Raw genomic sequence first — 72089 nt, 5'->3', positions numbered from 1 at the left:
TTCTTTCCTTAAATATCCATCATGATCTCTAGGCTTTAAGCAGCCAGTGGCCTAAAACCATAACAGGTTCATTTGTGTGCTCTGTTGAAGACAATATGCAAGACATAGGGAAGATTTCAACTTGCAATGTACATTCTTTTGTGGATCTCTTAATACTTCAGAATGAATCTGGGCATCTTATATCCACAAGGATAACAAAGGCAATTCAGAAGCATGTTAACTGTTGCCAAGAGTAGTATGATCTGCCTCTTGTGGAATCAAGATTCAAATAAAAATCCTAGTGTCAGGCAATAGCTCTGTTTATAATATTATCTACAAGACCTATAATGAGGGAGAGGAGTGAGGAGGAGGCCTGAAGCTGTAGGAATTTCATAGACTGTCAAATTTCAAGGTGGAGCAAGATCCATCCACATAAATATTTATGTTAGAGAGACAAAGCTGCAGCAAATTCTCAGCTGATGGGAAGTGTCTTCAGCTGATGTGAATTTTCATGGCTTGTGCTTTCCAGCAGGGCTGTGACAATTCACATCAGCAGAGGAGCTGCTCCTCTATAATTAGCCAAATCCTTGCAACAGGGACTACAGTCACCTTCCCCTCAACCCTGCTTTCCACATACAGTTGCTGTTTAACCACTCACAAAATTGCTGATATCAGAGATCTCAACAGCACACCAAACAGAATATCTGGAACTTGGGCTCCCTGTGAGACAACAGCAGCATTAATTCAGGATCTTTAGTTATATTAGATGATCAAAGATCAGCAGATCAAAGGAGACAGTCTCTTCCACAAAACTCTGGATGCAGGAGTTGGGCTGGGCTTATGGCAGTGGAGGCAGCCCAGGAGGGAGGCAGCTGAGTTCCCCCATGGGAAGAGGAGGGAGCACAATGGGCTGCTTCTGCTTGTGGCCCAGGTCACTCCCATGCATGGCAGGGTTGGTGGAATTGTGTTTTACCCTGAGCATTATATCCAGCAAAGCCACCTGTTAGTACAGACAAAACAGCAGAAGGGTTATTGGGGTGAGGAGGTCTTGGCCAAATGCCCTCCATCATATTTTCCTGGGGGCAGCAGAGTAAAGGACAAGCTTTCCCAGCCTGGCTGCAATGTGTAGGAGCTTGGGTTGATCTGTGTGGCACTGAGCAGGCAGTGTTGGAAGGGTCCCTGGTGGGCTGGCAGCCCTGTCTCATCCACTGCAACCTGTTGGAAAAATTGGCCAGAAGGGGCTTTCCTGGGGCTGCACAGCCCCATCAAATGCCCAGGCAACATCAGAGCTTATCTGGAGAAAGATGCCTAGAGTATTAGAGAAAGTCACAGACAAGGCAAGTATCTAGAAACTGGAAACAAAAAAAGAGCACAACATTTCATTATGTAAAGTGAACATAAAGCCCATTTTGGATGCACATGCAACCCTCACTGTTCTCACCATAGACCAAGGAGTGGCTTTCATTAGGACTGCCTCCGTAGCTCACCTCCAACATCACAAACCTTTCACAAGAGCTTCCCTGCTCCAGGGATGCCCATGCCAAGACCTTGCCTGGCACTGTGGAGAGCCTCTACATGAAATCCCTTAGCTTGACTTCTGGCACGAGCCGGCTGAGGCCCTGGTCTGTCATCACCAGTGGCCTGATTAGACCTTTCAGGCAAGGACCATGGCACCCTGTCCCAGCATTTCCATGATCATCTGTGCTGTGCTGTGCAGGTGAAGGGTATAGCTGGTCACCTCATCCTCCTTGCCAGGCCCCAGGGAAGGAAGTTTCTTCGGGAAATGAGCTCTATTTCAAAGAGACATTACCCCAGAAAAATCACAAGCAAATTACTTTTCCTGAGACTTTTGCAGCACCACTGCCTGCTTGGGCTACCACACCAGCCTGCTCATTGGAACAGCCCAGGCTGATGATTTTTTTGGCAGCTTATACAGAATTTGACTGCTTTTGCTCTGGACTTGACTATATTTCTATTTCAGGTCTGGAGGAGTTGCAGGGTCAGAGAAGACCCAAGGACACGCAGTCCTAAGATAATAGAATTAGTGTTGTGCAACCTAGGTTTATTAAATAGATTACATTTTAATTTTACAAGTAACTTTAGATTAGGTTGATTTAGAGAAATACACCTAGATTTGTGTAAGGAAGCTTGCTTAATCTTAACTTGTATTCAGACTGATAAAAGATAAGACAAATTTAACACTTGATCTTTGTCTTTTCAGGAGAGGTCCAGAAGAAAACAGTTATTCTTGACAATGTTGAGGGAACTGGTTAAAAATACTGGCACAAGCAAATAATAGGTATTCCAGTTTGGTAAAATACAGTACAACATATCTAGGAATGAAAAACCCCAAGTCATGTTTGCCTAATAAGGTGCTCTGTCTGGCAGAGCAGTAGTTCTGGAAGAGATTAGGACTTACTGATAGATAATCAGTTGTAATGAAATTGTAATATGATGTTGAGGTCAATGCTGTTCTTGAATGCAGTCCCCTGCTTGTCACTGAGCAGGACCTCTCTAAGGTTTCCTGCCTCTGCATTTGGCATGTGTGCAGCTGGAATGTGCTGTCCAGTCCTGAACTTCACATTCCAAGAGAGATATAAAAAAAATCAGAGAAATTTCTGCATAGACCAATACTGTCTGAAGGCCTGAACAACCACTTACAGGATATCTTCTTCTCTAAATGGTCTACAAGACCCTCTATAAGGGTTTTGATGTTACAGGTAAAGATACAACAACTTTCTGCATTTAGAGTTGATAGATAGGTTTAAGAAAGAAATAACATTTTCACCAATGAAGCTGATGATTGTCATACATTTGCCATCTCTGGAGAAGGTTCCAGTCAATGTTTCTCTGGAGGATATCCTCAAATTCGACTGTAGATCCTGGAACTGAATCAAGGACTAATTTGAGGGAATTAGGTAAAAACTCAAGCAAATTACATTCATTGTTCTTCCTGGCCTGATGGTTAGAGGCAATCTATAGCTCAGACCTATGCAAATCTGAAATTCAAAGTTTGAATTCTGTATATTTTCATACTGCTCAATGCTCAACATGTTGGTGAATGTTCTGCAGGAGCACAGTTTGTGCCAGTGACTGTAGGCAGCCAATGGACTCCTGGTCCCCCCAGGGGAGATCCAGTGCTTGTGGTGCTGCTGTGTCACAGCTGGTGGCTCTGTGGCTCTCAGTGTGTACCTGAGCAAGAAAACAGACCTTTATGGTGCATTTAAAGCATATCAGCTATAAACTATAGAATCCTATTCCTTATTTGTCTTTGTGAACCCTATTGTAACGTCCAAGCCTGTGCAGTGGAATTGCAGAGGGATAGTGACTGTTAAATATGCAGGAAGCCACCTGTGCTGTGGAGCTGGGATGAAGGGTTGGTTGGAGCCTCACTGCTGAGGGCCAGAAACTGGCATGAGGGTCATCTCCACTCACTGGGAGGAACTCTGCCAACTGTGATTTTTTGATGGGAATCTCACCAGAGAGCAGATCTAGCAGGCAGTGACAGCACCCAGGGCTGGCTGGCAAATGTGGCTGTGTGTGCTGAGCTGCTGCCCCAGCACACAGCACCAGCCATCAGTGCAGCCCCCACTGCCAGTAGCCAAGGAACTCCCACTCCTTTGCTTCATCCCTTGGCAGTGTGGGTTGCATCATGCTCCCATCTCATTTAGCTGGAAACAATGTGATGCTCTAATCTTTGGAGCATCTCACACGTCAGGAGTTGCTGTAAGACAAAGCTGTGTCATTATCACCTGCTTCAACCCAAGGCTGCCAAATCACTGTCTGTTGGTACTTGCAGCCTTGTACATAATAATTTACTTGACAAATTGTAAACAAGCATTTCTTGAGAAGATTGTGTGCAGTTCTGCACAGCACAAACAAGGTCTGGCCGCATTACTATGTCCTTCCTGTGAGACCATGGAAACTCCAGTATGACTGGAAAATGAAATAATGCTGTGCTTATGTGTGTGTGTGTGTGTGTGTACAGACACTCATGCTCACAGGGAGAGCTGTAGATAAAAGGCATATACCCTGCAGATTACATGTACTATATATTACATGTAAACAATGTAATTATGAAGAAATGCAGTATGTTTATACAAACATTTGTAGGCATACACATATATATGTATGTGTGAGTATGAGGAGAGAGTCTACAAGAATGAGGGTACAGCCTCTGCACATATGGCCATCACATTTCACCTTCAGCCTGGTGTGAATGCAGAGCTGCTAAAGGACACCCAGCTGATAGCCCAGGCATGAAAGCTTCTCATTCTGCCCAGTGCAAAGCTGTCAGCAGTCCTGTGAGCTGCCTGATCCTGTCCTTCCTATGCACAGCACCTTAACCTGGATGGACCCATTTCTGGAGTGATGAGACCCCAAGGCTTCCTGGGACTAAAAAACTAACCTTGGGACTAGATTTACACAGCAGTCCAGACATAGGACCTTTCTCCTCTGCAAGGACTATCTCTGCCAGCACTTCAAGCTCACTTTTTAATTATTCCTTTGAGAAGACCAAGGCTTTGAAGAATTTTAGACTGAAGGGCAAAAAACTAAAAATCTGCCAGTCTGTGTGACTGTGTTTAACTCTATTTTGACTTGGAATGCTAATTTAAAAGCAAGCAGCCAAGAGCACAAGGAATTTCTGATTTTCTGTGATGTTACAGGCAAGATGGCTCAGGAATGAGAACAAACCAGATGTCATCAGTATTGCTTGAAACTCTTCTTTCAAAGGGCACAGACATTAAGAGTCTGGTTCAGTGAAGAATGCAAGCTGCTTCTACAGGCTTTTTGCTTCTTTATTCTTTCATTATGGTTCTGTGTTCAAATACAGCAGTATTTCCTTTCCCAGCTCAGACTATTAAATGTTCATAAATATATATATTAATCCCATTCCTTGTTTTGGATTTCTTTAGCAGGGTGCAAGAGTCACTTCTGCAATGCAATTCTATGAAATCCAGGAGTTATTCTTCAAAGGCTTTTGTACTGTGTTTGAAAAAATCCCAACATCTATTACATGTGAACTGCCTCAGGACCCTGTCTTGATTTATTGACTACATGATGGCAATCAAGTTGGTAAAGTTTTACCTCACAAAATAAAAAAATCTCAACTCTTTCATCAGGACCCACCCTAGAAGCAGAATTAAAAATCATGGGTTTGGGGGCCATCTGATGCTTTGCTTTGTATCTTATAGCCACACTACAAATTATGTCCTCCAATCACTTCTTGACTTGTTTAAAGACAGAAAAACAAGGCATACACAGCTGCATGTTTTTAAAAGGCACCTGAGATGGTTTTGTAAGTCCTCCTTGACTTGTTTTAAGAGGTTTGTGTAGTACAAGCTATTTATAACTGTCTCTTGCTGTGTGAGGATGAACACTGCAAGCACAGAGTCTTCTCTGCTAGACCTGTGCCTGCTGCGTAGGTGTACCTGCTGGAGATGTCCTTTTGTCAGGCAGGCATGAGGAGGCAGAGGTATTTTTAGTATTTCTACATATGTATTTTTCTCTTCTAATCCATGAAGGACAGCATTTTAGGACAAGGACTGTGTCATCTAAGGAGTCACAACAGTTGCCTGTAGGACAGTTTGTTGTTTCCAGCCAGCACATGGCTTGCCATCAGTTCTCAGCAGCTCAGACTTCAGCACTTAGTGAACCCTTTGCCCCAGTATTTCACCAGAAATGGTGCTTGCACACACATCCTCCCACTGTCATTTCACAAGACTCAGTTCTAGAGCCAGGGACTCAGCCTTCCTGTTAAAGGTATCACCAAAGTGATATTTCTGTTCTGCTTCCCCTCTGTTTCTTCCAGCTTGGGGCAGGAGTCACCCCACAGCTGCAGCGGGTGTTCATCACAATCCCCCTTTTTTAGCCCTTCCCAGGATGCAGACCAGGTTTGCTTCTTTGCACTTTGGTGCTGTTCTCAAGGCTCTGTTCCCAGGCCAGCTCAGGCTGTGGAGAAGGGCACATCCCTCCCAGCTATGCCATCATCCTGCTCTCTGCAGCCAGGTTGATGCTGGCTGGGCTGACAGTGCACACAAGGTCCACAGGAGGTTTCCTCTCTGGCCCAATGCCCAGTAACTGCCTTACACCAGCTATCCCTTCAGCCACATGTCTCCTACAGCTATTATCCCTCCAGTCCCTGTCTCCTCCAGACATTTTGACTCAGCCCACAAGATCCCTCCAGGGGATGCTAAATCTCCTTGGGTTTTCTGGGTTTGGTTTTCTTTGTTGTTTTGGGTTTTTTGTTTGTTGGGGGGTTTTGTGTGTTTTGTTTGTTTTGGTTTGGTTTGGTTTTGGTTTTGTTTCTCTACTTCTCAGCCTATGTTATTGTGGGTTGAAAATGATCTTTATGATCTTTTACCTCATCTTCTGCTCTGCCTGGTTGGATTTCTTTCCATTTGCTCTTTTGGTGGCCAGGTTGTAATTTGGGGCTTATAAATTCTCTCTCCTCTCCTCTCCTCTCCTCTCCTCTCCTCTCCTCTCCTCTCCTCTCCTCTCCTCTCCTCTCCTCTCCTCTCCTCTCCTCTCCTCTCCTCTCCTCTCCTCTCCTCTCCTCTCCTCTCCTCTCCTCTCCTTGTACCTGTCTTCAAAAATTCTTCATCTGATTTAACCCATTCTTGAAGACAAGGATTTTGTCTGCAAACAAGATTCTGACTATGGCACAGCTTATATCAGAATGTGATTTTTAAAATGACTGCCTTTCCTTGGCACCAGGTGATGTTTTGTAGGACTGAGCTTTCGAATGCAGAGCTTGGAAGGATGAAATATAGCACTAACCTTTAAGGCTTCTCCAGAAACTCAAAACATGGCACTGATCAAATGTCAAGAGCACTGCTCTGAGGTGTTTTATCTCAGTTACATTAATTGAAAACCCAAGCACTTTGCTACATGTGCTACAATCGATGATGGATCACTGGATTAAATCATTATGTAATGATTGTTACTTATGCATTATTCTCCAGTTTTGCCATATGAATACTTTTGAATGACATTTATTTGAAAATATAATGAGGGATATGTGCATGCCTGTAGTATATGGCTTTGGACTCAGCCATTTCAGTGTGTGAACAGAAAAATAGCAAAATTTGATTTAAAAGCACTCTGAAACATTTCTCTTCTGAGAATTAGAAATCAGGGGCCACATTCAGGCCCCTGCTTCAAGAAGCCCTCAAGACCAGAGTGAGAAGCCAGACTCCTTTGGTACTGAGCTATACTGAGCTTTGTAAGGTCAGGGAAGAGATTGTATGACACACTTCTACTCCAGGAAAAATGACCTTGATCAGAAGGTATCTGATTTCCTGAATGTTTATATCAAGTATGAATACATAATCAAGTTACCAGCCCCTGTATGGCCCTGGACTAGCAGATCATGTATGTATATGGTGATCTTAGGCCTGTGCAATTCTTTTGGCTTTAAGAGGCTACTTAGGTGCATGAAGTAAAACAATCCTGTGTTTGTAGTCTTCATGGGAGTTTGGCAGGGCCTTTGTTCCAAAACTGGCTTAATGCAAGTGAGTCCTTGAGCCCTCATGGAAATTGGATCTTGAACTGCTTCTGCATGTGCACACTTTCATACAACTTTTGCTATTGCTGTGGGTAAAAGCTCTGTTCATGCTGGGGGACAGATTCCACCTGGGGCAGTGGCAGGGATTGAAGAAAGTGTTCATAACCATCTTCAAAGTAACATCAGTTGAAAATGAAGCATTTTCTGAATGGGTTTGCTGTTGAAAACTGTGCAAAACTGTATGTTGTACAAATACAGCATCCAGTGGTCAACCCAGACTGCCATGAGCTGTCATGATGTAATTGCCACCCTCCTCTTTTGGGCCCCAATTGGATTTTGCAGGCTCAAACAGCTACATCCAGCAGCTCAAACTACAAGTTGCACTGACTGTACCCTTTCTGCAGCATTGAAGGTCTGGGTGATCTCCTTAGGACCAAAAGGCTGGAAAGGCTTTATCAGGAGTGAGTTGGGTTTACATTAATCATAAAAGATTTCTCAAGAGAGCTTACAAAATCAACTGAATTTCAGTGCATGTGCTTTTATAGCATCCTGATAGTCCTTTAAAGCTCATCTGTACAATACTAGCAATTGTGTATAAATAACTTGATGGTAAAATTGCTACAGCACAGCTTTCAAGGATGGTATCTGAGGAAGGTATTATGCTTGCAATAGGTATCCAGCTGACAGGTCAGCAGAGGAAAGGAAATTTGGAAAAAGTTCCCTACTGCCTTGAAATCAACAAAAAATTCATGTATTCAACCTGTAGCAACACCAGCTCCTCTCAGATGGGTGGCTTCTCCCAGGAGCACAGAGACAAAGAAAGTAAATATCCTTATCCCATAGAAGAAACACAGCAGGCAGCAGTGTGTGTGTGTCTTTAAATACACACGTGTGCATGTGAATATGTTGCAAAGACACAAAAATGTATAATCCATATGTAAATGTAACGGACTTGGAAACACTGGAATCCAGCAAACACTCTAGTAGAGCCTTACCTCCTGCCATTCCTGCATCTGGTAATCTTTATGTATCACCTAGGCTGTTAGAATAAGTTATCCAGCCTGTTTGCTCAGTTCCTCAGAGTAGGAATGAAATCCTTCTCTACTCTTTGAGAGCAAGAGGTGCCTATGACTCTGCAGTTCCTGAAGCACAGCTGGATTTGACAGTAGCAAAAAGCAGTGCTCCTAAAATATTCATGGAAACATTTTGCTTAAAACATTTGAGGCTGGTCAGACTTCTAAAAATAAAAGCAAAACAAAATCCCAAAAGAAAGTGTGGTTTTCTGTTGCCCTTTATGACTGTGTTTTTTCTTCCCCTTCTAACTAGGCAAGAAATACTGGGAGATATCTGTAAATCCCAAGATTAAAACTCTCCTGTAGTCCCCAAGGTTCTGCTTCCATTTGTATGAATTGATCTGATCACAGTGTGTTGTTTGAAAAACCATTCTTGAGATTCATCTTGATCAGTTATGGCTGCTTCTGTGTTTTATGTTGGTCAAATCCTGCTCAGGATGCCATGTACACACCCCTTTCAAATTAATTTTACAGTAGGTTTGGGGAAAGTTTACCTGAGACAATCTTGCCCACAACTTTCTCTTTGCCCCATGAGCAGGGCACTTTCCTGATGCAGGTTAAACCAGCTGGTGCAGATGAGTTTGTAACACACAAACTGCTGCTCCTGCTCCAGGACTTTAGCCAAGCTCTCTTTCAGCTATTGAGATAAGATGGACTAAATCCAGAGGAACTGTGAGTTTTCTTTTATTAGTGATAAAATCTAAGCTGTTGTTAGAAACATCAGGGGTATTTAATAGGCTTAACAGTGGCTCCTAAATTCCTCAGGAGGCCTGTGAATTTGGAGTTCAGATCTGTGAGCTAGGAAGCACTTGGCACCTTATCAGCAGTGAGCTCAGCAGCCTTTGGAGAATGAAAATCACCTTTTTGTTCAACTTCTCCTGGTAGCTTGCCAACCTTCTTGTTACTTGCTAAGTCAACAGTCTCTAGAAAATATTGTCTCTGGTCTAAGCCACAGGATTCAAAACACAGCTTAATAAGTAAGTAGCAAGGCAAGGGGAATTATGTCATATCATAACATCTGCTCAGCAGGCAGAGGCAGCTCAGCTCCTTGGCTGCACAATATCCTAACTGCTCCCTGGGGCTTGCTCAGTGGAGCCATTCCCTTGCAGGCACAGTGTCTTTCTTCCCTCACCATGAAGTTGTTTGACTTCTGGAAAGCACTGGGCAGGCAGGGCCACAAAGTGGTAGTACACAGGAATGGACTGTGGAGAGAAAAATAACATGAGTAGGCAGATGAGCTGCTGGCAAACAATTCCAGAGCTGTGAAATTTCCTTGGCAGGCCTCTCTGAATGGTTGAAGTATTCCCCCAAAGACAGCCTCATCATGACCCTGATGGTTCTGCTCACATGGCTGAAGTTTGCTTAAGCTGCTCTTCTGATAAGGTCATTTTAATAAACACAAATGGTCCATGTGTACAGGTACTACATGGTACCTGTATTAAATGGTATTACTACCATTTAAAGAGACACAAAATAAAATGGTTTTGCACCAGTTACTAGGAACACTGAATTATAATCACAGCTATCATTAGTTTCCCTCCTTCCCTTCAAAAAAATCCCAAATTTATATATATTCTGCTGGCATTCAAGCCCATAAGTGGAGAAGCTGAACAATCAGAGCTGCCAAAGCCATGGTCAAGGCCCAGACAGAGACTCCCATGACGTACACCACAAGGCATGGGAGAAAAAACAAATACAAGGGCAAAGGAAGGGATGTTCCCAAACACTTTGATTGCAATAGAACATTAAATATTTTGCAGTCACCTTGACCAATTGTGGAGTGCTCTCCATTAAACATTCATCATTTGCTATCCCATTGATCACATCAAGTGAATCAGTAAATAGCTGTGATGAAGGTAACATTTATATCTGAAAGCACTGATAATTTTTTTCAAACAAAACTCTGTCTAGCTCTAGAGGAAACACTCTTAAAAACAGTCCTCACTCACAGATCCAAGCAAAACGTGCAAGAAACCAGGACTTGGCTGTTTCTCCAGTCTTAGGAATTTGGGTGATTTGAGATGATTCACTCTTAATTTCAAGCAGCAATGTGAGCTTGCCTGTTCTGCAGCAAAGAGTGTATTGGTGGTGTCATTTCCCTCAAATAGCCCTTTTGGCTGAAATGCAGTTCATGTTCCCTTCAGCATGACAAATAACACACTTCATCTCCCTCTGGAGCCTGGAAACTCTGAGATGAGACTGGCACTGCAATATAAAGAGAGATACTCTGAAAAGAGAGGCAAAATCATTTGAACCAAGTGGAAATAATCACTGGCACTCCTAGCTACAGACAGTCCTTGGATTTCAAGCTGTATTTCAATGTAAAACGGCTTTCCCTCATCATATCCATACAGCACCTCCCACAATGGCATCCTAAACTCCACTGTGGGTTTCTGGCACTGCAATAAAACAAACTTTGAGCTTATAAAAAATACACAATCAGTCACACGTGCTCTTGCATGAGCTATCCCTGCCCTCAGCATAATTTAAATACAGGTGTGGGTCTGTGTATGACTTCAGCTTCAGTCATTAAAAAAATAACACTCTACCCAGAAGAAAACTTTTCTCAACTAATCCTGCATTTCAAAGCCAGACAAGTTGGGGGTGCTTTTTAAAAGATAAAACACACAGGTGGTTTGCCATTTGCTGTGGGTACATAAAAGGAGTATTACACAGATAGCAAAGGAGAAGTGGATGGCTCTGGCAGATGGCATCATGCTCAGGGTTAGCCAAATCCCCTCTCAGACACTGGAGCCCAGATGGCCAAGCAGAAACAATTTCTGCCACAAACCCTTTGCGTGCCTTTGAGACATCTCTGTGCTGGGAGGGGAAGTATGTCAATTCACAACCTTGCTGTGATAAACCAAAACTTGATGTTTGGGAAATATGTTCATTCATAGGCTCCCCTTAGCCCCAAGGCTTTCCTTCCCTCATCTGAGCCTCTGCCTGGCTGGAGTGCTAATCACAGCTCCTGCACGCTCTGAAAGGTGGTTACAAGTAATTTTGAAACTGGGTTTGCAAAATGAGGCAAAAAAACCCTCTTGGTGGGCTTCTGTCCATGTACCTCTAAAATCAGTAAGGTCTTTCTGAGAAGCTGGGAGAGCAAGGACTGGGTGCATGCAGCTGCTAAAGGAACTCAGCGAGGGTGATGGCACTGGTGGAAGTGCTTTGCAAAATGCTTAACACTTCCCATTTGTTTTGACATTGCTCTTTAGCTTATGTCATTTCAAAAAATCTGCTTTGCTCAAACCCAGTGGAGGTCTGAAGCACATGGTTATACAAGGGATTCCCACCACTTCTCTTACAAATGACACCACGGCACATCCAAAGTGTCAAGACCTTGCAACTGACTCCTGCCTGCTCCTTTTCACACTGAGCACAAGTTGCCAAACACTTGTGTCTGCAAACGTGAAGGCACTCTGGGGAATCCCAGCTGGGCCATTGCTCAGGCACAGTGACCTCCCAGCTCTGTGAACCCTCTTGCAGGGCACTGCTGCCATCCATGGCACACACACTGACCAACAGTGAAATAAGGCTTGGGTGGGTTCTAGTGAAGGCTACAGACCTTGCCAAGACCTCTTGGCAATGTATCCTCACACACATTCAGTAACTGCTCAACACATACAGAGGCAGTGCACAGGGACTGGGTGAGGGGAGGAGGAAGATGAGGAAGAGTCAAAAATGGCAGACAGCAGTGGGGCAGGACAGGGAGGGGAGAAATAGGTCTTGACTCAGAGATAAGGAGCAGAAGCATCATGCTGCTTTGTTGGGGGATGAAATAGTAATTACCCTTGATCTACCCTCTTCTTTTGCCTTTCCTGAAACCTGACACTGCCTCATAGCATCCTGTCCTGCTCCAGACTCATTTACAGATACCTTCAGTACCTTGCACAATCCAGTGCTTTGCACAGGCTTTCTCTTTCTCCTTCCTCCCTCCCAGCCACTGGAGTCTGTGGCTGCTCCCTTGTGCCTGCTCTGCCCAGCTGAAGGAGCTGGGATACTGCCACCATCACGCCCACATGTTCTCTTATGATTCCATAAATTCCTGTAAAAATCCAGAAGTCCAGTTCACGGCAATTCTGCCTTTATTGAGAAAGCTCTCAGCTCCAGCACATCCTTCCCCCTTGGAAAACCATTCCTAACATAAATAATTTTCCCTGTGCACACATTTCTGCCAGGAAACCTCTGCCTCCCTGCTGTGCTTTAGGGGCAGTGATGGTGCTCCAGAGGCAGCTTCCCCTGCCTGTCAGGCCAGCTGGGCAGCAGGTGCCATGCTGCAGCCAGCACAGCAGGGCACAGAGGGGGCAGCCTACCCCAGAGCATCCCAACACTCACCACCTCCTTTCAAACCAGAGCAGCCTTCTCCATGCAACACCTGGGGCCTTAGTCTAAAGCCCAGAGCAAAATGGAGCCAGAACTGAGGCCTGAGTGCCAGCTCCTGATCAGCAACTAAATCATCAGGAAGATGCCTGCATGGGTGAGGCCTGGGCAGGCTGTAAAGCATGGGCTGGCAGGAGCCTGGGTCCTTGCAGGCTGTTTGGATGCTGCCTGTGATTTGGCAAGTGGAGAGTTTGGCTGTATGGACAAGCTGAACCATGCCAGGAGGGATCCAGGCCAGAGAACAGGGGTTTTTCTACTTGCATAAATGTAGCCTCAGCATCAGTAAAGTGTTAAGTATTGTCTACAAACTCTCAGAAACAAGAAACACACAAGAGTATCTTCAGTAAAGTGCAGTGGATATGGTATGACTTTATTCTTTTTAACTTTATTGTGGGATTGAGTCAAGGTAGTCTGAATGCTTTCCCAAAAACTCAACAAGTAATGTTCCATACCCAGGTTTTACATTCAGGATTGCTTTGGGACAAGCACCTTCATTCCCATGGAAGAGAATCCTGCATAGCTTCAAGGCAGTGATTTTCCTCACATCATCTGTCAAACCACTGCTGCTGCTCCTCCTTCTGCCATCTCTGCCTCTGCACCTTTCCCATCCATCACACAACCCAGATCTGACTGGCAGACTCTGGCAGATTGTGACAGATTCTGAGTGTCAGACATGTCAAGGTTATATGTAACTTCAAGGTTCAGATCACTGAAACAGTAAAATGCTGAATGAGAAGTTCAAATTAGAGAAGGTGTGCTTTGAAAGGGCATCTCTTGGGATATGAAGTAAAACCCAACTGGATCCCTGCTGATGTGCTGAGCTCAGTATGGAAGGATTTATTGAATATCAGGAGGCACTCAGAAACTCCATGCAGCTAAACCCAGTGCTTGAAACTGATCCCTGACTGAAGCCTGTGCTTGAAACTGATCCCTGACAAGGAACTGGGATTATATTAAGGTTAAATCAACTTTTTTTTCCCATATCACATGGAGACAAATATTCATTCTCACTTAAAAGCTGTCTGCCTACAGTGCAGGAAAAAAATTCTAAAATTGGACTACTGGTGGGAAAATCCCTCTTTGCATTATATTTATTCTGCAATAACAAGCATGTCATACCCTCTTTGAACACAGCTTGCTGTGTCTGAGCAGGGTTGCACATTAAAGAACACTCTTTTATTTCCAGATTCCTCCTCCCTTCCCAGCTGGAACATGCATCATCCTCACCATTTCATCTTGGCTTGGTGAAGGATACCAGGAATGACAATGTGGGAAAGGCTCTGCTGGCTGGGAGATCTGTGGGCACATGGTCCATGCAGCCAGGGCAGGCTCTAGCCAGCCAGAAGCACATCTGGAGAAGGCAGCTCACATCCCTCTGTTTCCTAGCTGGTGTCAGGAGCAGTGTCAGCCTGCAGACAGATGCTGGGAGAGTCAGGAACAAGCCTTGAGCTTGCTTTTGTGCAAGGACATGTATTAAGAAGAGACACCACATTTTATGTTCAAACTACCTCAGTGAGCAGGTGGAGCACAAACCTCAACAGGGTGTTGAGAAACCATGAGTTGTTGTAAAGGAAAAGTATGAAGTATCTCTATCTTGATAAATTAAAACAATATTTAATTTATTCCTATCTTTGGGACTCAAGGCCCAAAAACTTGCATGTAACCCTTATGGACTCTTAACCCTGACTGTGATTTCCCAGGGCTCCAGGAGAGGAGGACCACAGCTCATGGTCAGCCTAAGCAGCAGCCACAAAAGAGCACTGAGTTCCTGTGGTGCCCAGCTGCCTCCATGGTCCTGCCTCCTGTCAGGGCAGGTCAGCCCATGCTGAGCTGGCTGCCCACTCCCACTGACCACGAGCCCACGTCTCAGCACAACACTGCCACCGCACTTTCTGTGTCCTGCAGCACGGGCTGCCTCCAGCTCCTGTTTACTTGTAAGGGAGAGGCTGTTACTACAAAAATAAGAAATTAGTTTCTTCCATGCCATTTCATTGTTCCTGCTCCTGATTCAGTTCCACAGGCTTGTCACCCCTCAGCAGGCATGGCTGTGTCACAGAAACAAAGTCTCTTTGTTTGCTGTGGGTCCCTGGGCCCTCTGGGGACCCATCTCCCACTGGACTGTCTCTAATGCTTTTTCCTGCTGTAAGCTGTGAGGTGGCTCCATTTCATCCTGCTTCCTCAGGGAGTTATCCTGCATAAAAATGCTGTAGCTCTTTTCCTGACAGGTCCTTAAGACATGTTATAACTATTTTTCATATAGATGCAAAGAGGCTGGCAGCATTATATTCAGATGGAGCCATTTGTCACCAGAGGTTAGCAAGGCCGAACATAATTTAATAGCAGAGCAAAATTCTTGTTCTGTTTTTGCTGGAACACCAAAGCTGTGGGTGAGAACATTTCAGGCCTGAGATCCAGACCTTGTCACTTCTGAGTAATGATGGGCACAGCTCTGGGGGCATTGCTAAAAGGGAAGACTGACATATGGTGCTAGCCTGACAATTCTGGGGGTAGCTGTTATTTTCTGAAAACTTTAGCATTTATTTTATTTTATGCTGATTGGGAAAGCTCCGAGCTGAGAGCAGATGGTATTGATTTGCTCAGGGTTATTGCTGGTCGAAACTAAACAATGCAGCACTCCATTCTCCCAGCCAGCTATTAAACTGGATATCATTTATCCATCAGAATTTCACAGGAGTTCAGTTGGGAGTGAAGCCACACTCAGCTGGGCACTATTCACTCACACACAGGGGGTGTTACGGTTCTTCGTTCCTAGAAACCCAAACCAGAAGTGAAAACCCCAGATGCCCTGACCTCAGGCTATTACCAAACACTTCTCTTACTGTTTCAAACCTCTTTTCTCAGTAATATTGTTTCCTCTTTCTCCCTCCCTAGCTTGAGGAGACCAGATGTGGTATTGCAGCAGCTGCTGACCCACTGGCTAGCAGGACACCCCTTCAAGGCACCCCTGAGCTGCTGCAGCTCTGCTGTTGGGGTTGCTGGAAGTGGCTGTGCTTCTCTTTTCTGTATTAAAACATGCCCTGTCATGTTATCATCCAATTCAGCACTCCTGCATCTATTTGAGAGCTGTTTATTTGGTAAAACATAGGCTAAACTTGCTGTGGACACCATCATGGAGATGCATCCCTTGGGCAGTCTTTTCCTCCTTATCTCAGGAAAGGGAGAGTGCACAAGGTACTGTGATAACAGAAACATTTCCCTGGAGCAACTATGGACAAATCCATTGTCTTTCTCAAAGTCTGTATTAAAACTACTGATTCTGAATACTAGGGTCTAGCAGAGTTTGGAGGACCTCAGCTGCTCAGTGTCCCATGTGGCAGGTCTGGGGCAGGCCTGCACAATTCTTGGGGCTGGGGCAAAACAGCACTTTGGAAAGACAAAGTGTCTCTAGGAACATGGAGAGCAGAAGAAACAGAGCCACGAGGCAATATCCATTTACCTCTGCAAAAGAAATTAACTGATTGTGATATCCAGAGGCTTTGTAAGGCCACTTTGCTTTCCCTTTCAGCTTTGGCTGATTTTGCTCCAGTGAATAAAAACATACAAACAGTGAACTCTACTAATACTTAGATGAAGAAAAGCCTAAAGTTAATGTAATGGTTGCCATAATAATTCACACCTAATTACAACTCATTACAAGGCTGTCTTGCTACAAATGTGACAGAGGCCAGTGATTCCCTTAAAATAGTAGAACTAATTCATAGGTTTGGGTAAATAAAAGCTTAACAGCAAACACTGATTTTTTACTTGGGAAAATATTACAATTTTTCAGGGGAAGTTGTATGATTCAGAATAAATTGGAAGTGTGTTCAATTTGAATAAATTCTTTGTATTAGTAATTCAAGAACAGAGATTTCCAAATCCTACAACCAGGACATCTTGAAGTGGCAGGAGCTGTCAGAGTAAGTTTTCAGTGTGAAACTCAAGTCTGTCCCATAGCTATAAGGGTGGCAAGGTGGGTATCAGGGCTGTGCCCCTCTGCACACCCTGTGCACTGAATCAATGAATTCCCTGGGTGGTCCAGGAGCATCCCAGCTTGCAATCAGCACAGATGAGATAGCAAAGCTGCTTTGAGACAAGAGATTGCCTTGAAAACGGGTCTGAACTCCTCAACACATCCATGATTAAGTAATCAACACTCAAGACTTCTCCTGGTGGGAATTTTTGACAGTTCAACATATTCCCCCAGGTAGCTCCTGCTGCAGCTCATCTCCTTTGTATATCTAAATGTGTTGGGGTACTTGTTGCTGATTCCCCAACTTCTGGGACTTAGGGTGGGCTTTTTTAGGGGGCTCCCCTAAAAAAGGGGAGACCCTCTTGGAGCAGTTTTGTGTTAGGAAAGAGAGAAGCATTGGAATTTTTTTGGTCTTAAGGTTTTTGTTTATTATTATTTTATTTAAAGTTTTGTACATTGTTCACACTAGGCTCAGCACACTGGAAAAGCACCTCAAAAATGGCTAACAATTTATTGTTACAAGGTCTTTTAAAGCTAAACTATCCAATTAAGAAGTGACACCTAGATTAGTTCCCCTTTTCTTAATAACTGATCTCCAAAAGCCCACAATGTGGATTTTTTCACTCAATTACAAAATGCCACCCAAACTCATGAAGAAGGAGGAAGAAAAAGCATGAAGAAGAAACTCAGGATGACACCTTGTGCCCTCTATCTTGCTTCCATCCACAACATGCTAAAAATCTCACAACCTAAATTTCTTACCTAAGTGATACACCTGCACTACTCTCTACAATCTACTTCACACTTTTGTGGATTCCAGTCTATCTTGAAGTCTAGGAAACTTTCTCCATGAATGAGGGTCAAAGTCAGTGCTCCCCTGGAGGTCAGGGCACCCCAGAGCAGACAGAGAAATATTTCTGGTGCCCTGGGTTTCCACATAAATGTTTATGTGATGATTCACATAAACATTCAATTCAAATGAAGATGTGATCCATCGTGGATGCCTTGTCCCTGGCATTCTCGTGAGATTCTGCTGCTTTAGTAGTTGCAGAAGGGTTCAAGTTGTACATAGATATGACATTTGCAAGTAGTCAGTACAAACTGTTCCTGCAGATGCAAAAAAGTACTCATGTAGGACAGTGTTTTGTACACAGTTAAGATATTTAAACCAGTTTTGTATGTAGTTGTCACAGACAAAACAGTTCAGAATTGGGATATTTCACTTAATTTAGTCCCAGACCACACAAGCTTCTGATACCTGATTTGGATATTAAGATAAAAAGGAGCACAAACAGCTAGACACTTAATATGAAACTCCAGCCTTCCTCCTTCCCAGTTTCAACTTCTTTATTTTTTCTGCAGTCACAATTGTTCCATCACAACCTCCTGGGAATGGGATGGGTGGAAGCAGAGCATGTGACATTTCTGCTGCCCCTGCAGCTGTTCCTGTTGTGCTGCCCTTTGTGCCACCCTGAGCAATGGCCTCAGCACACTGCACACCATGGCCTGGGTGGCTCTCCCCTCTGTCCCTGCTCTGGCACAGCTCACTCACGGGTCTGTTTTTTCACCAGATGGCTTCCACTTACTTCAGGGCAGGCTGGAATAATTTTTGGCAGGCAGCAAGGCATGGGCTCACCCCAGAGAGGCCAGCCCTGCAAACCAGTGACACATGAAGCCTGGTGACACTTGCCCAGTGCTGCAATATGGTGACAAGGATGGATGGTCACCAGGACAGTGCCACAGCTTGCAGCCAAGCACTTGTACAGCCACTTCAGTGGGGGGACTCCTGTTGGCACAGGACAGCAAAATTTACTTTAAACAAATATTCTCTCAATGAGTATCTCTGCAACATTGGCCTGTGTGAGGAAAGGTTACTAAAATGCCTCTCTAGCCCTCCATGTGAAAGTTGCACAGCTCAGCAAGCCCAGCACATCCCCAAAAGCATGGACATGAGGGTTACCTGCCTAGCAGCAGCAGGCTCACTTCAATTAGAAACTGCAGTAACCATCTTAGAGGTAGAGCCAAATATTATCAGAAATAATTTATTTGTTTATGCTGACAGATGAAGGGGATCTGAAAAGAGGCTGTGTGTCTGTCCATCTCTCAGAGAGCATTGCAAGGAGGAAACCTGCCAGCCTGATGCCTGTGGAGGAGCATTCTTACTTTAGGATGAGTTTCAGGGCTGGTGCTGCCATGTGCATGTGTGTTTGTATAAGAGGGAATCTGCCAAAATTGCAGAATGGATATCAAAGCCCTGCCCACAGTCAGACTGATGTAGCTGCCACCCTCTTTAAAGAGAAATCTGGGACCACTGAAGCTTACATAAAGTGTGTCAAGCAACTTCTCTGTGTAGCTACACTCTGAGCTGGGCAAACAGTCTCCTTGTATAATGTAAGAGCTGTTGGGGCCTGCTCCAGCTGTGTCCATTTTGGGTAAGGATTAAGAGAGGTTTAAGTGAGTAGGGGCAGCCTGCAAAGCTGGGACATTTGAGGGGATTCCATCCTTCTTCCTTCTGCTGGCTGACTTGGGAGTTCTCACACCTGATCCTTTTTCATACCAATGCTGTTGAATATGAAGGTACAATGATTGCTATAATTAAATCATTTCATTGATCTAAATATTCTCTTACAGCTTTTTTTGTATTTATCTAAATTTATAAAGAAAGATGTCAACTCTGGTAGCAGTTATAAAGCCCTCAAATACCCTCAGATATTGCTGTCCAGAATAAGTGCACTGTGAAATCTAAACATTTTTTCCAGAATATGCTTTTAAATGAAGAAAACCATGGCAGCTTCTCAGGGAATACTGTTTGCAGTAGCCAGGCACTTAGTTTTAATGCTGATCCCTAATCCTACTTTGAGTAAATCAAAAGTGGAAATAAAATTGTAGCATTACACAATTGCTAAGGCAGTCAGTTCTGCTGTCAGCAGATGTGATGGCCAAAGATCCCCTTAATCACACACACAGGATGTCTGAGTGATGCATCCCTGGACAAAAGAATAAATATCAATGTGAAAGTGAAACATTGGAAATGTTACATGTAAAACTGAAGTTATGTACTGTTCCAGAGGGTTTGAGTCATAGATACATTTCACTGTAATATTAGATGCTGCAGACTGTGAAAATGTCATCATTAGCACAAGTTGTGCCCCCTCATCAGGCAGAAATAAAATACAGAAGTCAGTTAACCTGCCACATACTGCACTCTTTTTTTACTATTATGGCAATAGTAGCTCCACTGAATTCCTATGTGTAAATTATTTCAGGTACAGATAGGTGAATCAATATATATTTATTTTTAAATGTCTGTATTTAAAATATATTTTATACATATGTTATATGGATCTCATTATTCCAGATAGTTACAAACTTCTACAATCACACCACAAAGATTTCTCAGAGGGACTCACAGATTACTGATGTTTACCCCAGGGTAACTACTGTCACACCATGTGTACCTTTTGTCTGTCAGATACATTAAATTGAGATACACTCTGCCAAGTGATGAGTGTCTGTTTTCCCAAATTCCTTTAAAGATGCTCAACTTTTAACTGTCCCTCTCAGACACCAGATGAAAGCAGCACTCAGACATTTAACAGCTAAGTTTTGCTGCACAACTTGTCCCAAGGCCAGGGTAATGGAGATTCCTTGAGGATGTATGAAGGTGATCTCTGAGAACAGGTTCTTGGCTGGCAGGAATTTCAGCACATAATAAATACCTGGAATATATCCAACTATTTTGGGAGTAGTTGTATAAAATCTAATCTGATTCAGCATTCCTGTGCAAATGCTGATAGATAAAATGGCTCAAGATAATTTTAAATAGAGACTGTCTTCTTCCTTCCCTGTGCACTCCCTTTTTTTCTTATTTTCCTTAAACCTTCTTTTGGCTTTAAAGTCCCCAATCACATTTTCATTGCACATCATTATTTGTGTAAAACCTGGAAACTGAAGGGTTGTTTAAGTTCAGTGTATGCCTACAGATTAGGCTAAAGTCCATGTGAATTACTATATTCCTCTGGAAAGCCTTGGAAGCAGCAAAGGGCAATGTGTGAGTGCAACTTGTGAGGGGCTGCAGCTGTCTGTTCAATTAGTCTGAGACTGCGTTTTTCCAGAGTGAGTTAAGAAGCTGTGAGCTGTGGGCTGCTAGCTGACAAGGCTGTCGTACCACAGCTTCAAGGGATCTGAACCCCTGCATTCACAAAGGAAACAAAGCATTTTCATGGCTGCATGCAAGAAATATCCTGCTATGGAAGAATAATTAACGCTAGTGCAGATGGAGCCCTTATCTCCATCATCTCCAACAAATCTGTAAGAGATTGAGTGTCCAACTTTATGTAAATACTTCTCTGTTTAGTACCTGAGGAGTACAAGGAGTCCAGAATGATTGTACTCCTGTTACAAGGCAGGTGCTGAAAAAGGTCTGGGGCTGATTTTACTTTTTGTCTAATGAGGAGGAGGTTCAGGAGGATCAAGGAGCTGCTGCACATGGTCCATTTAGAGAGGCTGGGATTCTATACCCTGGAGAAGAGAAGGGTCTAAATGATCCATGGCAGAAGAGCAAAAGATAATCAGCTCAAATTGAAATTTAAAAAGGTGTACCAGGTCTGGACATTGATAAAAGTTTCGTCACCATGAAGGAATTCCCAACAATCAAGCATTAGAACAGATTGTCCAGATAGTTCTGGAGCCTCCATCCTCCGAGGATTTCAAGACCCAACTGGATACAGCCCTGAGGGACACAGTCTGATCCCATAGATGACTCTGAGGCCTCCTGAGCTCCCTTCTAACCTGAATTATTCTAAAATGATCAAAATTTTGTGGAGTTCTCATTGCTGTTGCAATTTGTCTCTGTGCCCCATCCCCAGTGGGCCTGGTGCCACAGCATGGATTCTGTGTTTAGGTAGGGACAGGGAGGGTAAGTTCTAATGGCTTTTAGTGGAAGTTCTCTCCAGCATACACTGTTCTCATGCTGACTCACAACTGTCTGTGCATGCCATAACTCATCCATGTGGAGAATTAAGAGGCTCCTGTCTTGCTTTGTTTTACTTATTTCTTCAGCCTTTCTCCCTTCTTTCAGCATAGCATTAGAAAGGTGCTGCTGCTGATTGCTTGGACTCTTGAGAACGCCATTGTGGCCTGGCAAGGTTAGTGGAAGACAGAGAAGGGACACTAAATCCCAGAAGGTTCTGGCAAAGGAAAAAGAGGGCATGTGGAAGACAGTGCCGTACTGTTTTTTCCCATGTACAGAGAATAAATGCAGTGGCAATAACACTGACAGTAACAACATGGTGCCAAGCACACCAGGGACAGGAAATGAAAGTGGATGCTGTTCAGAGCAAGTTCTTTTCACAATGTACACAATCAACACAATTATTGCAGCATGGTCTTAACCAGAATGACTGATGTGATGTAGCTGGTTACTGTGAAGGAGTCTTCTCCAGCTGATGTCAAACAAGGGAAACACCTCTTTAACAAATCTAGCCCACTCCACTGCCTGTAATTGCTCTACAGCAGGAACAGTGGCTGGGACAGCTTTGGAAAATGCTTGCATTCACAGTGTCTTGCACTCACGCCCCTTCTCCCTTCTCTTAGGCTTGAAGCAGCTATACAAGGCAAAATAGTCACCACTGTTAGACTTCTGGGTAGGCAAGGACCACAGCATGAGGACAGGGTGCTGGTGGCAGGAAGAAATATGTTCCCTGATTCCATTGGATGGACTTCACCTAGAGCACTGTTCTTGACCTTGGGTGGGAGCACCAAGCCCAAGCCCAAGGTTCCCTCTACCATGACAGGCCTTACATGAAGGTCAAACTACCTGTGGCACTATGATGACTCGGGATCAAGGCTTGTCACCATGATATTTTCTGAAAAATCCTCTTTGCCCAGGGAGGGAAGAAGAGAAGCTCTGCTCCTGGGAAGCTGAGAAGCCTCAGAGAGGAATGAAAACATTAATTATCTGATTGATGCTCCTGTGTTTGCTGCTTTGGAATGTGGCTTGGACACTGCTTACCAACAGGTGAATGTTTGATTGTTTCCATGTGAATTTTTTTAAATTAATGACCAATCACCATCACCTGTGTCAGACTCTGAGGAGTCAGTCACGAGCTTTCTTTATCATTCTAAAGCCTTCTGATGTATCCTTTCTCTTTCTTCAGTATAGTTCTAGTATGGTATTATTTTAATATAATATCATAAAATAATAAATCAGCCTTCTGAGAACATGGAGTCAAATTCTCATCTCTCACCTCATCCTGGGAATCTCATAAACACCACAAAAGCTTTTATCTAGATTATTTTAAGTGGGATAATTTTTGACAAGTCCTTAGCCATAGACTTAGTATCCTAAATCTTGAACAAACATGCTGCTAACGAGCACCCCCTTTGAGCACTACTGCAGCAAAACCTGACCTCCCTCTTTCAGCACAGCCTCACACAAACCATGTCAATTCTAAATCCCACATTGTCCTTCTCTAGGAGGATGAAGTCTGGGACATCTGTCTTTGAGAATAAGGAAGAACAAAAACTAATCCCCTAAACTTAAACTGGATAAAGAACGGGAATAAGGATAGCAAAAAGAATGGCAAAAACACCCTGAAAGAATAATAGAAAATAGCAGCAAAATGTAGTGCCCATGGCAATGGGCCCTGGCAGCAAAGTGCTGAGTGGGGGCCTTGTCTGAGCTATGGCACAGGTCAGGGAGGAGGAACACCAGTGGAGGGGTCACAGAATGAGGAACACACAGTGACAAAGGCTCCACAAAAATGGTAACTCTCCAGGATGACTACATGGACTTGAAGATTCAAGGGCTAAACAAAATTAAAGGCTTTAAACTGTTCTGAATTCAGAGCCTTGGACAAAGCTGTTGACTAAAAAAAACCCCAGAGGACATTTAAAAAATGGTTACAAATTTGTATGCCTTGACTTCCCAATTTATTAAATGAAAATAATGTTACCTACTCAATATATTTTATAAGCTTCATTCCTTCAATGTTGAAAGGGCTCTAAGATCTTAGGAGGGTAGGCAGATACAGAAGTACAAAAGATATTCTATTTGATTACCATCTTATTGATCAAAATTTCTCATATGCTTGGAAATTCTGCCTGAGCTGAAGTGACTTTTCAAAACCATTCAGCAGTGTTTGACTACATGTGGAAAATAATATGAAGACCTTTGTTCCAATTAAGATGAAGAGATGGGAAATTTATTCAGAATGCTGGATTAATATTCTAACTTAAAGAAAAACACAACAAAATTGTAAGGCTCTGTAAGATAGCAAAAACAATAAAAAAACCTTACAGAGTAGAAATTCTTCTCATCTCAAATCTCTCTGGAATTCTGATCTGGCTACAATAGGAGATATTAAAATGTAAAATCTCAGTTCTAGGAATAATAGCCTATTTAAAAATCTGTGTGAAGTACACAAAAAGACATTTACCAAGGACTCTATGTAATCAACCTTCATTAAAGAGAAGTATGTTTTCAAAACCTAGCTGCACTGATGGCTTTAACAAAATCTTCCAACAATTTTGTGATGTCCCACCCTTAGGAGGAAGGGAGCACCCAAGATCCATAAATGCTTATGACTGACAGGAACAACAAAAGTCAAAGGGTCTGCAAAAACTCAGAAAGTTTTATTAGTAAATTACACATTTTGCATGGAAATTGCTATGTTAGCCCCTGGCCTCTTACATCAGTACACAGCTGTGGGTTTTGTATAAAGGGGTAAGATGAAAGGGAAGAAAGAGATGAATTAAAGAGGAAGACACAGAAAGAAAGAAGAGGAAGGGAAGGAGGGAAGGAAGGAAGGAAGGAAGGAAGGAAGGAAGGAAGGAAGGAAGGAAGGAAGGAAGGAAGGAAGGAAGGAAGGAAGGAAGGAAGGAAGGAAGGAAGGAAGGAAGGAAGGAAGGAAGGAAGGAAGGAAGGAAGGAAGGAAGGAAGGAAGGAAGGAAGGAAGGAAGGAAGGAAGGAAGGAAGGAAGGAAGGAAGGAAGGAAGGAAGGAAGGAAGGAAAAAGAAAGAAGGAAAAAAGGAAAGGAAGAAAGGGATCACTACTCCTGGATCCAGTGCTGATGCAGCTGAGGGGTGTCAAGGGTCCTGGGAGAACTTCAGGCTTGGGGGGTACCTTTCATAGACAATTTTCCCCATCCTGAAGACAGATTCTTGCTCTCTATGCAAATTAGTTGTTATGTACAGCCCTTCTTCCAGACCCTTCTGGAAATGGGTCAGAGGATTTGGGGGTCTTGGGTGCTCTTGTTCCCCCCCACCAGTCCATGCCCACTGCTTGATCTTATTCCTGTGCTTGCACTGGACTGAGTTGTGCTTATCCCCAGGAATCAGAACAAGGATATTTGTCCCTCCAAAGTGCAGCCCTACCTTCTCATGGCTCCCTTCTCCAGCCACATTCTGTCCTTTCTCACAGCATGTTCTTATTACCAACAAGCCTTGGTAACCCACCTGCAATCCTGGGCTGGCTCCACAGCCATCCAGCTATCAGTGTTTGAGATACCACATTAGTCCCTTATCTTCTGGCCTTCTACACATCTGTACATGACAATATAGTGATTTTCACACTCTTCATTTTGTAATGCAAAAGCCTTCTGATAATGGGATAAATAATCAGTGATTGATACTTGTAAAGTAAAAATACAGTCAACTGAATAACAGAATATATATTTCATCTTGTCCACTGTCTAGTCCATAGAAGATAAGATTATACTGCTCCTCCTGATAGTGTTTTTAATACTGAGAGACCCAGTCCTGGTGAGCTTAATCAGATTAAACATGACAGGCTTGATATTGATTTGATATTCAGTCACAATAACATAACATACAGCAGTTTTATTCACTATTTGGAAATCTGATTTTATCCAATGTTTTAAAAGAATTTTATTAATGACACAGGTCTTTATTGATCTTTGAAGGATTTAATTGTTATGATTTAACTAAACTGGACATGGATCAGAAAAAAAAGGCATTTTGAAGTTGTGCTAATGAAGTCTCTTGCTTCTGTTGAATCAGAGTTCACACCTGATTATCTATTTTACTTAAAGCAGAAGAGAAGAAAATTTCAGCTTAAATTTACCTATTTCTGTAATCATTACACCTGTTTTACATTGATTTTGGTATGTTTATGTCCATTTTATATCAACATAACAGGGAATGAAACAAGGCCCATGTGATTTGATTCTTAATTCACACAGCCAAGTTGTAAATAATCAACATGTATGAGGTGGGTAAAAGCTTATACTCTAGCATAAAAATTAGGGCATCTTTACTTACATCATTGCCACTGACTGCCAGGCAGTCATGCAGACTGGAGCAGCAGAAGATTAAAGCACTTCAGTTGTGCTGCTTCTGTGTTAACTGATAGGTGTTGCTCAGAAAATGCTAAATGTAGTCCAGGTTTCCCCTAGGCACTCATAATTAAGCATATTAAATCTAAGCAGGAATTCACTGTGTTTTTCTAAATAACTCAGCTGAAGACCAGAAATTTCACCAAAGTCTTCTATACATTAATAAATCACAGCAGCATTTGCAGAAATATTCACAGGAGTATTGGTACCTCTTGCCTCCTTATGACAAATGTACAGACTCAAAAAGTACACAGGAACGTCTGTGTAGAGAGGGGGTTCAGCATGTGTTGCTTGTACAGATTTGTCCCACCATCAGGAGCTCACCTCCTGAACCAGAACTGCTCTGAATTACTTTCATCTGAACTCAACAATTAGAGGAAATAGTGACTGCAGAAATTGCTGAAAGGAATTTACATGGCTTGCAGTGCCCTTCAAGGGGGACACCTGCAGTTGCAATCTACATTTGCTCCTCTGATGGATCTTTCAATCAGCTCACTTGGAGAGTCATAAATAAGAGTCATGAAGAGGTTCTGCCCGTGCAGAGTAAAAGGGGAACAAGGGATTCATGTACCACACTCTAGATACATTTAGATAGGTATAACAAATATATGAACAAACACTCTAGATACCTTTCTTCACTGTTGGCATAGCCTGCAGGATCTTCCATAATCTCATTTGTGGTGGCAGGAACCACTGGTGCCTGGCTTCCCAACACCTGCATTATCTGAGCAACAATGCTGCATTATCTGAGCAAAAATGCTGCATCATCTGAGCAGGTGTTTGGGGAATTTTCTGACTTAACAAGTAGGAAAGAGTGAGTATCTAAAAATAACACATCTCATGAATACATAGAATACATATAGACTTTAAAGAGTTTCTTATTGGAAAGAGAAGCTAAAATAAAACCTCAACTTGTTTGTTTCCGACTCTTTTTTTTTTTTTTGGCTAGAGCATGCTCGGGATTCCAGATAACCCCAAAGGTATGGATGACCCAGCTTTATTTATTGCTCTGTCACTAAAGCCCTAAAGCCCTGCAACCACTGTCTCCAAAGATTCCAGATTCCACCAGAATCAGGCATGATTTGCCCTGACTGAAGCCATGTTGGCTGTCTCAGATCACCTCCTTGTCTTGTGTGTGCCTGAACATTGCTTCCATGAGGATCTGGTCCAGGACCTTCCCAGGCGCAAAGATGAGCTCACTATAGCTCCTGGGTCTTGTTTTCTTCCCTTTTTAAAAATCAAGAGCAATGTTCCCCTTTTTCCAGTCACCAGGGAGTTTGCCTGACCACCATGGCTTTTCAAACACACTTCCTTTGCCTCATTCTTTACCAGCAAGGTTCCCTGGGCTGTTCTGCCTCGAGAAGGAGCAAAGGAGAACTGTCTTCTCCTTGGAAGAGGATTGAGGCAAGTGCCTCCTGACAAATCTAGACTCATCCAGTATGATCAGATCACACATGCCCTACGTACCTGAAGAGTTTAGGGAGCACCTCATAGCTGCCTTCCAGTGCCTGAGAAGGCTGCAGCTGAATATAAGGGTGGGGAGCAATTACTAGGAGGATAATTAAGCACAGGAAAAAATTCTCTAGAGACACTGGGGAACCTGTGTTCTTGGAAATTTTCAAGACCTGACACAACAAAGTCCTGAAAAATACTGTCTGAAATCTTCACTGACCCGCTTTGAGCAGCAGGCCAGACTCAAGCTAGAGCTCTTTCAAGGGCTGTTCCAACCTGGACAGCTCTGTGAATTATCACATGGTTTAAGTAGCTTGAGATTCAACAGGAAATGGTTGAAAAAGAAACCAAATCAGGATTTGCCAAGACTTCAGCTCACCGTTTTCCCTTAGTGCATCTCTTCTCTTACCAGCTAAAAATAACATTATATTTTTAGAGACTACCACTCTATTAAGGAATATCCTCTGACTCCCAGGTCTGAATCTGGAGCCATACCACCTCCAGACTGCATCTGGAACTCTCAGAGTGATGTGGATATATGGAACTTCATAGCTGCCCTCCTTGCCCTAACTGTGCCTTGCATGTCACATTAAATAACCCCAGCTCTAGGGAAGCTGATGTGACAGAAGAGATGCTGAATGGGGTAACACAGCCAGAACACCACTGTGCTGTGGGTGACTCAACACAAGAATTGGGACACAATTCCTCTGTGGATTTCCTGATCTGGTGGAACCCCATAAAACCTGTCTGTAGCCATGACTCAGGAAGGGCACAGAAGATGACTCCAGCACCATTTGCACAAACAGAGATGTCTGACTATTTCTTCTATGTGTACATTCTCTGCTGTTATCTTCAGCCTTTAATTTCACTCCCACTCTTCTCCATTGCTTCATGCTAGTTTGTGGTCACCAATTGTTGCGGTGTTGTGAGGATCCCCAGGACGAGGTGAGAGATGAGAATTGACTCCAAGTTCTCAGAAGGCTGATTTATTATTAAATTACATTACATTACATTATATTATATTATGTTATGTTATAAAGATATACTAAAATTATACTAAAGAAAGAGAAAGAATACATCAGGAAGTTAGACAAGAATGATAATAAAAAACCCGTGACAGATTCAGAGAGTCCAACACAGCTGGACTGGGATTGGTCATTAGGTAAAAACAATTCACATGGAACCAATCAAAGATGCACCTGTTGGTAAGCAACCTCCAAAGCACATTCCAAGCAATCAGATAATTATGGTTTACATTTCTTTTCTGAGGCTTCTCAGCGTCTCAGGAGAAAAATCCTGGTGAAGGGATTTTTCATAAAATATGACAGTGACACTAGTTAGTTGACCTTCACTGTCCTCTGACTATTTGCCTTTGTGAGGAAAAGTTTTGGCTCTTTAGTATTTCAGCATCAAATAGAACACTGTTGCTTTAACTACACAGTCAGACATTTCCCCCTCAAATTTCCAGAGTTGGATTTCCATTCTCTGTGTAAAAAGACCTTTGGGATTAGTAAATATTGCACAACATTTATCAGTTAGTTGTTTTTTAAATCTCAAAACTCTTCTAAAGTTAAATCTTTTGATTGGAATAAAAGAGCAGATCTTTGTGACTATATATATCTATATATATATATATATATATATTTATATATATATGTATCTAATATATCCAGGTGACTGGATAATACACAGACACTAATAAAGGGACACAGAAATAAATCCTCTTAACAGAAATATGCATTAATTTTCACTACTATGACCGGTTTATAGAGAGAGGACATTACTATTTACATTACTATGTAAAACATTGGAGGAGGTATCTGTACAGGAAAAATAAATCAGATAACTTCTGATTCCCCAGCAAGAAGAAACTCCTGCCAGCAGCAGTAAAATAGATGCATTAAACAGAAAGAAAAAGTGAATGGAAAATGAAAACATAAGGAAGGCACTGGTTCAATATTGTAAAATTAACAAGGGCTATGGAAAAGTTCACATTTTATCTGACACCAAGGATTTGACACAACCTATTTATCTCAGTGAGTTCACTGGCCCACATATTTCCCCAAATATTTGTGGAATGATTATTAATTGCTATGTGATAAGATAAATGCCAGCTTTTTTTTTTCCTTGAAGATTATCTCATAGTCCTGTTTAAGAAGTAATACTTAGATATGACTATTGTTTTATCCCAATTTCAGTACTGTTTTGACACAAAAATCATACCTCTAAAAATAAGCCATCTAAAATCTCACTTCTGTTTCCACTATCTTTGAGAGCTCAGGATCAAATTTCAGAGAGAGAAATATAAAAAATACCTTGCTAAGATATCTTAGCAAGGTATGCTAAGTCTTAGTTACTAGGCTAAGCCCAGAGAAAGGACAAGCTAAAAACAACTGTGAATTTCAGGGGTGTGTTCCAATACTTGGTTCATTTCTTGAGAAAACTGAGGAAGAAATTAGATTACAGTCAGGAACTGAAGTCAGAGAGCTTGGGAAATCTTGGGGGGAAAGAGGAAATGCTGTGTGCAGGGGCCATGCTGTAATTCAGTTCATTGCAACTTATCACATTGGCAAACACTCCAAATGTCACCACAGGGAAAGGGCAAAGCCAGAACCTACAGGTATCTGTTAGGTAGGTGCAATCCAAATCAAATAGCTCAAACTGGGAGCCCATGTTGATTCCTGATGCAGCACAAGCTGTCACACAGAATGCCTGCCCTCTCCCTCCCTAATAGGCACACAGGCAGCTCTTCCTTCTACTCCTCAGCCTCATAATTTAAGAAAATATGGGAGTTTTTTTTAAATTTATGCATCAGTCTGATCTGTACTGAAATTGAGGTATAAAGTTCATTCCTGTCTCGTCCTGCCACAGTAGGCTCCAAAATACAGTTTCCATTTCATGTTTAATTACAAAGCCCTAAATAAAAATTAGGACAACTGTGAGTAAAGTTGTAGAGTTTTTCATGGGCCTTGGGTCTTCAAAGAGACAAGAGCAGCTGTTGGTTGTAGTAAAGTCATTTATTGCATGAATACATCAGTCTTGAAGGCAAGGAGTTCAGAGTATTAAAGTCCATGCTAAAAGATTTCTGGCACAAAGTCCTGAGCAGAAGCAGCAGCAGCAGCCCACACACCTTTTTCTTCTTTCTTCCTCTTCTTCTTTTCCCAAGATCTCTGTGGACTGATTTACAGGAATTGCAGTCTCTGGAGCACTGGACACTCTTCTAGAGCACTGCCCTAGAAAAAATACAGGGATTTTATTCATAAATCATCCAATCAGCTAAAAGCAAGATTCTAAAACATTCTTCCTAAACCTATCCTGGCTTGATTCTAATGTGTGAAAGTAACGTCAATTCTTACACAAAATCTTCACATATAATTTTATCTATTTACACAAATGCTTCTAGCTGCTTCATCTAGAAATGCAAACAATGTTCTGCTATGTTTTCATTATGTCTAATGAACTAATTTTGTGAAAGGTAACACTACTGTGAAAAACACGTTCACTTTCCTGTGAAAATGTAAAAAGTTTAATAAATGACAGTAGGAGACAAAGGAGCACAGAGCAAAGGTTATTACAGCTGGGTGCATCTGGGCACTCAGCCAAAAGCACACTGTTATCTTTGGGGATACCCCTAAAACACCTTTTCATTACATCAGCCTCTTGCATATTCATAGACCCTTATGCATAGTAAACTTCCTTCCCAAACGAGTTTACATGTTCCAAGAATTGTTTAGCATGGCTCCTCCTTGGATCCGCCTTTTAGAGCGTGTGTATTCCTTGGCTGTGGTTTTAGTCCATTCTTATCACCTCCAATTTTTGGGCTTGGTCCACACTGTGTTCAGACAGTGAATGCTGATAGTTGACATATCAGCAGGTATCTTCTTCATATGTTCATTGGATGTTATCCCATCCAAGCAGGCATTATCCCACACAAGCATACTTATATCAGCTATTTCACTACTATGTCTAAGCTTAATTAACAAGACAAATAAAAACTATATCTTTACAATCAAGTTACTTTAACATTACACATATAAAATGCATTTTAATATTTGCAAAAAGCCAGTATTATAATCTGCATCTATAACACTACTGACCTTTAAACTAGGCTCTAGGGGACTTTTACTAGCTAACACAGTCTCTTAAGGCATTTAAGATATATTTCTACTAACTTAAAACTAAAACTTACACTTCTATTTCATATCTATGTGGCTTAACAGATTTCAGCCTCTCTAGAGGTTCTAATTCAAACCCTGCGTTCCTTTCTCTCTCTGAGGGACTTCTATTTCATGCATTCCAACATAGAGTAGAATTCAATAGAAAGAAAAAGAGCTAAATCCAAATGTACCACTCACAGAAAACTCTGTGCAGCATAGCAGGTGCCTTGTTTAGCCCAGGGAGCCCTCGATGCCTGTCGGTGCCTCTGTGTATGCTCGACTGCTCCAGCACCTGCCTCTCCTCAGCCCCTTGCTCTGCTTACATCCACAGCACATTTCTAGGCCATTCTCCTTGCACACTAATGGGATTAAGCTCTTCACAAAATGCTGCTGAAATCTTTTCCCATGTGGACAGCGGGAGCAGAAACTCTCCCAGGTGTTTAAGCAGCAGCCCCAGAGCAGAGGGCGGTGCAGGGGCTCGCGCTCTGCGCCCCAGCCCCGGTGCCTGAGGCTGCTGCCAGCCAGGCTGTGCTCTGTGGGCAGCATTGAGGGTGCACTGGCTCTGCAAAAAGGCCAAGAAGAAACCTACACCTCATCTACATTGTAAGGATTGCAGGGCAGTGCTCTAGGAGAGTGTCCACTGCTCCGGTGACTCTGCATTTCCTGTAAATCAGTCCACTGAGAGCTTGGGAACCACAGTGACCTGCACAGTGCAAATATTGTGTAAGACCACTTTACAAAAGCCCAGCAACTTTTTTTCAGAGATTATTTATGTTTGAGACATCAAAGAGAAAGACCTCCAGCTCTGAAAATTAGTTTACTTAGACACAACTTTATCATTTTTGCACTTACTCACCAAACACACCAATTTTAATCCTGCTCAATTCAACAGACTGCTAACATCTTAAATTTAAGCACCCAAGGCAGTTTTTGCCTGTTATCAGCTCAGGCTGATATTCTAAAGACAAATATTTTCCCTTCATTTTTACCTTAAGAAGCAACAAAATACAAACCTATAAATTTCCGTGAGGATGTCCCTGTTTTTAAAGGTATTTTCTAGACAATTGTATTTCAAGCTCTGCACAGAAGGAGCCCAAGGATTGGCTCAGTCCAGCAGCAATTTACATGCAGCAGCTCTGAAGGAGCAGAAATGCTCCTGCATCTGTGTGCTGGGATTGCTCACCTGCAGCTGGGATGACTTAGCAGAACAGCACTGCATCCTTATGCAGCATCACAGCCCCAGCCACGTTACAAACACCCTTGCTGACTGAAATGGTCTTGATTTGCCTCCCAGTCAAACTGCAATCTGTGGTGTACTGTTATGAGAATGGACAATGCTTGGGGCTCTGTCCAATCCCTATCAATTTATATTCACTCTCCCCAGGAACAACAGGAGCAAGGTATTTCCCTGATAAACCTCACAGTTCCTTTTCAAAAAGGACACCAGGGGGAAAAATCACATTTCTTTAAAATTATAGTGCAAAAACTTTTATAACCTTGTGATATTTTTTGTTCAGAACACTTTCTGTATAGTAGAGCTTGCCCTCTGTACAATTCTTTTAGGGAGCATAATGAAATTATTCAATTTCTTTTTCCCCTTCTCTTTAAAGACACAGTGCACAAGATCCTGAGTGTACTAAAGTCAGTGGCAGCTCACTAGAATGCCACTGCATTTTACAGGATCAGGCTGAACTAGAAAGTGTTTGAGCAGAGAAAAACACAGTTCAAGGCTGAAGTTCATGTGAGGACAGTGGCTGATGTCACAAACTGTGAAACCGTCACTCCTCTAACTGATGGGTTGTAGCAAAATGCCCACTGTCTGTCCCTCTACTGCTTTTTACAAATGTGTTGGTTTACCTTAAGTTTGCTTCAGGTGTTCTCCTACAAAGCCAGCATGAATATTACAGAAACTGGGCAATCAGTAAATATGTATAATCTTCCATGCTGTCTACTCCTCAAAAAAAGAAACTCTGGATAATTGGTATTTCTAGGGAGTTCCATTTTTTGGTTTTGGTTTTGGTTTTTTTTTTCTTCACAGAAGGCACAAATCAAATGAAGAAAATAGAACTTTCAGCTTGCTAGAATGAAAATGGAGACCTGAATCATTAGAAAGTCATCTTCTGTATTTGTAAATTGGACAGGTGGCATTTGATCCTCAGACATAACTGTGGCAGCACGGTTGAACTTCACATGTGCTGCAGAAGTGTTGAAACCTTGTATTTTCACCTGGACACACAACTGTGTGTCTGTCCCACAGTCCAATACACACTGTGTATTGTGAAATACAAAACAAAAGTCAATCAGTTTAGCTCCAGGTCTCTGATCCCTCCATCACATAAAGCTCAATTTTGCCCTGCAGACACTGTGGTTGCTGTTGTATCTGTGTTAGTGCAAGGGCTCTCACACATCAGGTGATAAACAAATACACAACTAGAAATGGTCTCAGCTCCAGAGGATTCAGCATTTACTCCAGAGCAGTAAACATTGATTAAATTATAAACTTAACTCTAGACAAACAGCAGTAAAATCTTCACACTGTGACAGAATATCACAAATTCTACATTGGCCAAACACTGCTGAAGAAACAATTTAGAAGTATATCTGAATTCAGAAATAAATGTATTGGAAATATTTCATTATTTTTCCTATAAAAGACAGAGGCATTCATTATAATGAACTCTACTTTATTTGACCAAGCTGATACTCACCACTGTAATGAAGTGGAGGATAGCTGGTTTGGGAGGCAGAGAAAATACTTTGTGCTGATTTGATTCAAAAGGAAAAGAAACTCAGCTCTTTGGATGTTTGGGAATCTCAGTGTGTGGACAAAGTACAGGTGATTGAGCCTAATATTCCTGTCAGCTCCCTTCCTGCACTGCATCCCACACTCCACAGCCATCACTTGACCAGCTGCAGAGGCTTATTTTAGTTGCACATTGTGTCAGGGACACACTCAGTGCAGCTCAGAGGTTACAATTACAAAGTTTATTGGCTCAGGTACAGCGCTGCACAAACCACATTACACAGTGCTTGGTGTCAGTTCAGGAAGTGGTTTTGCCACTTTTATATGACCTGGGATATAAAGAACCAGCTTTATTAACCCAAGCCAGTTCCATACAATTGCATATCTGAGCCACAGAACAAAACCAAGAAAATCCAGAAATGCAAGACTTGCACTGTTAACTTCATAAAGCCACACTGGATTCAGCAAGCTGCTGCTCAGGAGGGTGCTCCTTGATCCAAGCTGATGCTGGACAGATGCACTCAAACACCCACGAGCAACATTCACTTGTCACCCAGCTCCTGAGGAGACCCCAGCATGGACAAAAGAGACAGCAGGTCCACCTGTGCTGGATCCACAGGGCCAATTCAGAACCAGCAAGGCATGTTTGTAACAGCAGTTTTCAGCATGTCCTGTGGCATTTCATCCATCTGTGTGACAGCAATTTCAAGCTATCTCAGCTTTACAACACTCTGAGCAATGAAGGGACTGAACTTCTGTTACTCTTTGAAGAAGATGCAAACACCTCAGTACTGGTTATGCAATGCACACCAAGAAATAACAATTTATGTGGTGTGATACAAAGCCATCCCCATAATCTAAAATTTGCCTCTTCCAAAAGTCAAGGCAAGAAGTCTCACAGCATGTCTGGACGTCTACTAATCCAAGTGCCAGCAGAAACACAGGCATGGCCTTCCAGAGAACTGACCTAGGGGCCAGATGTAGTTCTTAAGAAGTTACAAAGAAAAGAGAAAAGCTGACTTGCAGTGAGTCACACCCAGAAGCAAAAAAATGGACAAATATGTGAAGGCCAGAAATATTTATTCACTTCTATGGAAAATAAAATACTTCTCTGTGATTCCTTGTGATTGAGATACTATTTAACAGGACTATTGATGGACATGGTTTAGCAAAGAGAATTAAATTCTCGAGCACATTAAAATCTGTTTAGATGATTTTAACCAATTATGCACTGATTTATTCTGGAGTCCCAGCCAGGTATCCAAGGTGAAAGAACACTATGAGAACACAACTAGATGTTGCAGAATGGTGTAGGATGGGAAGCTTTAGAAAGGATAAAAGGAGTTTAGCCTTGGAGGAAGAAAGGATCCACAGGTTCCACTCTGTTTTCCTCACAGCTTCACAGCAAAGAGCTGTATGCAGCAAGGTGGCAAGTGACAGATATCTGATAAATTCCAGCTGCACCAGCCTGGCCATCAGGCACCAAGGGACCTGCCTGCAAAAATTGTAAGTTTAAACACTAGTAACTAAAGCACAAAGAAGCACATTTAAAATTCTGCCCTTTTGCAGCATATATGAAAAGAAAAACAACAGCATTAAGAAACAATGTTGACATTCAATCTGTCAATGTGCCTTGGAATTATCACCCAAATAAAGGGAGCACAGGGGATTTGTTCAGGCTCAGAAGTGACAACCAAAACAACCAGAAACACTAGAGAGGAAAATTCATGCCCTGTATATAATTATGGTGTGTGCAGAAATTCCAGTCACAGCAATCCTCTATGCAGTGGTGACAGGACTCTCACTGATAGATTAAATAAATATCAAGTTTTGCAGTAGTGATTGAAGAAAGGATATAGTGTAATATCCATCTTAATTTGACTGTCCTTGCATACTCCCTAAGACATCAGCCTGAGGACATATTTACAGGATAGCTCTCCTCCTGATACAGCACCACATTATGGACTTTATATACATTAAATGCTGAGTGCACAATTCTGCTACACAGAGCGTCATTTATTATCAGAAATCCCTGGTGAACAAAATACATCCCTGGATTAATATGAATTTATTACAGTGACCATTAGAGCTTTGTTTATTAAAAATATCTCAACAAGTACCTCTAAAAATCTCTCACATGCTAAAGGAAAATGTTGGAAGATAACTGTTGGAGAACCTCACTTCTCTCTGTAGGCAAATGGTATCAGAAACAATTTAGCTGAGCTCACATTTAAATTGAAGAACATCATTTCTTGGTGTGGCTCCTTCTGGAGGGAGAAGTTAATTATTTGTAATAATATATATTACAAATCCTGATTTCAACAAGCCAGTTGAACACTTCAAAGCCAGTTTTACAGAAAATAGAGGACAGATACAGCACAGAAATCAAATATTTAAGTTTCCCAGGATTATTTCTCTTTCAACATTGTGACAGTACTCCCACCACCTACAGCTGCAAGAGTTGTATTTAATTTTTTCCAAACTTAAAATATGTTCTCCTCACCAGTCAATAGTGATTTAGCATAGTTCTGTTTAGCATAGTACCATTTTCTATTAATACTCTGAAATGCCCTAACTTTACAATATTTCATTATAGATACAGCTTAAGATATGTTCATAGGAGCTAAATTAAACCATTATTCAAGATCTGGCACAATGTAAGGTGCCAGAAAGAGCCAGCAGGAGGGGGAACAAGATGCTGACAAAAATTCTGTCTGAGCAAATTATCATTAATTATTCCATTGAAGGCTTGAAGATATATCAGCAGAATTCTGTAGTGAGAAATGCCATTTAAAAACAAAACAAAAAAACCTGTAGTATTTTCTGACTTTTCCAGTTTCTGCTAAGGTTTAGATAAAGACTGATTTGATAAAATAAGTTTTGCTTTTTACTAATCAGGTTTATATTACAGCAGAATTTTAAAAAATAAATTAGGCTTTGTCCCTTGCAGCAGAGAGATTTCACCATGAAAAAGATAAGGACAGATAACACAGATAAAGGATGTGTTAAGGGGCAAAGTCCTGACGTTGCACCATAGAAGAAAATTTTGTGACAAAACATGGGAGATTTGCATATAAAGATAATTTCAAATTATCACATGACCGTGCTGTCACATTGATAGAACACTCCACAAAAGGAAGCCTCAGAAGGAACTAAGGAAGGTTTAAGTCCAGACAATTTCAGAAAAATATTTTTTTATTTAAGGGGGATGTGAAAAAGGTAGAGCAGCTTTCTAAATTACCAAGCACTTTTAGATCAGTCTTGCCAGTGGAAGACAGCAGACTGAGTTGTCTATGCAGCAACAAACAAGCAGAGATAAAAGGGGAAGGGCTGCAGAGAAGCCTCAGAAAGAAAATGGAAATTAAATTTTTTTTTGCTCTAATGGGGAAGTTATGGTAAGAAGATAACTTTGTGTCCATGAGACTGAACAAAAGCAAGCAGAACATCTAAGACAAGAATTAGTTGCAAGTTCATGATGCCAATAGCAATACAGCAATTACCATTGCTAATTTTATATTTTGGTGAAAAACAGCACTCAAACAAGATGGCAGAGGGAAGTGCACATGAAACTCCTGATATATGGAGTCTCTTAACGTTTCCAACATCTTCACAGACCTTTCCCTGTTCTAGGGATACCCTTCCCTCCTGAGAAAGCAAATGAAAGTACTTTTTCAGAATCACAGAATGGGTAGAGCTGGAAGGGACCACGGTGGGTGTCTGGTCCAACCTCCTTGCTCAGGCAGGGTCAGCCTAGAGCTGGCCCATGGCACAGGGTTGTGACTGGATGGTTCCTGAATATCTCCAGCAAGGGAAACCCCACAGCCTCTCTGGGCAAGGTATATATATTTTTATATATTTATATATAAAAAACTGGTGCTTTTCTCTCATGGAATGGCATAAAACAAGAGCATGCTGAGGTCAACAGGGACTCACAAAGGTAATCAAATTAATGTGGCTCTCAGGGATGTCATGGATACACCAGGATCTATAAAGAATGATGTCAGAAATAACCAAGATCTCATTCCTAACCTTATTCATTGCAATTTTTTGAGACATCCTTATTTCTACCAAAATCTGACTGGTGAAACTCAATGTGTCTGAATCATATTAATAAACAGTAGTTATACAATTTTTGGATTTTGTTTATGATCAAACAACCTAAGTTTTAATTCACCAGTGGTTTTACAAAAAAGGCTAACCATGCAGTTTTTTGTTGGTTTTTTTTGGGTTTTTGGTTTTTTTTTTTTTTTTTATGCAGTAGGGTAGCATTGTTAGTAGTTATTTTTCCATATGCCTGATTAGCAGAGTGAGACAACAATCTTCCAGTTGTGGACGAGCCATGGCTGTGACAGGAACTGGATTTGCTGCTTTGGAGCAGCAAATACAGAGTGTTATATACTACCAAGTATTATATAGTGTTATATACTACTACAAGTGTAATGTACTGCCAAGTGTTATAGTGTTATACACTACCAAGTGTAATAGAGTGTTATAGATTACTACAAGTGTAATATACTACCAAGTGCTCTATACAACCAAGTACTAATACTACCAAGAGTGTTCTCTCATCTCAGAACAATCCAAGGACTCACAGAATCCATTAGGTTGGAAAAGACCTTTGAGATATCAAGCCCACCCTCTGACTGAACACCACTGTGCCAACCAGACTGTGAAAAACGCCAATCACTTGTTTTATAAAATTTTAAAAGTTTAATGATAATAAAATGGTTGTAAAAATAGTAATACAATTAGAGTAATAATAATTTGGACAATTTGGATTAGGACAATATGAGATAATAGAAACAAAGACTTACTGACGTCCAGGTACCTTCTTCTGGGCAGCATAAGCCCAAAAAAGGACACCTATTAACAAAGGATTAACCCTTAAAAACAATAACCTGTTGCATATTCATACATCACATACATGATGCATAAATTCCATTCAAACAAAGGATTCTGTCAGGTCAGTGTCAGCTTCTTCTTCTTAATCCTAACGGCGTCGTCCTGTCTGAGCGAGGTGGGTAAAAGTTCGTTTCTTCTGATAAGACAGCAATAAATTCTCTTTCTCTGAAAGATTTCGGTGTGGCTCCTATCTCGCTGCGACTCCTTTCTTTAAAAAAAAAAGTATCTTACATGGCATAGTTTCTATTTTAACATTTTGTTATAACCTAAAACTATATTTAACACACTCCTTAAGAAAATTAATACAGCATAACTTTCTAGCATAACACATATAATATTCATTTTAATATTTGCAAAAAAGTCAATCATAAAATACACATTTTTTCACACAGACCATGGCACTGAGTGCCACATCCAGCCTTTCCTCGAGCTCCTCCAGGGATGGTGACTCCAGCAGCTCCTGGGCAGCCCGTTCCGATGTCTGATCACCTTTCTGTGAATAATTCTCCCCAGTGCCCGAGCTGAGCCTGCCCAGGGCAGACTGAGGCCATTCCCTGGGGGAAGGACCCGAGCTCCAGCGGGCTACAAGGCCCTGTCGGGGCCGGGGGGGAGATGAAGCCACCCGAGCCTCCTCTTCCTCCTCTATGCGAATGCCAGATAAATACGGTTCGAAAACCTCAAGTATTTCCTCCAGTGAGAATACCAGTTAAAGTTATAATGAGTGTAAAAGAAAGCTTTTGGAAAGCAGGTGTAACTTTATATGTAATCCCCGATCAACAGCAACTGTAAAGAATGCTCGGAAGTATTTCTGTCAGAAAGTGTCATGCTCTTCCACGGAGGCAGCCGGTGCCGAACGTGGGCAGTGGGGGTGGACGGAGATCGGGCTGCTGGGGAAGGCCGGCAGGTCCTTCCCCACACGGGCATCAGCCCCTGGCGCTGGTAAAAGGGACTGCAGGGCGCAGCGGCTGCCCCGGAGCTCGGCCCGGCCCGGAGCGGGTGCTGGTGCTGGTGCGGGCGGGAGTTCCCCCCGGGCCTGGGTTGGTGCCGGTGCCGGTGCCGCCTCTCCTTTCCCGGAACCGCGGCTGCCGAGAACCGAAACCGGGGCCGCTCCGCGCATGCGCGCCGCCCCCGCCCGCCTCGGCCCCGCCGCCCGCTCTGCCGAGCGCGCGCCGCTTGCTACAGGCAGAGGGCGCTCGCCGGCCGTGCGGTGACGTCACCGGGCGGGCCCCGCCCAAACCAAATGAAAGAGAACGTGCGGCGCGGGACGCTTCTCGCCCGCCCCTCCCCCTGCACCGGCCAGCGGCGGGACCAATCGGAGCCCCCGCCGCGCCCGGGCCCCTCCCCCTTTGCCGTGACGTCAGGGAACCGCCTTCGGTGGCAGAGCGGTCCAACCAATCAGCGTCCCCGCGCGCGCCCGCCCAGGCCGCGATCCCGTGTTTCCGCCCCGCCCCCTCTCTCCGTGCTCCCCCCGCTCAAAACGCCAGCGGTGGCGGCGGAGCCCGGTTCTGTCCGTGCGGGCGGCGGCACCTCCCGGGGCTCGGCGACATGGAGTGCGCTGCGGCGGGAGCCGAGTTCAACATCCTCCTCGCCACCGACTCCTACAAGGTGGGCACGGACAGCCGGGCGGGAGAGAGGGGGTCACCTCTGCGGACACCGGACCCGCCGGTGCGCGCCGTCCGCGGGACGCCGAGCCAGGCCGGTCCCGCCGCCACCGGCCCCCTGCCCTCCTGGCCGGGGTTGGGAGATCCCGCGGGGCGCCAGTGAGGGTGCCCGGCCTCACCCGGGCGGTGCGGGGGGAACGGCGCAGGCCTGGCCGGGGCTGCCCCTCTCGCCCCCGGCAGCCCCGAGCCGCTGCCCGCGGGGTGCCGGGGGCCGCGCAGCCGGGGGCGCAGCGGCGGCGCCAGAAAAGAAAGTGAAAGCGGGCGGGGTGGGCGCCGCCATCCCGCCGCCTCTGGGCGCGGGGGGCGGCCATGGCGGGCACGCGGGAGGCGGGGACCGCCCGGCCCCGAGCATCGTCCGGCCCCTGCCGGGCTGCCCGCCCCCCGCCCTGGCCGGGGTCGCGGAGGGCGCGCACGGCGCTGCCGCGGGGCAGCCGCTCCTTCCCTCTCCCGCGCCGCGTCCCTCCCGCCGTGCTCCGCTCCGCCGCTCCTGCCCGCGGTCGTGCGCCTGGCGGCGATGCAGCGCGCCCCGGGAACCGGCTGGCGCAAAATCCGTGTTCGCTAGCCCTGTGCTCAGCTCCCGGGCACTGCGGTGTCACATTCGCTCGGCGAGGTAGAGGTTAGAGCGGAGAGGCGCACGCACGGCCCTCCCTTCGTTTCCTGGAAATAGCGGGGCTGACAGCGGTGACAAAGTGCAGGCGCCCCGGGCCGGAGCTCTCTGCCCCGGCAGCGCCTGCCGTGCCTCGCCGCCCGTGTGCCCGGGCCGGAGCTCTCTGCCCCGGCAGCGCCTGCCGTGCCTCGCCGCCCGTGTGCCCGGGCCGGAGCCGCCGCTGCTCCTGCCCCTGTGCCGCGCTCATGGGAGCGCTCAGCATCCAGGTGCTGGGCGCAGCCCCCGTGTGACTCCCCCGCCGGGCTGGACACGGGTGCCCGGCCTCTCCGGGGCTGCAGGGATCACTTATTTCCTTCAGGAACTGCGTTGCAATGTCCACGAGGTTGTTGTAAACAAAACTACAGTAACAGTCCTGGTTGTCGTTGTAAAGCATTTATTGTGTTTTAGCTCTTTGAGCGTTGGGATGCTGGGACGAGTTTTCAGGGATGAGGGTACTTCTGGATAGAGGAATTGAAAAAGCAAAAGCTATGTTGTGACTAGCTCTTGTTACTGAGTAACTACCAAAGTACGAACCTCAGCAGTTGCTGACTTGTGGTGATATTATTATTACTATTATTTTCATTTTTGTTGTTATTACTATAAGTTACATCAAGACATAAAGAAAGTTAACAGCTATTGTTGCTGTTTGTGGGAACGAGTTTTGGGAGATGCTGATAAATCTTGGAGGACCTCAATCAGGGCATCCTGAGTCTGCAACTGAGGGCTTGCAAAGCTGCTTCCATTCTGAGTGTAATCTGACTACAGTGCTCTTTATGAACCAGGTTTAGGTGTTTGTTATCTAACTTATTCAGATATGGAAGATGCACTTTTTTCCATGTCTGAAACTAATCGCATTAAATACTGCAGGCCTGGATTAGAACAGTATCTACTTCAAATCTAATTTGCACACTACTTTTTCTAAATGCTCTGGGTGTGCTCCAGGATTGCTGGCAGTTCAGCACACTGGAGTGACATAAAACCAGTTTGCTTCTGTTGTGTTTGCTGTTTCATAGTATAGATGACTTGGTTACATTCCAGGAGTGGTAGAAATCTTAAAGAGGTCAAATAAAGGCCTGAGGTGTTTTCTGGGTTTTTTTCCCAGTTTAAAACCAAATTTGGATGAGGTTTTCTGTGGCAGCTTAGGAGCATTTTGTATTATATTTAGAACAGTTGCCCCCCTCCGTTGCTTTGTTAGGACTATTCAAATTGTCTGTCTTTCCATATGCTTTTTTCCAAATCTTAGGAATTGCAGTGTCTCTGAACAATGCTTAAACAAGTAGCTGCTCTTATCTTGTTAGGTAATATGAGCAAACATCACTTATCTTCTCCCTGGATGATACTGTCGTTTCCCAATCAATGAAACTCACTTAGTGAGAGCACTTTCAGTAAAACTGCACTAAAATATCTGGTAGTTTGCAATGTCAAGCTTTTTACAGGAGTTACCAAACACTCCTATTAGCAATTAAAACAACTGAGAGTTGATTGGGGAATTTTTTCTTTTTCTTTTGTTTAGATAGTTCTGCTGTATCCACAACTGTAGCATCTGTTTGTGTATGCAGAACTGTCTGTACATAACATTTAGACTGAGAAAAAACATGGATCAGCTCAGAAGTTTACATGGTGATCTAATTGCAGTAGATGCCAGTCCATACAAGCTAATGCTGGTGACAAAAATCACGTAGAAATAAACACCTGTATGGTATTTAAACAATACAGGTTTAAATACCATAAACACCATATGGTATGCAGACCATAGTGAGTGGTACCACCCCAGCTTAGGCAGTTGTCCATCAATAAAAAAGTTGTGGCATCTCAGGGTCATGTCTGTCACAACTTGTTAGTTTTAGTACTAGCTCCAGTGTCTGAGTTCTCTGTTGCTGCAGTTGGAAATTTGGGGTGAAAACACAACTCATTACTGTTTTAGTGCCTATACAATTTCAGAAACAAAGTAATTCAATAGGCAAAGATTTGTCTGTTGAGAGCCTATCCAGCCTCCCCTCCTTCTACACCATTTTCCTGTCTGCATGTGCATCATAGGACATTTCCTCTTAAACAGTAGAGATTATTAAATACTCAGTTTCAAAATCTTTCAAGTGTTTTTGAAAAACTGCTGAGTATCATGCTGATTGCTAGTAAAGTGAATATTCCTAGACAGGAGTAGTTCCCAGTAGGTGAGAATGCACTGGTTCCAGTACCGAGCTTCTATTATACACTGGAGCTTACTCAATTGTACAAGTGCTCCAGGATTTTGAGGCTTGGCTTCAAATTATACAGTTTATCTCTAAACACAATAACAAGATAAATGTTTTTACATCACTTAGATTCTTCTTCCTGTGTACTTTGTTCTGTATTCTTAAGCTTTTACAAATCCCCCAAAAGTATAATTGCTCCTGTATGCTGGGAATTATATGCCATCCCCTCAGAGTCTGGGCGTGGGCATTTGGTATAGTGTGTGTGCAACATGCTGATAAGTAACAGCAGTCCTTTTAATTCTTCTAATCATGAGACTCTCAAGAGATTCATCAATGCAGTGTTATCTGGGGAACCTCAATGTCTTAATGTGCACTAGAGCAATGGCATTTCTATTAGTGAAGTTTTCTACTGGTGATTTGGTATTACTGAAAACGGGAAGTATTTGAAGTTAAAATCCTTGTTGATAGAAAACTGCAAGTGAGGGGGTATCAGCTGGCTCCTTGAAAATCACTGTGTGTTGTGTGATGTCTTAGTCTTGTGTCTGCAGCAAGACACAATTTATATAGCTCCATCTATACAGCTAGCTATACAATAACATTATACAACCACATTATACAATATTCTATAGCAGTCTTACCCCTCTGAGCCAGCGGGGTTCTGTTACTGTCTGCCCTTCCCCATGAAAGGATCCATGCCCTCAGTGCCTCATTTGTCTGACATTGCTGACACACCTCCTCTGCATTTTCTTTCTCTCTGATTCCCAGTGCTCTGTTTAGCCTATATTTGTTTATTTCTGTACAGGCCAGAAATATTCCAGAGTATAGGTAGTCTGAAACGGTGTTGAGAGGATCAGCTTGGCAGAGCTGTGCTGTTCAGTGGGAAGACAGCCGTGACTGGCACGGACCAGGCCTGGGTTGGATGGACCATGAGCTGCAAGTGGGGAAAGGCTATTGACTGAACCTTGTTTGCTGCAGTAATAATTGCTTATTTTGCTTTTGCCAATGAGATCTGTTACTGTTGCTTGGCATGTTTCGTAATTAAGCTGATAGTTATAATAAGCTGCCGTGCAATTACTTCTTAGGAGGAGCTGACTTGCTATCTAGACTGTAAATTAGATCTATTTCAGAATTAATTTCTTTCTGGGTGCTTCATGGAAACCCAAAATGTATGTTTAAATTCTGTATCCCTTACATGTTGAATTTTAAGTATTTGTCACTTCAGATGACTTTTTACTCTGTGTGGATGTAGGAGAGCACTGAGTTCTGAAGCCCTTCACGTGAGTGTGTGTTTATTCTAGGCTCTGACAGCCTGTATATTCTTTATTTAGAAGACTAGAGGTATGTGAGGAAGAAACATGAGTACTCTTTAGCCTGCTGGATTTGACTAGTACTTAATGACTGCAAAATATTCTTTACAACAGCCCATATTTTTTTTTCTTAATTACAATCTTGTGGTGGGAGTGTGAGTGTTATCTCCTGTAATTCTGCCAGTGGAAAGCATCGGAAGCGTCTGGCTCGACACTCCTTGTAAGACACAATCTTCACACTCTCTAGATTCCTTATTTTCCAAGTTTTGATTTGCAGTCACACGGTCCTGCTACAAACCCCAAGACACCATTGCTCAAAAGGAGCACTGCAACTGTACAGTATTCAGATAATCTTTAAATTAATGGGAAGCAGCCCTTCTAGAACCAGTGCAGCTTTCATTGTTGAAAGGTAAATGTTTTTCCTTTTTCATTAAGGAGCAGGAAACTTACCACAGTGTGTGTGGTAGTACAGCAGACTAGTGACAAATGTGTAGAAAGTAAACATAAGGCATTTTGTCATCTCTTTTGTGATAGTCTTGGATGTAAAACTGCTGGCTTGACTGAGGTAATTTTCTTCCTAGTAGCTGGTATGAGGCTATGTTTTGGATTTGTGCTGAAAACAATGCTTATAATTCAGGGATATTTTTGATTTTGCTGAGTAGTGCCTGCACAGAGTCAAGGCCTTTTCTGCTTCATACACCATCCCACCAGCAAGAAGCTGGGAGGGGACACCAGGACAGCTGACCCCAGCTGACCCAAGGGATATTCCATACCACATGACATCATGCTTAGTGAATAAAGCTGGGCAAAGAAGGAGTAAAGGGGGAATATTTGGAGTAGTGGCATTTGTCTTCCCCAGTAAATGCTACACAGGCTGGAGCCCTGCTTTTCTGGGAATGCCTGAACACCTGCCTGCCCGTGGGAAGTGATGAATGAATTCCCTGTTCTGCTTTGCTTACATGCAGAGAAGTTTTGCTTTCCCTATAAGACTGTCTTTATCCCAACCCATGAGTTTTCCACTTTTATCCTTTGGATTCTCTCTCCTGTCCCACTGGCAGGAATGAGTGAGTGACATTTGAGGCTTGGTTGCCAGTTAGGGTTAAACCACAGCAAAAACCATGAAAGTCTTTAGTGGTAAAGCAATCAACTGCAAATTGTGGCTGTTTTTAAGCACTGTGTTTTGTCTGAGAAATTTAGAACACTTTTAGTTCTAGTGCTTACACTTGACCTTGTGTTTTAAATAAATGTGGACCTGGTCATGTACAGCAGCTCTGCTATAATGTGCAGCTTCCATAGGAATTCAGTTGTTTGCATGTGCTTTCCTTATTTTTCATAGTACTGACTGGTCTCTTAACTTCTTTTTTCTCACCTCTGGTCATCTTATTTTTCAGTACACATATAAGAAATGATGGATGAACTCAAATATGGAGACATTAGAAGTGGTACAAAGTCATCATTCAGTCATAACCTCCATTAGCTTATCTCTCTCATCTCATAAGAGCTGATCTCTCCCAATATTCTCACTTTGGTTCTTGAACATTGTCTCATTCCTGTGCATTTTAATAAGGGGTCTGGAGCCTCTCTAAGGCTTTTTTTTTCCCCTATGGTAATCTGAAGCTCATGTAATCAAAATAGTAAGATTCTACTTGACTCTTAGATTACTTTTTTTAACTCACTTAAGAATGTCTTGCACTTTACCTGCTGTTGTTGGATGCCCTTTCTCTTGAATTATTAAAGCTTGATTCTTCTGGCATTTCCTCTCTTGTTCAAATAAATTTATCATTTAACCATACTGGCTTTTGGTTTGGTTTTCATTTCCACTGTCACAGTGTGCATTCCTTCTGTGATTGCTTGAATGCTACCAAAGCATCCCTGTGGAATATAACTGTTAGTCACAGTTGTGTTGGGTTTTTTCCTGAAGAGGCTCACAATGCCTTATCACTGCTGTAAATTACCTCATCTCAGTGAGGTACATCTGATAGAGCAGTGCCTTTGCTCCTAAGTCCTGGTTCATCTCCTTATTGTTGCTAATAATGCTGTTTTCCATGTAGATTGTTGGCAGACTTTGCTTTTCGCTGCTCTGTTGGCTAAATCTCCTAAAGGTTTAGGTAAAGCAGTATTGCATCCATGGCCTCTTTCCATAATGTTTGTAAATAATATGTAATACCACAATTCATGGAGGTCTAGGGGTGCTTTGCAGAAGTCTCCCTGGTGTAAATACCAGCAGTACCACTGCACTAAAATTGTCTAACTCAGCAAGGCATACTGGGGGTGAGGATCCCCAAATGTCTCTTGCAGATCAGGGCTTGCAGTGCAGTGACCAGCCTGTGCTTTGGCCCCTGTGCTGCAGACCTGCAGTGTCCTGGCCAAGTGGCCCCGGGTCCAGGCCATGCTACCTCTGCCTTACCTGCCACCTGTCCCTCTGAGTCCTCGTGGTTGTGGCTGTGTGGCACCATGGGTGCAGTGGCCAGGTTGTTCTGTACCCATTTAGCACTAAGGATTTTTCAAAATAGCTGCAGAAAGTTCAAATATTGTCTTACTTGAACTGGTATCATCTTATCACGTGAGAGTTACAGTGCAGGCAAGATCCTGCTGGGTAAATGTTTGGGGGTTTGCTTTCTGCACTGTGGACAGGGCTTGGAAGCATCTTTCTGATGGTTCATGTTGGCATCTGACCTAGGGGGGCATCAGGAATTACCACCAGTGGAGATTTTGGCCACACCTGACTTCTCATGTCCTATCAGTTTTTCCCATGTTTTCAAATGGTTGAATTACATTAGGCTTAAATAATGTTTTAAAGTGAGTTTGTCATGATATCCTGTACAACAAAACTTGTAGATTGTAAGAATATTTATATTTTTATGTCAAATATCTATCTAGCATAGAAAAATGCAGCATTTACCTCAGTCATCCCTAGTTTATGATGAATACCCATTAATTCCTTTTTCTTAAAATGTAACTCTTAATGTTCGGGGTGGTTTTTTGATGATCTAAATGCAATTTGTGGTTTATGTTTTTTCCCTCAAAAAACTTGATTTAATTAAATAGATGTAGTCCTTGTTGAAAGTATTCTTTGTGCAGAATATACCTTTATTTGCATTAAATTAAACAAGGAGCTATCACAACTGGAATAAAAGTGCTCTATTTCAGTCATAGTACATAATCTTGTAGGTAGTAGTGCCAAAGCTGTTTGTCATATGTTTTATAGACAAAACCTAAACCACAGCCTTTGAACTAAACATCAAAAGGCCTTTGAAGATACTTGGGAGAGTTGTTTTCTTGTAAGGGTCTCTTAATCCCAGTAGAGGCTTTTGTTTGCTTTTCTGTTTGTTGGTTAGGGTTTTTTTCTTCCTGAAGAAAAGGGATTTCCTACTGACTTTATAGTCACCCCTGCTTATCAAGAGCTCGTCTATGCAAGTCCTGCTTCTGTCATCCCCTAACTGAAAGCACAGAGTTCTCAATACTGCCTTAATCTCTTAAGTCACATAAAATTTAATATCAAATATTGTACATTGCTTTTGGTTGTTCTTTCTACTCTCCTTTAGGACACAGAAAGATGCAAGTCTTCATCAGACAACAAGGATCAGGCATTTTTGAAGCATAGTTTTCATTGTCCAAGTGCCTTATAGTGTTGTGTCAGTTTTTTTCTCGTTGGTTGGTTTTTGTTTTCAATTGCATTCTTTGTGTCTTCTGTGAACTGTTCGCACTCCTAGACCTTGACCTTTTTTTCCACACTTTTTTTTTACCACCAGGCATTTTACTACATGCCAAGCCTCCTGACCACCACTGTGGCAGATAGGTACTATTTCCCCATGTAGAAACCCAGAAATGACAGCTAGTACAATCAGCTGCTGTGACATTTTGTGGGCAGTCTGAATCTGCCCTCCTTGAGTTTAAAACCATCACTCCTTGTCCTGTTGCTACAGGCCCTGCTAAAAAGTGTGTCCACATCTTATTTATAAGCCCCCTTCAAGTAGCCAGTGGTTGGGAAGTGTGGTACTTTTAAGATTGTGATTGTGCCTTTAAATATTGAGTAGTATTTTAAAGGGTGTCTCAGCTTTGTAGGTAAAACTAACAACTTTGTGGAATGACAAATGAAGTATCATTAAAATTACAGCTGTAAGGTTTGCTCAGATGTAAATATTTTAATTGCTAGGGACGTGTATTTTCACTGTTTAAATAGATTTTAATGTGTGAAGAATATAATGGAATACCATACATGTGACTTGCAAAGTTAGTTCCTTATCTCTTTCAAGTACTTACAGCAACTTAATTGATAAAATTATATTTCTGTCGAACACGAAACTTTCATATATGTTTTAATCCCTAGAAGTAACTATCTACTGGACACTAGCTAGTATGTATTTTCAGGTTAAGATCTAATCTTACATCAGAAAAGATAGCTAAACCTGTGATGCAATGTTTGAGAAACCTGAGTGGGGTTGAAACTGTCAGCAAGGAAGTCAGGAGGAGCTGTGTCCCGAGGTATGCAATATAAAGGATAAATCTGTTAGCATTTCAGCCTGATTTCAACTCTAAAGTTTTGCTTTGCAGCCAGAGCACTGTTTTGTGATCATTCTTCAAAGCAGAGCTAGAATAAGTCCCTAAAAGAATGTACTTAAATGCAATAAGGAAAGGTGGCACCAGCTCAGTGGGTGCAGTGTGCACCCTAAGTTAATTTGGGCCTGTAACCATTTTGACAAAGAGAAACATTTAGCAGGAGGAGATGCCTTTGAACTGTCAAAGTCGAATGTATTTTCCAGATGTGAGCAGAAGATCACACAGAAATCTGTGCAATGTAGGTGTTGGCTTCAATAACTTGCCCATAGTTAGTAAGTTGTATAAACTTATCAAAAGATCTCTGAGTGTCCTGTCTTGTGCAGGTATAGTTTTCATTGTTTGAACTATTGTGATGAGAACAGCAGCATTGCATTGCTTTGCTTTGCTCTCGAGCTTGCCACAAGGAATTGAGATATTCATGTGGAAAATTGGTCCTGGGACATGTGCTGTGTACACTTGCAGCTGCTGAGCTGTGTCAAGCCTTTACTCTGAAGTCACAAACTCAAAAGTCCAGTACCAGTTGTAAAAATGAGCAAAATTTTTCATGAGGTTGCTGTAACTTATCTTGGTGGCACCAGTGCAAAGGGGAGGAGTTCCCACTCTGTGTCTTTACAGTGCATGGACATTCTAAGGATTTGTTACAGGATCTTTTTCTCAGAGTGCATTTAATACAATTTAATACACAATATGTATGTGTTCATATACCCACTAATTAGAAAGACATGGCGCCTATTTTTGTCTGCTCCATAGTAAAGAAGAGAAGATGGTGTGTGTGTGTTTTCTTTTGTGCAGGGATTTCGTTTTCCTTTAAATGTGGTGATATCATGCAGAGAGTTTTCTTTGAGCTGGCAGTGTGATGTACTTCTTGGAAGTTCTGTACAGAACTAGAAAAGGGCATGTTATAATTTGTGAAGTGAGACATTTATTAATAGCTAGAACTAAATCTAAAAGCTAGTTTTTGTCTTTGGGTCTAACATTGCTACTCTTAGGCATTCTGCTTTTGAGTGGCTGTGGAATTGTAACAGAATAGGTTTGTGCTCCATTAAATGCCTGTGGTGCCATGCTTTGTTTGAAGGCAGGGCAGAAAACGTGCAGTGACAAGCTTGGGTTTTATTTGATTGGCCTTGTAAACCTCATACAAGCAAAGACAATGGAATGATCTTTAAATTGACCTTTCTTGAGTGTTTCCTTGCAGCATTGGAAACACAACCATAACAGCCTTGTGCTGGTATAGGAGAACCAGAAATTCAGTTGAGTAGCTCATTGTCCAATCTGAGTCAAATACTCAATTTAAATGACATTTGAGAGGAGAAGGGAAACTGTCCTTTTAAAATCCTTTAACATACAGTTTTAGGAATACAGGTAAAGCAACCTTCAAATATTTTTCTTTGAGGCTGTTGGAGATATATTTAAAAAATCAGGACAAGAAGGGAGAAACAGTAAAACTATCCCTTTTCCAATTCCTTGTGGCATTAGAAACAGAAAATTTTAAGGTTATTTTGAGTAAGTAACAGCAAGAAACATATAATGAATTAATACTCTAACCTGTAAATATGGGAGTTTGAAAAATATTCAGACAGGAGTTTCCAACCGTTTGAATTTTGTTCTGATGCACAGTGGTGCTTTCTCAGTTGTAGGAACAGTTTTTCCTTATTGAATGTATAGACTTGTTCACAGACTTCCCATCATAATTTAAGAAAACTCTTGATACCTTCAACTTTGGGGATACTTTACCTTGATTTGTGTATTCTGTAATTTAAACATTGATAGTACCAAGTTTCTGTCATTGTGTATTCTTTTTGTTCAGTATGGAATTAAGGATTTTGCATGGAGTTTGCTTTTTACACATTAGGAGATGAAATTGTACAGGTTTAAGGTTTTAAGTGTTTATTAGAGCGTACTTGTTTCAAATGCTGTTATTACTCAAAGTAAATTTCTGGCTAAATTTATTATCAGGAGCTCTGAAAAGCTGTAATAGTTGAATTCAGCTCAGCATTATGTGTTTTATGACCAGTTTCCATGTAATATAGGCAGCAACTTCTCATGCTTCCTTTATGTGAACTTTTTCAAATTTTGAAAAAAAAGCCCATTTAGCAAACTTTGTAGGGAGGCACAAACCTCAGGTAGATTTTAGCAGCTTTACTGACAGTAACAGGTTTGTGAACTGGCTTTGGTTGTAACCAGAGTTTGAGAGACCCACTCTGCTCACTGGGAATGGGACACATGGGTAAAGGCCATTGCCACTGCCTTCTTCAGTCAGGGTGGCTTTATCTGAGCTATGGGATGGTGGGGGGGCTGCAAAACTGAACTCAGATACAAGCAGGTGTTTGGTAGAGGCATGGAATTTTGTGCTTGCTGTAGCTATTAGGCTTGGTGTGCTGGAGCAAAAACTGACCTGGCACATTGGCACTCAGTGCTGCTCCTGAATCCTAGCCAGTCTTTCCCAGTTAATCAAAGCCAGGTCACCAGGGGAGGGGAAGAGTAACCTCGGGAAAGAAGACTTGATAAAGAAGCAAGGAGTAACAGAGGGAAGACAGTCCTTGGAACTGAAAATTGAAAAAGGTTAAAAGCCTGGAAATTCTGTAAATACTTGTGTAGAATGTGAATGGATAAATAATCACAGTTCAGAAGAGCTGGGAGTTATATTTAATGTACAAATATGATTTCTCTTGTGCTTTGTAGTGATGTTTTGAGTTCTTACTGAATTTTTTCTTGATGTAGGTTACACACTACAAGCAATATCCACCGAACACAAGCAAAGTATATTCCTACTTTGAATGTCGTGAAAAGAAGACTGAAAATTCCAAATTAAAGAAACTGAAATATGAAGAAACAGTTTTTTATGGCTTGCAGTACATTCTGAATAAATATTTAAAAGGTAATTGTCTTAAATTCCAGTAAAACCTTTTCTCTAATTAAATGTCTAACTTTTTTTCAAGCTTGTAGTCTTACAGTTGAAACAATTTCAGGTTATCCTGATACACCACAAGTAGTGACATGCATAATATCTTATTTATGTGATTGTGAAAAAAGCTATCCACCCTCATAAATTGGTATTAACTTCTTAATCCAGACACCTCTCTACTCTACACCTCACCTTATTTATGCCAGTGGTGTATTAAAACTGAAAAGGTGTTCCTGCTCCAACTTCAGGGGGCAAAATTGAAATGAATGGAAAGAGACCAAAGCTGTGCATAGAGTCACAAGCAGAGAGAAGATTTGATGGAAAATACTCTTTGCATTTTGAACATTAACTTCAGTTCTGTATTTGCTGGTTTGTTTACTGTGTAAACCAATAATGGTTTTAAATTTCCTTAAATTAAATTTTAATTTTCCTTAAATTTTGGATGTCCCTCACCTTAGATCATTGAGTATGGCAGCTACATGTGAAAATGGTTTCTGTACTGATAATTTTAAGAGTAACATCTGAAAATTCTTTGGTGAACTTTAAGATCTTTTTTGCTTTTTTGCCTTATGTACAAATATCACCTGTTCTGACCTGAGTGCATGTTGCCTTCTGCCAAGCTTTAAAGGAAAACTTTAGTTAAATGTCTTACATGTTTTTGTCTTGATCCAATCAACATCTCTGCCAATTCCACCCAAGACTGAAATTCCATAATAATCAAAACACTTGATCATTTTGTTTTTGCCTTTAGCAATCTGAGGGTTGTTCTCTAAGGTAGATGACTGCCCTACAGCAGCAGCATGCTAATTCAAATAATGTGGTGAGTGTGCTGGTTCCTAGCACAAGTGGTCAGTCAAAGGTTGGTTGCAAAGTCTCTCCATGGGGATTCCCCCTGGAATGGCACAGCCTAACCCTTGTGCTAGATATGTCCTTGCTGCATGTACCAGCTTGCACAATCAACACATTCCTCTGTGAAAAGCACTGCTGTTCAACCTCTTGACTGGTTTTTGACTGTCATAAAAGAGGAACAATCTCAAAATTTTCCTGAGTCATCTGCAAACCACAAGTGTATTTTACCCTCATGGTTTCTTGAGCATTCTAATCTGTATAATAAGTTAAAGTTTGATTTAAACATTCTGCATTTGACGTTTCCTTCATATCTTTGTTGAAGGCAAAGTAACTTTGCTGTGCCTGAACCTTTTTGTTATTTATTTTATCAGTTGATGAATATTGCAAGTTTCTAAGCTTTAATCTGTTTCTGAAACTCCAGGTAAAGTGGTGACCAAAGAGAAAATCAAGGAAGCCAAAGAAGTATATAGGGAGCATTTTCAAGATGATGTCTTCAATGAAAAGGGATGGAACTATATTCTAGAGGTAAAAAAATTTGCTAAAATAGTTGGAGATCATTGTGAAGGATTTCTGAATCAACAGTAGAATAAATATGGCAGTCTCTCCTTTTAATCTTGATAGTAAAGACTGGATAAATTTAGCTTTTCATGTTTAGAGTAGAGGGAGTAGCAGCTGTCAAAGAATAATCATATAATTGTAATTCCTTAGAGAAAAGTAATTTCCATCCTTTCCGATGCCAAACGCGGCTTTGCAGGTAATGAGGATTTATGGCTGCCGTCAGCCAGCTCCTGTGAGTGAGTGGGGGCTCCTTGGCAGCTCTCCATGTGTGATGCAGCACTCAGTGCTTGCCTGCATCATTTACATTTCTCTCTCTAACTAGTCATTACAGTGTTTAATGCAGAAAGCATTGCAACTTCTTGGCTGTATAAATAGCTGGAGAAAATACACATTTGTTCAGTTGTTTTATAAATTTTTCAGAGATATGAGTGTGGATTTTATTATAAAATACAAGGCTTGAGCACTTCTGACACAAAACCTTTCAACTTTAGTCTTTTCACAATTATCCTTTTCCCCTTTTGTTTAAAAAGTGTTAGGCTTCAAGTAATTGCAGACATCTCTTCTCTGTAAAAGCAGCAGATTCAGACTAATAGCATTTATCAGAGATGTACTAATCTCTGCAGAGTAATTAAATGCTTAGTTACATTGTGGGTTTTGGTGAGTGAATATTTTTGGCATTTGAAAGCCCCTTTTTTAGTCCTCTGCATTTATATTTCCCTGGATACCCTAATTGTATGTACTTTTATGGTGGCATCTCTTTGTTAATGTATCTGGGTGTTACCCTGCCACTGGGGTGGACCATAGGTGGGCAAGAGAAGAGTGATTTTCAATTAAGTGTTGCAAATGGCAACAAGGTAAATAAACCCACAGTTTTCTAAGAGGGAGTTATGGAGAGGTTTGTGGAGGACTTGCATCCAATTCAACTAACTACAAATGTGAATTCAATCCATATTTGTGTTTAAGCTACATTATACATTGTGAACTGCTTTCATCTGTGTTAAAGTAAGCTTGATCCCTCCTTGGATAAACAGAATTAATACACTTTTAATTTTGCATGTCTGTCCTCACTGATTTGTAATGTGGCTTGACTAAGTCCATTCAACTTTTGTTCTAGTCAAAATAAACATTCCTGGATACCTTCTGTGTATGTTTATGCCTTTGTCAAACTTTCTTATTAAAATTGTGTGTGTGTGTATTTATATATACAAGAACCCAAATATGGTTTTCATGTCTTGATCTCATATGCTGGTGGCTCTCAAACTGGAAGGGTATGTACTCTTTGAGTCTGTGTGTGCCCTTTATGCACAGAATTCCTGCTCCCAGAATTCTAGTGTTTGTTCACACACCTGCCACTGTTCCTCCCTAGCTCAGTTCCTCAGGTGAGGTAGGGAAAGTGGAGGGTGCAGTGGCTGTGGGAGGGAAGTGCCAGGATGGATTTGAAATGTACACCCATCAGTTTGGACTTGAGAGTAAATGAATGGGTAAATACTGATAGGGTGAAGGGCTGGCAGAAAGAAAGGGATTTCCTGGAGAACAGTGGGCTGGTGTAAAGGCTGGAAGTTGGCAGGAATCAGTGATGAGTGATAGAGACAGAAGTCCTAAACTGTACAAGTCAAGTCTATCCAAAACTTTTGCAAAGGGCAATAATACAGAGCCATGGCATGATACCATTTTTTCCATGGGCAAAATCAACACCTACAGCAACTTTGAAATCTTTTTATTCTTTTTTTCACTTAACTATACTTTTGCCTTTATTGAATTGTGAATAAACTATTTTGAGCCTTTTTGAAGGCTTTGTTGTCTTTTGTTAATCCATTATCTTCAAATCTGACAACTAGACCCTGTGTGGTATATAAACACAGTTTGCTTCACGTTATTACATTTTTGAATAAACTTTTAAACTGTAAGGTAGAAGAGATTTCTGATGTCTGTTGAGTGCTGGAGAATGTTTTGGTGCTACTTATGAATCTGTAATTTCTCTGAATTGATGCAATTTTTGTTGCCTTTAACAGGATATCTCATGGGAAGCTTTCTGTCAAAATATATTACCATCCAAAACATTTTCAGTATTGCCAGTACAGCTTGCAGAGCTCTTTCTGAAAGTTATAATTAGTCCTTTAGAGTTGCTATTTGCAACTCTACTCTTTTTCAAAGGGTATATTTTACACAATGTTTAGTCCTTTGAGGATAAAAGACTGACAAAGGAATTACATTCCAATGGAAGACTTCATGTTTAAGAAGTTTCAGTAATTAAGATGAAAATATTCTCTAAAATAGTTATTAAATGGATCCTGCTGTAATAAATGAACAAAGCACACATTCATACTAAGCAAAACTAGTGGGTTTTAAAAAAATATGAATAGCAGCTAAACTTTTTTTAGCTTACTACATGTCAAAGCATTGAAGAAAATGAGTAGTGAGTATTTCTCATTCTGTGGGTAAAACTTAGGTATTTAATGCTTAAGTTCTCTACCCCTGGGCTCTATTTGCCCAAGGAATACAACTGATAACCATATTTTGTTTTGATAAAGAGACTGAGTTTTAAGTTACATGATTTTTGTCCTTTTTAAAAAATATGGATTTTTAAAATTTATTTCGACTGGTGGGTTTATTTTTAGAGTTGAAAGAAATTAAGAAGAAAGCTCTTATTTACTCCTAGCCTTCTGTTCATTGTGGTTAAATCAAAGAGCTGTAGGTCCTAATCTTTCCTGTTGTCTAACAACATTTCTGTCCCTTACACAGAAATATGATGGCCATCTTCCCATAGAAATAAAGGCTGTTCCTGAGGGCTCTGTAATTCCCAGAGGAAATGTTCTTTTCACAGTAGAAAACATAGATCCAGAGTGCTACTGGCTCACAAACTGGATTGAGGTAAGTTGGAAATTTAACACCATTTTTCTAAGTAAATATTAGTGCACTTAAAGCTTGAATCCTGTATTGTTTTACGGGAAATCTTTGGCAACTTTCATTTTCTATTTTAGTTCTTTTCTGTAGTCATCTTACACAGACCTTTCTCCCCCACCTGGCAAAGGATCATAATTACAAAAATAATAGTACAGGAAATTCACAGCAGTACTTTTATCCATAAAAAAGGAGGATGGGGGGAACTGTGTGTCAGTAGTTAGCTAGTGATAACTCCTGGGAAGGTCAATACCTTGCCTACCTTATAAAGGCTAATTACTTAAGCCCTAAAGCAAACTGTTGGAGGCATCAGTACTTTCTGAACAGGGAATGAAAATAAATAGACCTTTTTGTGCCTGAATGAATGCCAGCTTGGCATTGTCAAGCTCTAAACAAATATGCAACTAATATTATGATGGATTTTGTTTTAGACAATTCTTGTGCAGTCATGGTACCCAATCACAGTGGCTACAAACTCTAGAGAGCAGAAAAAGATTTTGGCCAAATATTTGCTGGAGACTTCTGGCAGCTTGGAAGGACTGGAATATAAACTGCATGACTTTGGCTACAGAGGAGTTTCTTCACAAGAGGTAAAACTGCTTGTCTAACAATTGGAAAAGTCTGATTGTTCCTAGCTGTGAGGAGTTGTAGATGTGTCTGTTAACCCCTGTGGCCCTGCTCTGCCCTGAAATGGTGAATGCACAGAGCACTGTGTTTGGGCTAAGTGTGGAGGGGGAGGTCTGGCACAGGGGTGGATACAATGTCTGAGCTGTGAGCACTGGACTGGGAGAGGTTTTCTCTGTATTCCCAGTGTAAGTGAATGAAGGGAATATTAGTGAAGTGGGAATTGAGTCAAGGTCTTGCTGTTACAAACCAGTGCTGGGTGGTGACTGGAGGCTTCTGTATCTGGCATGGAAACTGACAGTTGCATCTTCTTCAGACTGCAGGAATAGGAGCTTCAGCTCACTTGGTGAACTTCAAAGGAACAGACACTGTAGCAGGAATTGCATTAATTAAAAAGTACTATGGTACAAAAGATCCAGTTCCAGGATATTCTGTTCCAGCTGCTGAACACAGGTAAGATACTAGTCTAAGCTTTTGTAATATTGGCTTAACAAAATGTGATTATTTTCTTACCCCTCTTTGTATCCAGAAATATATCATACAGTATTAGCCATGACTGATCCAGCTGTTGAAGCTGCAGTTCTGTACTGATGCCTCTGTATGTTCTAGGGGCACATAAGTAGCATGCTTGTTCTTAGCTATAAATGTATTTTAAATGTTTTTAACTTTAACCTTCTTATCAGTTCTTTTTAGAGTAAGCTTGAAGGTTTATAGTCTATAGATATTGAGAATTCACACTATGAAGTTCAAATTTTGTTTTAAATATTATTTAAATATTATATTGTCAATATAAATTGACAAACTCTGTCAGTTATACATGTGAGTTACAGTTCTGGACTCTCACTGTTCATGTTCTCCCTCCAGAAGAGGCAGTTGCTCTCAAGCTTCTCATCAGTGTAACTTGTAATGGTGAATCCTTGCTATATCACTAAGAATGGTGAATGAGTTTTTAAGAGTAAGGAAATTGGCCTCCAACATTTGGGAGTGAGAGCTCTTACTTTATTCAAATCCATGTCCTGTACAGGGTTGGGAGTGAATGCAAATCCTTGAATTTCGGTTGCATGTCTACGCACTGAAATGAGAATATAAAACAAGGTTGGTTTTGTGTTTCACAGTGAGCACAAAACCCAGTTAAATATTTACTATTGATTTGAAATAGTTGTTATTCACTTAGGATTGCCAGAAAGGCTTACATGAATAGCCCTTCTAGGGTAGTGATCATCTTTAAAGCAGCACTGCTTCATAGAACTTCTGTACCATTGCTGTAGTGCCACTCTAGAACTCCTGCCTGACCAACAGATGTGACAGTTTTTGTCTGAAATATCTGATGATCAAAACTACTATAAATTTTTTTGTAATGAAAGCAAAAACAAATACATGGAGTCAAGATCAAGTGTCTTTTGCCCAGGATATTAAAGTGGTGGCATTAGAGCAGAGACTAAACTGCCCTACCTCAAGTTTGCACTGCAGTCACCCTCTCCCAGTTAATACACAGAAAGAGTCTCATACAAGAGACCCAAATTTTTACAGAATTGTTTTACTGTTCCACAACCTCCGATACAGGGTGGTGTTGTGAGCATGGTGCTTGCCCTGGCATGTCAGTAGGGCTCTTCTGAGACTGCACCAACCTCTGTGAAATAAAGTTTGTTTGTCTCCCTCCTACCATGATCTGGGGCTTGGCCACACAGCAGATAATGCTGGAATTTTAAGGTAAAAATTCAATGCCCACTGACTCTTATGTTGTGCATAAGAGCATTTTTAGGTCTTTGCACACAAGTTACTAAAGCCACTAATGTCAGCTGGTCTGAGCAGCTACTGCAGATCAACTGCATTCAGTAATTTACTACTGCTCTCAGCAGCTCTGTTTTATGTGCTCTCCTGTGGCCTTGTACCAAGGGTAGTGCTCTGAGGTTCCTCTAGAGGACTGTTTGTATAAGTGAGAATATTTGTTTTATATCACTATTAAAAAAGAGAAACAGAATTCTGTTTCTCTTTTTAGCTTTCTCTAACACATGATGATGAGGTGCTTCATTCTTGACTTTGCATTTTGTAGCATGAAGTTGTCAGAGCAGATGTTCTGTTCTTGCATCTGTAGTTCCCTAACTGAATGAATGTAGTTCCCTAGTCTGAATGAAGCCTGTTTATTTAGCACATAGTGTCTTTATAATCCATGCAACACAGACCTGATAAGCACATAGTTTCTGCTGTCATGTAATCATACTGCTTATCATTGCCTTGAACAGTTACTGGTAGGAAATGCAGAATGACATGTAAATGCAATTCTAATATGAATTTTTCAATTGCCTTTGCAGTACCATAACAGCTTGGGGGAAAGATCATGAAAAAGATGCTTTTGAGCACATAGTAACACAGTTTTCTTCAGTGCCTGTATCTGTGGTTAGTGACAGCTATGACATTTACAATGCTTGTGAAAAAATATGGGGTGATGACCTAAGGCATATAATTGAAGCCCGAAGTCCAGAGGCACCACTTATTATTAGACCAGATTCTGGGAATCCCCTTGACACTGTTCTAAAGGTAATCCTTCCTTGAAGCCATTTCTATACAAGATTGGGAGGGCAATTGTTTGGTTTTTTGTAATGACTGGCTAGCAAACATATAGGGCTCTAACTTGGTATGCATTGTATATATTTGATGCTGGCTAATTTGGACCTATGAAATATGTAAATGTTTACTTCACCTCAGTGTATATATATCTGGAAACTCTTTTGCAGTCCAAATAGTTTCATATTTTTCATCAATCCCATTCTTTCATATGGTTCTTGAAGCTTTTTGCAAGTTACCAGTTTTGCTGATGTAGTGATGTTGGAATGCTTTTATAAAGAGAAACTTTTATCACTTAACAAGTGCAATGGGAAGTCACTTCAGTGCTAGTAAATGCCAGGCCAATAACAATTCTTACTACTAAGTTTAGGTATCTTGGCATCCCACGTTAATGTAATTCATGATTTTGTGCTATAAATACATGTGTAGCCCTCTTCTCTCTTTAATAAGATGTGCATTTAAGTCAGTGGCACTGAGTCCACATGGAAAAATGCTTCTTGCCTTATTGCTCTTTAGAAAGCATAATGATTGTTTCAGTTTCATAATAAAAACTGTTGATACCTCTGAATTTGAGTAACTGCCAGCACTGTCCAAGTAAGAAGGTTGGGGCAATGTTAGTTACATTAGTACTCTATCAAATTAGATCTACACAGATTTAACACTTTTTTTTTTCTTCTGGGATAAGTGGCATATTACAAATAGGAACTCTGAATGATCTTTATCAGAGCTGATAAGAAAACCTCCGAGCTGAAGTGTTTAATTTTAAATATCTGTGCCTTACAAAATCATAAAAAACTGAAAGGCTCATCCACCATCTTAAGGGAAGGCAAAAGAAGGGCAGGATCTTCAGCTGACTCATTTAATAACAAAAATCACATCAAGCAAAGAGAGAAAGGCTGGAAGCATGGTTCTGATTAGCTCTTGGGTGCAACTTCTTAAAGACCATATTGTCTATGACTGCTTTAAGGGCTTCCACCACAATGGCTGGCATGCTTTTTCTGTGTGTGGATAGATTTAGAGCATGTTTATGTGGGTATATTTATGGACTTACTTTAATTTTTTAGAAAAAGCATGACTCAAATGTGGAAATTGTTTTTCTATTGGAATGGCAGGTTTTTATTTTAATTTTGAACTATCTTCTTTCCACTTTTCAATAGGTCTTGGAGATTTTGGGGAAGAGGTTTCCCATTACAGAGAATTCAAAAGGCTATAAGTTGTTGCCACCGTATCTCAGAGTTATTCAAGGGGATGGTGTGGATATCAACACATTGCAAGAGGTAGGAGATCCTGTTCATGTGTCAGGGTGACACTGATGAGATTGATATTTAATCTGGACTCTGTTACAACTAGTCAGATGTTGCAGCAGAGACTGCTGACCCCACCCCTGCCCTTCATTCCAGGCACTGGCAGTGATATCATAATGCATAAAACAAATTCATTAATACTCCACAGGAAATTAAGATGCATAAAAAACCCTAAAAGGCATTTTCTAATCCCCCTGTTGTAAGCCTTCTCTTTCCACTGTCTCTCCTTTTGTTTGCTTTCATCATGCTTGTCAAGTCTCATTGAGATCAAAATGTGGCAGTGTTTGGTCATTTCATTGATGTCTAAGGCACACTGCATGATCACTGTGCTGCAGCAGTAGTAATTAACTGCTTTGGCTCATTAGTTATGTATCTGAAGTCTGCTTGTCCTCACATATTGAAGGTGTAGTTTTGAAGGAAACTTTTTAAAACCTGGGGTAAGGAAAGCAAGTTCCTTGATTGAGCAAGTAGTGGACTAAGGATTAGTTGAGAAGCCTGGAAGTATGTGTAAAAGGTTAGGCTATAGTCTGAGTCAAAACTGCAATTTTACCAAAACATAAATTATTTAGTAAATTCTGCATGCTTGAAGTAAGTCATAAATTCACCACTATTGACTAGAGGTAGATATGGGGTAATGCAATATGGTTATAAAGGTACAAACTGCAGTAGCTACAGATGACAAAGGGCATGGAAGAGAAAGAGGATTTGACTTTGTCTGGTTTGTCCTGAGTCTTCATCTCCAGCTGTATTAGAGTTCAAACCCAGAAATAAGTTGAATTAAGTTAAGATTAATTTTACTTGAATTTATTGACACTTGTGTTAGCTTTCTAGACTGACACATCTTTAGGTTCTTCTCAACAAAGCTGACTTTTGCTGTTTCTAAAAATGATGAGCAAGGGAGGTATCAGTTTTGGGTTTTAGTTAGTCTGAAGCCATCTGCATGTCTAATGTGGACCCATAATGTGAACCTCAATGACAGAACTGAGATTTGTCACTCAGATCCCTAGGGAGCAGTTAATACTGAGATTGTAATCTGATAGACCAAATGGAGTGCAGTCATGCTCTGCAGGTTTTTCCCCCTCCAATGGCCTTTAAAGTAAATTCTATTCTATTTTTTTGTCCCACGTGGCTTTTTGAGAATGTACAACTATGCTAATATGCTTAACATAACACAAGCATGAGAAGTTAATAGTTGGAAACAGAGTGTAATCATTAGATAGCAGGGGAAGACACTCTGTTAAAGAGAGCAAAATCCACACAGAAGAAAAATATTTCTGCTTATTCTGACCAATGATCTAACAGGGCTCATGGCTGTGTTAGGCAAGTGTGTTATGGCTGAGATTTTCATGAGTTGTGAGAGGACAGAAACTGGACTATTCTTTCTTGTAAGGAACCCTGGTTGCTTTTTCTAAGTTATACTGGACAAAATACAAGGATGTCATATAGCATCAATTCTAATTAAATATTAAAGCAAGTAGTTTAAAATCTTTGCACTAGAGGGAAAAATGCTCTGCTCTCCAAGTTCTAAATAGAGCAGTAAAACAATTGCAACAGCTAATGGGAGAGAATGGGAGGCAGAATAAGCAATCCTTTGTTCAGGTGATCTGCCTGTTTATTTTCTTTATGAGGCTGTAATTGATTATGAAACAGCTACCTGTAACATGTAATAAAAGAGAGCAGAAGATCCAGTTCCCCAAGACATACAGAAGAAACAGATCACTGCTGCCCAGTGGCTGTTCCTCATGTCATTGAACCACTAGTCATTAAAACAATTTAGACCCCAAGTGTAGCAGCAAATTAACTCAGCCAAAAGGGGATCACTTTTGTGGTTTAGTGAATTAAATTGTACCCCAGTAAGGGGCTAATACTTGCCAGCACTATACAGAAGAAAACAAACTTGTTTTGAGCTGGGAGAAATGGGCAGGAAGGAAAGTGGCATTTTTCATTTGACAGCAGCAAATTAGGTTGGAGCAAAATGACCATGATTTTGCAACCTAATTTTAGTTTTATTTAAATATTGTGAATCTCTTCATCCTTTTATGTCAGCAAACCCCAGATTTTACCATGCTGACTTTTAGAAGATTGTGTAATAGCATAACATTTTTAAAAATCCCTAAAACAACAACCAAAACCCAAAATAAAACAACCCACCAAAACCAAACCAACACTGAAGTATAATTGATTCTTTTCCAAAAGGAGTTCACATGAACAAATACAAATGTATCACTGTGGCCATCTTTTTTCACCCTCTTTTTTCTCTTGTAGCCTGTGCAAGATTTTTATTCCAAGTATTCTGTATCAGCTTTCAATTCTAGGCATGATTTATTGTTACAGATCAGATGAAAGGGAATGGGTACAGTAGGAAAGTCTAAAATGGGTAATGACCAATAATCTGATTTAGCTCTCCAAAGTAGCTGAAACAACAATATAGAAAACAACTCAGAGTATAAACTGGATTTTAAAATTCTTTGTTTTAATAGGGGATGCTGGTAGAACAGGTAAGGAAACTTTTTTGACTTACTTTGCATTTTCACTTTTAAAAATCATTCCAATCTGCTAACTCCACACTTTCAAAGGATTTTCTTTGAACATTCAATTTCCAGATGTCTTTAAATTTTTATACAAAATTAATCCTCTAATCTGGAGTCACAGTTCATGTATTAATTATGCTCATAATGCTCAGAGGAAGCTGGTGAAAACCTTGACACATGAATTGTTCTCCCTGTATAGGTTTGAAAGTATGAAGCAAAAAATTCTTCTGTATTGTTTTCCTTTGGGGGAGGCTTCAGTTGTTTCAGATCTCTCCCTTTTCTTCCCTACTACCACTGCTGTTTGCCATCTCTTCTCCATACCTAAGGAAGAAATAATAATATCTGGCCTTGGCTGTGGGTCACTGGTACAGTCAGAGCTGTCTTTCAGCTTAGATTGATCTTTGTCTGGTGAGGAGGGGAAGGGAAATCCAGCCTGAGTAAGGAAGTCCCTTGAGAGAATGGGAATAGAAGCTAGTTCTTCACCCAGAGTAAGTGAGGAGTTGTGCCTGTAGCACGAGGTGAACAAACCATGTGTAACTGAGAGCAGGAACAGGAGCTGCAAGGGGGCTCACGTTTCTTCTCACCCAGGCACGAGGGTTAAGCAGCCATGCCCAGCTCTGCTGTTCTTGCACTAACATCTGTTAACCTGCAGGTATCAATTAACATGAAGCCTCAGCACCACGTGCCTTGGTGTAGGATGTTGTTTGTACAGGTAATTGTTACCTTGCAGCTGTGTTCAAGTGAGTGCAGTGTCACTCCTGCCCTTTGCAGCTGCACATTGAGGTGGGCAGAGCACCCTGGCTCAGGCTTGGCCAGCAGCTCACATGGCTTCAGGCTTGCTCAGGGTCAGGACAGAACCATGGGGAGCTTACCTGTATTTACTCTTTAAAAGACAGCACTGATAAGTAGAGTCCATATCCAGGCCCAGTTAAATCTCATTTCTTATGGCACCACTGGGCATTGTTCTCAAGTAGAAGGTGTACAAAATACCATTTCTTAGCCTTCCTTTGTCAGCTGTAGTTACTTTTGAGGTACTTAAAGGAGAATTTAATTAATTTCAATTGTTTATCTTCCTGAGTGCCTCTTTTAACTGCTTCCAGGAGAGACTAATTACCTGAAAACAAACATAACTTTTGCTCTTGTTCACTGAGAGTGTATGATGTCTACTGCTAAAATCCACAGGACTGTCATGTATTTAAGAGGGCACTTGTTCAGGATATAAAGCTTACAGAGGGTTCTCTTAAGTAGAAGTCATGGTGGTAGAGCTTGACATTAATTTTGCTTGACTTGCCAAGTGAGGCTGGGTAAGTTGGTACCATTGGAATGATGGAAACTCACTGATAAGATTTCTCCTGGGGAAATCTGTGTCAGGAGTGTAGTGGGAGGGTGTTCCCAGCATGTCTTGGGAAGGTGATGGCCCTGCTGTCCAGGTGTCCTGTTGAGTGGCCCTGTCAGGCATTCAGACTGAGAGTACCTGTGAAGATAGTCTGCATGTGACTAAGTGCATAAGCAAAATACTAGTGTGCTCTTTTGTTTACACTACCAGTTTGTTACAGTCTGAAATTGAAATTGTGTTTTCCATTTTTTTTCTCCCCTTCTATGAGCCTTAGCTGTCCCTTAAAAAAGCTGCTTGACATCAGCAGCTCCTGAAACAGTCCTGTTCAGTGTTATGCTGGCATTTCTTCTTGATGCAGGACACTAAGATTGCCCAAAATATTACCAGATTTCTGACTATGCTGATTTTTGAAACTCTGCATTTTTCCCCATAGATTATGTTCTTCCATTCCGCTTTTCATCTTCCTGTTTTTCTGGATGGATGGTACTTTGCTGTCTCACCCACTCTGGTTTTCTCACCTGCTTTTGATAGTGAAATGTTAGAAGAAGAGAGTTTGAACTCCTGTTTTGGGGCTATAGGCATCATTTCAGGCTGTCATAAGAGTAACGGGTCAGGGAAACAAATCTTGGCCCTTTATGAGCATGACTAAATGAGCACCCATTACTCCAGGCTAGAGGATGTCACATTTGTCAGGGTAGAATCAGGGTGGAGGGAAGTGGTACAGTAACTTTTACCTCCACTCTTGATAGAGTGCAGTTCACATTGATCTGTACCTGCTGGAGAGGGTGGCAAAGCAAACTCTGTGAGCAGTTTTATGTAGTCTCATTTCCCATCTTTGTCTAGAGTAACATCAGCAAGTTCAATGAGATTTTCAAGAGAATTGCTCTGTTCAAGTCATTGCTCAGAGAGGGTAATAACTTTCTGGAGTAGAGCAGGATGGCTGCATTCTCTCAGGATACAGCCTCTGCTTCCAGGTCTTTCCGTAATTCTGAGAAGTTGGAAGGCTCTGAAATACTCCCAAGAAGTCTTTTATTTTCTGTAGAGCTCTGTTTCTCTGGGCATTGCATCACTGTGCCACCTTAGTTTGGGAAGTGTATGGCCTGGTAATTGTGCTACAGCAAAAGCTTTCCAGTTCCACACTGGAGCTGTAAATAAAAATGCTAACAGTGTCCCAGGTATTGACCAAATTATTACATACATCTCCTGGAAACTGAATGTTAGTTGGCTTAATTGTCTGTAAAAGCATCTTGCTTAAGTAGTATAATTTTATGGGAAAATGGCACGGCCTAAAAGTATACTCCATCATAATTTTCTCTTTTTTTTATTAGATTGTGGAGGGAATGAAGAAGAATAAATGGAGTATTGAGAATATTGCCTTTGGATCTGGTGGAGCTTTGTTGCAGAAACTAACCAGAGACCTCTTAAACTGTTCCTTCAAATGTAGTTACGTGGTGACCAACGGCCTTGGGGTATGTCTGTGTACAGCTTCTACCCCTCTGCTTTCTGGAGAGGCCTCCCCATTTGAAAACCTGTTTGATTTCCTGTTCTGTTACCACCATCTGCATTAGGTCCCACAAAGCCCTTTCCTCCTAAAAAAATCCTCTTCATTTTAGATAAATGTCTTCAAAGATCCTGTAGCCGATCCCAACAAAAGGTCAAAGAAAGGACGGCTGTCGTTGCATAGGACACCTGCTGGGGAGTATGTGACACTGGAGGAAGGCAAGGGAGATCTTGAAGAGTATGGACAGGTATGAATTTTCAAAATCTATACCATCATTCTTCATGCAAAAACACACTGAGATAAAGCAGGTTATAACTTAATTTCAGAATTTATTTCTGCTCTGTCATTTTGTTCAATTCCCATCTTATTACCTCAAAAATTACCTCAGTACCAAATTTGGGAACAGCAGAATGTTAGAATGACAGTAGAATGTTCAGGCTTTACAATTACAGATCTTTGTCTTTTTTTTGTCTTCAGAAACATGAGACCATTACCACTTCTCCTCAAAACTAAAGTCTCGTTGTTGCCTAATATAGACTGGCCAGGTAGTTTTGTTTGGCCAATATTGCACAATTTGAGTAGTGACTCTTGGTGGAGGTGGAACAGCTGTAACTGCTTTAGCAAGAGTGTAACTTCAGTTACACCTGGAACTAAAATGTGTTTTACTTCCCCACTGAGATTTTTTTTTAAAATGATTCCTTCAGGAATTAATGCTTTGTACACAGAGTAATTCCACAGTTTTTAAAGATTCAGGAATTCAGTTTCCCTGTGAATTCTTTACAATTGTAAAATGGAATGCTATTTCCATGAAATAAGCACAAACTTTATGCCAATCTCAGGCTTTCAGTTTGATATGTCTTGTGTTTCAGCATCCAACAGCAAATCATTAAACTGCATGTTGAGTCTCTTCCCAAGTTAAGAGGACTGAAAATAAGTTGTCAAATTGCACTTCTGCTCTTAGAAGTTGAAAGTTTTCTGGTGTACAGAAGCTGGTTTTGTACCACTAGGCAGAGGGTACTTACCAGGCACACTGCTTTACATAACTGTAAGCCTAAAACTTACATCTCTGAGAAATTTCAAGATTAAAAAAATCTGATTTGCACACACTGAAGAGACTATGCCCTGGACACAAAGATATTATATATATTTGTAACTTTTCTATGCACATATTCCTGTACATATGTTAATTATGAACATTCATATATATGTAGAGAGGGAAGGACCTAATGGTGAGAAATCTCTTCAACACAAACTGCAAGACTTTGGCTCTGAAATTAGGCAATATGTTGTCCCTTCATTTTTGACAGGTCAAATTATTCATTAAAATGTTTTGGTCCCAGGAAATCAGAGAGGGTCATTGGTGTGGTACCAGTTCTGGGGCTCCCTAGAAATGCCAGGGAAATGTCCCCTTCTGTGGGCCCATTTCTCTAAAGGTCCTTGCAGTAGGTCACCAAATGCAGGGACTGCTCAGTGTTGCTGCTGTGCTGACTTTTGTTATGCTTGTTGCCCTTGCAGTGTGCTGTGTGCCAGCCTCTCCTGATATGCTGTTTTACAAAATATATGAATAAAAGGCACAGTGAAGAAATACTTTTTTTTCTAGAGGTAGAAAATACTTCATTTAAACCTCTGTAATTGAATTGTATTTGACTGGTTGGTTGCATGTTACCTTTCTTACAGACTGCCCTAGCAAGGTGTATTTGGTGTGTATTTTGCTTTGGCCAGGTGTAGATACCACACTCAAGGGACTAGGGAGCACAAAGCTGCTGTCTGTGCACAGGATGACCCAAGCCCTTTCTTCTGTGTAACCATTAGTGAAAGGTGTCAGAAAAGGCTGTAAAGATTCAGTATCTTGACAGTCTAAAGTTCCAGCCTTATCAGGCTGGGTTTGTGTGCTTGCTTTGGAGTTTGTGTAACCTGTGTTTGCCAAATCACTCTTGCTAAAACAGCGGTGTTTCTTGCAGGACCTGCTTCACACTGTATTTAAGAATGGAAAGGTAACGAAGTCATATTCGTTTGATGAAGTCAGACAGAATGCCAGGCTGAAGAACAGTGAATTACAATCAGCATCTCACTGAGTTCCATTCCATGTCTGTGTACGTGTGTGTAACTAGTTCGTACTGCATAGCTACTGGTTTATTGTACAGATTTGTGTGTTTGTGTTTTATGACATTGTAGCCAAATTATTTGTTGGTTTATGGACATACTGCCCTATCTTTTGCCAGTCTTTAGAAGATGAAATCAGGAAATGGTACTTACCTTGTAAAACATATTTAATGCTGAAGTGTGCTTTTTAGGGCCCTTTGCCAGTAGTGATTCAATCTGGTATTGATCTTTTCACAAATGAGACAGAGCTGCGAAACTTTTTTATATATAACAGAATATCACAAAATGGATTTACATAAAATTATCATGATTGCTTTATGTTTATATTTAACTTGTATTTTTGTACAAACAAGATTGTGTAAAATATATTTAAAGTTTCAATAATTAAGTCTTTCCAACTTTTCATAATTTTTATGAGCACAGACTTTCAAGAAAATATTCAGTGGGGGGGGAATCCATTGCCTTTTGTCCATTAATCAGCAAATAAAACATGGCCTTAAAAGTTTGTTGTGACATTGTTCCATTTGACAACTAAATCAGGACTCGTATCTCCTTAAGATCCCATAGAGTTGCTGACCTCACCATTTCTTGTAATTGTCTGTATTAGTAAATCTGCATTAAACAAAATTACTGTTCTTTCTAGAAGGTTTAGGTATTACTGACCTTGCTGGCACAGTAAGGTATGTAAGTGAAATGCCAAATTTGAAAGGATTCTCTACTGCAACTTAACTTGCCAAGTCTATCCCACTTGGTATATGCACCTCAATATTTTAAGAGTAAAGTTTTTAAGAGATCTCCTCTTCCACTATAGAATATATGTGTAAAATACTGAAATACGGAAGCGGTGTATTTTAAAGTAATTACACTTCTGGGTTTATTTTTCATATACTGTAAGTGACATGAATTTAAAGCAAAATACTGGACTGGGTAGTGCACTTTTTTACTTTTTTGTATTTTTTTCATTGATTTGCCTTTTGTCAGACTGGATGTTAAATTGTAAAAATGTTTAACTATTTTTGTTAACAACTTTAATAAAACTATGCTAGCCAAACTCCTACATGAATGGCAGACCTGTTTCCCCTTCTCACCCCATCTGTTTGGGGTGAGGAGGGGCTTTTATTTTGCAGAGGGTAACTGTAAAACAATGTGTTTGAGAGATACTTTTGAACTGTCTGCACTTGATTGTATTTGCTCTCTGCATATGCTTGGTATAAGTATCTGCTGGAAAATGAAACTGTTGAGGATTTTATTTGAGAAGCTATGTAGTAACCTCTGAAATATTTGATAGTACTGTAGGATGGCTCTCACTAGAAAAGTACCTCCCTTAAAGACAAAAAAACAACAGCAAAAGCAAACAGTTCCTGTTCTGCTGGTGATCAGCTATCAGCCAATTGCTTAATATACTGATGTAATTAATGCTTCTAATTAGTAGATGATGTTACTGGAAAATGTTAAGGCCTAAGATAATTTAAGCCTACAAAATTTTATAAAACATGCTTTTAAAGGAAGATTGAAAAGCCATACTTCATTGTTCTTACTCTCTCACCAAAAAGGGCCACATCAAGGCATCCATAATATTTCCAGGGTTTGTGGTTAAGATGTTTATGCCCAGTCTCAATAGTTCTTGTTAATAAAAACCTGTTTTTCACTTGTAGTGTATGTAATTATACATTTAAGTGATGTATTGTTTCAAGAATAGTGTTTTAGTAAAACTAATGCTGACCTTTCACACTGAGGAACTGCCTTCCCTTAGCTATTAATTATATTGTTTGGTTTTGGCCTGGAAAGATTTTGAATCTGGCCTTAGGATCAGTAGCAGGTAAATAGTACAGAGCCTATTTCACTCCTCCACATGTGTACTAGGGAATTTTATGATGTATGGTTTAAAAAACAATAAAGTAAATGCTGCTTTCATTCTGTACCAATAAAAATTTTGATAACTATTGACTACCCATAACTGATATTTTTGTACTTGAGAACTGAGGATATACTGTGGAAGCACTGTTTTCATGTGTACCATGAAATACATTATAATTGTTCAGTATTGTCTAAAACTTTTCCAGCTTATTAGTTGGAAACTCAAAGCAAATTCTCTACTTGTGCATGTCACTTTCAGAAAGTTGTAATGTCACTCATTTTATTAAATGTTAATAACTTTAAAAGGGGGGGGGGGAAGAAAAACACCTGGTGCTATTCAGACCTGAACACTTGTCTCTTTGTGTTTGGCAGTTTGACATTCTGGGCATCAAGGAGTTGACAGAAATTACTGCAGTGCTTGAACCATACAATATCCTAATTCTTCCACATGAAAGCAAACAGCATGTTTGTTTGCTTTAAATTACTAGATTTGTAGTCATTGATATATTTTAATTATCCCCATTTCATAATATAATACAGTATTTGTATTTAAAAATAGGAATTGGGAATTTTGTGTTTAATACTCTGATTTGTAACCATATTTAGCGTAAGAAATGGATTTTGTAAGACTATTTTTTTTCTTCAGCTGCATGATTATAAAAAAAAAATATACTTTTTTGGTACTTTGAAAGATCTGAGGAGAGAACAGAAGAGTACTTAACTGTTTGGTTTGCCAAAATCAAAACAAAGCTTAAACAGTTCTTTTCTTATAGGTTTTTACATTCCTTCTTGTTTAGTGAAGAATAAGTATTCCTCACTTAAATCCTCTGTTAAAGTAATTTTAATGTACTTGGCATCAAATACCAGTATGTAATACACATGGAAATAAAGTTTAGTTCTGGCAGTGAAAATCATAGCCATCTGACTGTGTCTTCAAGTTCTGATGTTGGGCATCAGAGATGTCATCCTGTGCTCTCTGTTGCCAAGCCCAGGCCAGAGCAGGGCTGTGCTGCACTGCATTCCTTTAAGGAGAGCTGCTCAGCTGCCTCAGTCGGGCTTACACTGACAGCCAGCTCAGCTCTAGAGAAGAGAAAGCAAACTCAGCTCTTTTTTTCTTGTTTGGGGTGTGTGTGTGTGTGGTTTGGGGATTTGGTTTGGTTTCTGGGG

At 41.3% G+C, this 72089-nt stretch overlaps 1 protein-coding gene across 1 annotated transcript; it reads left to right on the top strand.

Moving 5' to 3' along the window:
- The first annotated feature begins 41001 nt into the window (after nt 1-41001).
- NAMPT (nicotinamide phosphoribosyltransferase) lies at nt 41002-71838 on the top strand. The gene is made up of 11 exons (XM_036400949.2): nt 41002-41127; nt 52610-52766; nt 54064-54167; nt 56943-57071; nt 57533-57691; nt 58042-58178; nt 60038-60263; nt 61448-61567; nt 66790-66930; nt 67075-67209; nt 68924-71838. Exons 1-11 carry the CDS (start codon nt 41068-41070, stop codon nt 69035-69037), a joined length of 1482 nt encoding a protein of 493 aa, XP_036256842.1. The 5' UTR covers nt 41002-41067; the 3' UTR covers nt 69038-71838.
- The last annotated feature ends 251 nt before the right edge of the window (nt 71839-72089 follow it).

The sequence above is a fragment of the Molothrus ater genome, chromosome 5, assembly GCF_012460135.2.
Source record: "Molothrus ater isolate BHLD 08-10-18 breed brown headed cowbird chromosome 5, BPBGC_Mater_1.1, whole genome shotgun sequence".
Classification (NCBI taxonomy): domain Eukaryota; kingdom Metazoa; phylum Chordata; class Aves; order Passeriformes; family Icteridae; genus Molothrus; species Molothrus ater.
Note: the sequence above shows the minus strand (reverse complement) of the source record. Positions and strands in the feature narration are given on the sequence as shown.

What these genes read in the sequence shown, in the direction of transcription:
- NAMPT (XM_036400949.2), top strand. Translation starts at nt 41,068, where the DNA reads ATGGAGTGCGCTGCGGCGGGAGCCGAGTTCAACATCCTCCTCGCCACC. An exon ending in GGCTCACAAACTGGATTGAG is followed by an intron (nt 57,072 to 57,532) that starts GTAAGTTGGAAA and finishes ATTTTGTTTTAG; the next exon opens with ACAATTCTTGTGCAGTCATG. An exon ending in CCCTTGACACTGTTCTAAAG is followed by an intron (nt 60,264 to 61,447) that starts GTAATCCTTCCT and finishes ACTTTTCAATAG; the next exon opens with GTCTTGGAGATTTTGGGGAA.